Here is a 72,089-nt window from a genome sequence, read left to right on the forward strand (position 1 = left end):
AATGTCTTACTATTTTTCACCAAATCCATACTGTTTTGGTTATTTATTATTAAAGAAATCTTGAAATTTTATTGTGATATTCTTCCAATTTGGTTCTTTACTATTATACTGAATCTTCATTTTCCTTTTTATATAACTTTGAGAATCAGTCTTTCAGTATCTTCAAAATAGCTTGGTGTAATTTCATTTGGCTCTGCATTAAATCTATAAAATTGGGAAGAACTGACATTAACAATAATGAGTGTAACAATTCATGAATTGAGATTTATTTAAATGTCCTTTTTTTCTCTTTTCCCTGTTTTTTAGTTTTCTGCATACAAATCAAGTATACTGAACTAAATTTATATTCCAGTATTTATTTCTGGTGCCATTGTGAATGTTACTATTTTTTTTAACTCTAATTTCAAATGTTAATTGCTGGTATATAGATAAACAATTCACTTTTATATATTTATTCTATATCCTGAAAACTTGCTATATATGCTTATTAGCTCCAGCAGGGTTTAATTTGCTTTACTTATTAACTGAATCAGGAAATTTTGGGTAGTTTTTCAGGTGGAGTTTTCTACATAGACAATAATATATGGGAATAAAGGCTGTTTTATTCCACCCTTATAATGTGTAAAACATAAAAATGAAATCTTATTGTAATAGCTGAGCTTTTCATTATGAATCAGATAAAAGTGGTAAAGAAGAAAATCCATGAATTTTCTCCAATCATAAAAGTAAAGTGTCCAGTATATCAACATTTACAGTAATGTTAGATGCACATTTTTAGATGTCACTTATCAAGATGAGAACGTTCTTTTATTTCTATCTTGCTGAGAGTTTTATCATGAGTGAGCAAAATACTTTTCCTATATGAATTGATATGATTTTCCTTATTTAGCTTGCCATGATAGATTACACTCATTGAATTTTTAATGTTGGACCAGTCTTACATATCTGGAACACATCTGCTTATAATTTTTTTAACAATTTTTAGATTCAATTTACTAAAAATTTGTTGAGAATTTGTGCACCTAAGTTCATAAGAATTACTGGTCTGGAGTTTTCCTTTTCTGCAATATCTTTATTGGGTTTTATTAATCCTAGTTACACAGAATGTGCTAGAAGTGTTCTCTCTACTTCTGTTTCCTGGATAGATTGTATAAAATTGCTGTAATTTCTTCCTTAAATCCCTTACAGATTAACCAAGAAAACATATATCACTTCCCTTCTGGAAGGTTATTAATTATTCACTCAAATGCTGTTATGTACTAACACTATTCATATTAGCAATTTCCCATCATGTGAATTATGGTAGTTGGCCTATCACATAATTGGTCCACTTCAGTAAGCTATCAAATTTGTGAGTTTTCTTCCAAACCCTGAGAATCTCTGTCTTCCACTGGTGCATGCAGATCATTCACATTTAAAGCCATGTGGATTATAATTACATTAATATTTACTATATTTATAATAGTTTTCTACTAAGTGCTTTTTAAAAATTTCTTTTTCCTTCATTTCCTGCTCTTTATATTTTCATTGAGCAATTTCTCTATTTTCACTTCATATCCTCCTTTTTAAAAGTTGTTTTCTCGGTTGCCCTAGAGTATACAATACAACTTATTAATAATACAAATCCACTTTCAGGGCACCTGGGTGGTTCAGTCAGTTAAGCGTCCGACACTTGTTTTTGGCTCAGGTCATGATCTCACGGTTTATGAGTTAGAGCTGTGCATCAGGCTCTGTGCTGACAGTGTGGAGCCTGCTTGGGATTCTCTCTCTCCCTCCTTCTCTGCCCCTCTCCTGCTCACTCGCTCTCTCTCTTAAAATAAATAAACTTAAAAAAAATTTAAAAGTATAAATCCACTTTCAAATAACATCATACCCACTTCATGTACAATACAGATACCCTATAATATTTTGCTAATTCCTCCTTTCTATTGTCACATTGCTGTCATTCATTCCACTTGTACATGCTATAATGACCCAATACATATTTTCTACATTAAGTAAACAGTCATCATTTAGGTCAATTAAGAAAAATATTTTAACTTCATTTATCTTTCTCTGATGCTCTACCCTTATTTAAGGAAATGCAAATCTAAACATCAAACAAATATGATTTTCCTTCTGCACAAGAAACTTCTTTTCATTTTTCCATCAGGAGAGATCTGATAATGAATATTCTCAGTTTTTGTCTGCTAATTTCTCGTTCTGCTTTGAATTAATTTATCTGGATGTATATTGTTACATGTTTTATTTCTCTCAAGTCTTTACAGCACTCGATTAACTGCTGCTTGAATAGTTCCAGAGGATAAGCCCACTGTATTTCTTCTGCTTGTTTTTTTAAATAATTTTCTTAATGTTTATTTACTTTCGAGGGAGAGAGAGAGCGCGCGCAAGCAGGGGCAGAGCAGAGAGGGAGGGAGACACAGAATCCAAAGCAGGCTCCAGGCTCTGAGCTGTCAGCACAGAGCCTGATGTGGGGCTTGAACCCACGAGCCATGAGATCATGACCTAAGCTGAAGTCAGATGCTTAACCGACTGAGCCACCCAGGTGCCCCCTCTGCTTGTTTTTTTATAGGTATGATTTTTGGTGTATCATTTTTCTTTATTTTTATTATTTGTTTTTTACATTAACCCTTTTGTTATAGGCTAGCAATGCTCCAAATGGCAGAGCTTCTACTGGTCTTTCAACTCCTCAGTCTTCTGATGGCAGAGTTTATTGTGACAGCAGAAACGGGGGTGTAGGTTCACACACCACCAGCTATGATGTTCATACAGGAACCACAATACCAGATCACCATAGCTTGACTTTTCATCTTTGTTCTTCCATAGAAGGAGCAAGTCTACATGGCATGCTCAATTATTTTACTCCTCTTCCACATTTTCCTAAGGCAGCAATATAACAGGTCCTGCCTTTACCGAGGATTCTGACTTTCTTGGTGCGTTTACCCAGGTCACATGCTCTAAACTAGGTCTGAGCCCAGGCAGGAAGAGACACGGTGTCCGGTGTATCACGTTTTAAAGATTTTCTCTATTGTGATTTTTTTTATGCAGTTGGAATATATATCTAGTTGTAGGTATGCTTTTTAAATAACACTTGGTATTTCTTGGAGTGCCTAGGCAGCTCAGTCAGTTAAGCATCTGACTCTTGGTTTCAGCTCAGGTCATGATCTCACAGTTTATTAGATCGAGCCCCACTTAGGATTTTCTTTTCCCTTCTCTCTGTGCCCCTCCCCCTCTCATGCACTCTCTCTCTAAACTTAAAATAATAATAATGATAATGATAATAATAATACTTGGTATTTCTGAGTATACTGGACCTGTAGTTCATTGTCTGCCATTAAATTTGGAAAGTTCTTATATATTACTGCTCCAAATATTTATTGTACTCATTATTTCTCCTCCTGGTATTCCAGTTATATGCATCTTACAACTCGTTATATTTTCCCTAGATGTTCTATTCTGTATATTCATGATTCTCTGTCCATGTGTTTCAGTTTGGGAAGATTCTATACACCCATCTTCAAAGTCAATGATTATTTCCTTTACCATATCCAGTCTATGTTGAGGCCATCAATGGCATTCTGAATCACAATGGTTATTTCTTACCAGCATTTCCTTTTGATTCTTAGAGTTTTTAACTGATTTTCTTTTTCATCTTTTCTTGTATCTTATCTACTGTTTCTATATTTCAGTCCATAACATAATCGTACTGATTTCAAACTGCCAGCCTGATAATTACAACATCTGTATCAAGTCTGAATCTGGTACATGGGCTATTTTCTCAATACATAAAATTCATATTGTGTTTTCTCATGTTTATAACACCCTTGTAAATTGTTCTTGAATACTGGAAATGCATCAGAAATATGAATGGAGATATATACTCCTTTCTAATTAGGCTTTATTTTACTCTTTCTATTGTGTTTTCCATATTCCCTTTCTATAAGTGACTGATGCTTCAAATTACTTGAATGTCCACTTTTGTTTCCTATCATCACAATGGGCTTCCTTTTGTTTCCCATCATCACAATGGGATTCCTTAAGTATTATAGTCAGAAAGAATCTGGTTCCTATAGCAATTTCAGGTTTAATCCATTTTTATTATACTGGTGCTCTATTGTTATGGTTGCAAACTGTAAAGCTGGGGAAAAAGTGTAAAGTTGGGGGGATTTGAAGAATCTTATGATTAAGGGGCACCTGGGAAGCATAGTTGGTTAAGTTCCTGGCTCTTAATTTCAGCTCAGGTAATGATGTCCTAGTTCATGACATTGAGCCCTGCATCAGGCTCTGTGTTGACAGGGTTGAACCTGCTTGGGATTCTCTCTCTACTTCTCTCTCTGCCCCTCTCCCACTCATGTGCATTCTCCCTCTCTCTCAAAATAAATGAATAAAATTAAAAAAAAGAATCTTATGATTGAATCTCCATCTTTTAGTGGGCCTATATTGAATTGCTTTGACATTCAAAACTGTTACTCCATTTGTGTAGCTTTTTTCCTCAGTTCATTTATTCTGCAATGCCTGGCTCCAGCATTCCAGTCAATTTCCTTGAATCCTTCAACTCTTTTGACTACATCTTTTGCCCACAGGTGAAACCAAAACACTAAAGGGATATGGAATCAACAAAATACCCTTCACACAAATGGACTAAATACCTGAAGGTCTTTAACCCTGGAGTATGATTTTGTTATGAAAAAGGCTCTTGATATATTTCACAATTATCACTCTTCCCTAATTTTTTCAGAGACGCAAGTGGACCTTCCTTGGATATGCATTATGAAAACCTGATGGGCTTCCTTTACATAAAACCATGAAAGTATGGGAAACTCCTGAAACACTGAAACACTCAGGAATTCTTTACTGTCATGATAGTTACAAATCGACCTCTAGCAATTCATCAAAATGATCATTTAAATTGTCCTTCTAATTTATGGCTTTAATGGCTTATGAGACAAATCAAGCTTAACAGTGACTCTTCAGAAACACACATCTGTCTAGGTTTGGGGATGTTTGTTTGCTCTATAACCTAAGTTATATAATTAGTCTAAGGAAAGTCACAGATTTTAATTTAGTGTAATTTTCTTATACTAAATTTGGAAATGTTGGTTTTTAAACTCTACTTTTTGGGAGTTGAAAATGTAACTCCAAGTTGACATTAAATAAAATCCCAAAATAGAGATACAGTAGAAAAATAATGAAGCAATTCAAAAATATGAAAAATGATTCCAGAAAAGAAGCTTAAAAATAGTAGAGAAAAGTGAAACCATCATAAAAATAAATGCCATATTCAAAAAGGAAAAAAAACATGAGGAGCACCTGGGTAGCTTGGTCAGTTAAGCATCTGGCTCTTGATCTCAGCTCAGGTCATGATCTCACAGTTCATGGGATCAAGGCTTATGTCAGTCTCTGTGCTGCCAGTGCAGAGCCTGCTTAAGATTCTCTCTCTCCTTCTCTCTGCCCCTCCCCAGCTCATGCTTTCTCTCTCTCTCAAAATAAATAAACTTAAAAATAAATAAATAATAAAAAATACAGAAAACAAGCCTCTGAAAAGTCAGCTGAAAATAGAGAGGAGAAATTAAGTAAAGTACTATCTAACATATGCAAAAAAAAAAAATGTTCCTGAAGAAGATGAAAGAAATGCAAACATTTTATTCAGAAAATCATTCAGACTAAAAGATTTAGCTGTAAGATTGAAAGTTTCCTTTCACTCAGATGAAAAATTGGTACAAAAGAAAAACAAAGATAGCTTAAAATACTCCTAGTCTTTGAGATAAAGGACACTGTGCAGTGAAGCAAAAGATGAAACTTAGGCCCATAAAAAGAAAATATCAGTCTGGCTTCAAAAATCTTCACTGCAACAGTCACTGATAGAATACAGGGAGCAATGTTTACAGAAGAAAGTAACCTAACCATTTTATACCCAGGTACAGTGTCACCTCGTTATAAAGCAATAGACAAAAAAAAAATTGAACTATGCAGATTCCCGGGAAGAATCAAAGTAGGCATGAAGTAATTCCTAATTCCTCAAGTGGAATATCAAGAGATTAAAAACTCTCACACCTCCCTTTTGGTAGACTACAGTTCTAAGAATCTTAGCAAGACAATGGCAAAATCAGTGTTGGGTTTGTGGTTTCCAAATACCATTATTTTCTAACTTAAAGGTACTATTAGGTGAATATTTTGGTACTTCATAAGACTTATAGTTGCATACAACATAGAATGGAGCATAGCCAACATCACCATGAGGTGGACTAATGGTGATTCTTTTCTCTGCCTTATTTTAAGTTGTAACTTCCACTCCACAATAAAAATACCATTTTCCAGGGTGACTAGGTGGCTCAGTCTGATAAGTAACTGACTCTTGGTTTCTGTTCGGGTCATGATCTTGTAGTTCATAGGATTGACCCTCACACTGGACTCTGTGCTGACAGCAAGGAGTCTGCTTGGGATTCTCTCTTTCCCTCTCTCTCTGCCCTAAACCCTCTCACACTCTCTCAAAATAAATAAACTTTAAAAAAAAGAAAAATACCATCTTCCCATCTAGATTCTGGCAATCCATGCACTGATACGCAGTTACCCTTTACCTCCTACTACTCCATACAAACAACAAGGAGTTTTTCCTCCTTGGACATGGGTTAATGTGTTACGGAGGCAAATTTGACACCAATACTCATTCCTCACCTTGCCTTATCCCAAATTTAATTCCTGTGGACCTACCAATTTAGCCCCCAATGCTACAAGTCATCACCCCCCTCTCTTTTTTAGGACAGATCTCTTACATTCTTCTTTACTTTCCATCAACAGAGAACTCAGAGATACATTCATTATCTCCTGCGAGGTTGGGCTCCTCTCACCTTATTGACTTTAATCATCACCATCAATTTTCTAAGTTGGAGTCATATCTTAGAATGGGGTAGTTCTGCACCAACCCATGGACCTGGTATAGCTTGGGTTCCTACACACTGGGTGGTAATGGACAAAATGTGTTGCCCTTCCCCCTGTGGTCTGCTGTCGTTAAGTATGTGAAGTTTGGTAGCAAGATATATTACATTAACTCAAGTGAAGCAGACTTTTTGTTTTTTGCTTATCTCCTACAATTAGAACAAGAGGGTAAGCTCAGAAGGGCATTGGGTAGGGAAAAAGAATACTCATTTTATCAGAAAGGGGGACTTAATGAGAATGGGTTGAGGCTGAAGAGATGATTTGTGCCAGGCAAGGACAGGGTGGAGTCTTGGAGGGGAGACAGGCAATGAAGAAGAGAAGATAGGATAGGATCATCTGACCTTGTTACCATGTCTGAATCTGAGTTTAAAGGTCTTCATATTCCTTTTGATGCTTATGGATCTTAGTCTCCTAAGTACACTAGGATCCTCTATTTCATTGTCACTTTAGCCATGTTAAAACTTCAGAATTTCTACCAAAAAATATTGCCTTGTCCTTAGATACCATTCCATAGCACGCTAAAGACCACAGCCTTTCAACATTGTGGGGTCATCACAGTACTTTCCTTAGCCAATGGCAGCTATTAGAGATGAAGAGCTCACAAGTCACCATTCTGACACCACCCTGGAAGGCACGGATTCTGGAGGGGAAAATGAAGTGTAGTTTGAAATAGGGGATGTTTCCTTAGCACCCCTAAAAAGCCTTCCCAGTTGACCTCCCACTCTTTCTCATCTTGAAATGTCCACTTCTTATGGTACACAAGTCAAGGATGTTTCCTCTAAAGCATTAATCATGGCCACCATCCATATCCCTAGTTAATTTTCTCTCCCATCCTTCACTATCAAGTAGTAGTTTGGAATACAAACTCATTGGATATAGGAGTCATCCCATTTCTCTCCAACTAATTCCTTTTATATGTTTTAAACATTGCTCATTTTGTGGGGCACCTGGGTGGCTCAATCAGTTGAGTGTCCGACTTTGGCTCAGTTCATGATCTCACAGTCTGTGGGTTCAAGCCCTATGTTGGGCTCTGTGCTGACAGCTCAGAGCCTGGAACCTGCTTAGGATTCTGTGTCTCCCTCTCTCTCTGCCCCTCCCCCACTTGCACTCTGTCTCTCTCAAAAATAAATAAATTTTTTTTTAAATTTAAAGACTGTTCATTTCCTACTACCAGATAATTTTCTCATCCTTTCTTTCCACAGTGTCCACATAGATCATATCCGTTTTCTGTTTTCCAGTGTGAACTCACTTCCCCAGACTATCAAGAATCTGATGGCAAATCTTGCTATATAGGTATTGTGGTGTCACTCCAAATATAGGGGTTCATGTTCACTTCAATAGCTATAGTAGCCAGATGTGCTTTGTACCACTGTGGGAGTACATACAAATATTTATCTGGTGGAAGGTGTTCTAGGTATTTGTATGCAGATAAAAACAACATATGGATGACAAATACTCTCAGTGAAGAGTTTGGGCTAATCAGGCATGACATACATGAAAAACTTTGTAAATTTATGTCAGCACTTAACAGTAACTTTTATAAACCTATTTTACTGCTGGTACTATTTCCATCCTATTTACCTTCACTCTTCTGGAGAAATGGAGCTTATCTTATGACTGGTGGCATTCAATTTTATGAATAGTGATAGCAAGCATCCAGCTTCCTAGAGGAGACAAGTCCTCCAAGATGAAGTTCTCTCCAATTAACTCCCTAGATAGAAGAGCTTTAATTCAGATTTTTGGCTCTGAAGGAAAACATATGATAAGGTTAGCTACAGGTCTATGATTCTAAATTACCAACTATATTCATATAGCTTGTGGCCATTACAACCTCTAGACCAAGCAGGGTTTTCCTGAGTTTCCCATGGGGCACTCAATTCCTGGTGGAACCCAAAAACGTTCATGACTTAATGCCCATGTACTGTTAAGTTACATGGTAACTGAGATTTAAGGCTACAAAAGAAATTAGGGCTGTTAATGAGTGGACCTTAAAATAGGGTGATTGTTCTGAATTATCTCTATGTGTTCATAAAAGTGCAAGAGGGGAAAAGAAGTCAAAGTAAAAAGTAAAAGGAACAATGAAATTAATGCAATGTGATACTAAAATTTGCTAGCTTTGAATATGAAAACAGGAGCCTATAAAAGAAATGAATATATTCTCAAGAAGGAAACACAAAGCAAGAAAACGGATTATACCCCAGAACCTCCAGAAAGGAATGCAGCCCTAAGGATACCTTGAATTCATCCCAGAGAGGCACACATTGGACTTATTCTCCCAAAAATCCTGTTATAATAAAATTGTGCATTTTTTATTGGTAAGTTTGTAGGACCTTGTTAAAGCCATAATACAAACATAGTACAGGTCACAAAGTATATTAACTCATTAACAATTTATTGATAACCTGCTTTGCATAAATACTGATAGGGGCATAGGATGACACACTACTGAAAAACACATGATCCCTAAACCCAAACAGGTTCTAGCTCAATAGAACAAAAAAGTCTTGAAGGAACATCTCAGGATCATAAGTCAGTTTCTGATGACCCCATTCTCTAAACTTCTATTCCTGTTATTGTTCCCTGGTCTCTGTTCTCAGGCCCTCTTCCTTCATTACTCTCATAACCATCCTGGGACATCATCACTTCTATTGAGAGCTATATATCTGCTTATTCTAGTGTTTCCTGTGAGGTTCTCCCCAAAGTTGGTATAGATCTTCATTGAGACAATCCCCTGATAGCAAAATCTTGGATTCTAAGACTGTCTCAAACCAGAAAACAACCTATTTGTTGATAGGATCTTGTCTTTTCTCTGTATGTCTCTATTATCTGCCAAGGATAATACTTCATCACTATAAATGCTCAATACATCTTAATTCAGCTAGCAAATGCCACCATTATTATTACTACAGAGTCAGTAGGTAGGTTCCAAGGACACAATGGTCACATTGATTTTGAGGTCAGAGAAACCCGGGCATAAGAGGAGAAACTTAAGCCAAAGCCTTATGATGACTTAAAATCTACAAAGCTTGAGGCTCGGTACACTTCTTGATGGATACAGGAAGGAACAACAGGTTTCACAGGTTATGTGAAAGGACACTGGTATGATTCAGAAGCAAACAAATTTAACTTGAGTTGTGGATCATCAGCGAATTTTGTAGAGCTAGGTCACAGATTAGTGAACATAGAATGTTCAAATGTATAGGGCACCTGTGTGGCTCAGTTGGTTGAGTGTCCAACTCTTCATTTTGGCTCAGGTCATAATCCTAGAGTCATGGATCAAGCCCCGTATTGAGCTCTACACTGAGCATGGAGCCTGCTTAAGATTCTCTCTCTCCCCCTCAGCCCCTCCCCAGCTAGCGCACATGCATTCTCTATCTTTCGCACTTAAAAAAAAAAAAAGAAGAATGTTCAAATTTATTAAACAACCATTCTAGTAACTTCTCTGAAATCTGGTGAATCATATCCAACTCCTTCCCTCAGAAAAAATTCAGGGGTTAACACATATGTCCAAATAAGTGTGACAAATAATGTGTAATAAAACAGGAGACTCTGGTCAAGAGGTAAGGGGTTTTCTGAAATGAAGCCTCAAGAAGTGAATGCCATCCAGTGTGCAGAGAGCAGGTTTATAAACACATAAACTTTATTGTCACTTCTAGGTAAGCTTATATACTTACTTCTGAGCATCAGGTTTATAAAAACATAAATTTTATTGTCACTTCTAGGTAAGTTTATATACTTACTTCTGAGTATGCATCCAAGAGAAACACTCGTATAATATCCGAGCAAAGTAAAAGGCTAGTATTCACAGCAATTCTGAGAAAGTGAATATTTAGAGACTTGGTGTTCATCTATGGAGGTAGAATTAACTAAATGACTCACTCTGAAATACTAGCCAGTAATTCAAAGTAATGGACTAAACAACAGGCCACATACAGAGCACCATGGATATCACATTGACATAGACCCTGAATGAAATTAATAGTGAAAATGATATGGTGGCTGACTTTGCTTTACAAATACTCTAACAAAAATATAGAAATAGGTGGGAGTTGGATAAAATATAAATAATAAAGTATTTACAACTGTTGAAGTTAGATAATGCACACATTATTAGCATACAAAATCTTTTCAAGTCATTTGCCAATTTTTTATTGTACTAAAATACCTGTAAGATTGAATTCATCATTTGAACCATTTTTAAATTTAAGTATTCAGTGCCATCAAATATATTCACAAAGACATGCATTCATAATCACTATTTCTAGAATATATTCATTGCTCAAGCAAGAAAACCATAATGATTAAGTAGTGTGAATGCAAGCCAAGAAAATATCTTTAAAGTGCATAAAGGGAAAAGAAAAATGTCAACCAGGAATTCTACACCATTGACAATACTTCCAAAAGGAAGAAAAAATAAAAATTAAAAAATAAAGAAATTAAAAAATTAAAAACAAGTCATCACAAACAGACCTCCAATACAGGCCATGTAAAAGGAATTCCTTCAGCAAGAAAGAGATTTCCCATGGGAATATGTATCTACACAATACAGTGAAAACACTGTAAAATAGAAATATTTGGAAAAATATAAAAGGTTTTCCATAATTTTAAAAATCCCTTTGAAAAATAGTATTTTAAATGAAACAATCGTAACAACTTACTTTAGAATTTAATGCATATGTAAAAGTCAAATAAATAACAGTAGTACAAAAGTCATAAGGGGAGATAAACAGTAGTATATTGTTATAAAAATATTATTGATGAAGTGTTATCACATAAATGTGGACTTCCCGAAGCTATAGTTGGACAACCACTACAATATCAACATAAACAACTATAGCTAATCAGAACAAAAGATATAGGGGTGCCTGGGTGGTTCAGTTGGTTAAGCATCTAACTTGATTTTGGCTCAGGTCACGATCTCAGTGGGCTCAAGCCACATATTGGGCTCTGCACTGGCAGAGAAGAACCTGCTTGGGATTCTCTCTCTCCCTCTCTCTCTGCTCCTCCCCTGCTCACGTGCTCTCTCACTTTCTTTCAAAATAAATAAATAAACTTCAAAAAACAAAAGGAAAGGGGTGCCTGGATGGCTAAGTCAGTTAGGTGTCTGACCTCAGCTCAGGTCATGATCTCACGGCTTGTGGGTTCGAGCCTAGCTGACAGCTCAGAGCCTAGAGCCTGCTTTGGATTCTATGTCTCCCTCTCTCTCTGCCCCTCCCCTGCTCACACTCTGTCTCTCCTTCAAATAAACATAAGAAAGAAAGAAAGAAAGAAAGAAAGAAAGAAAGAAAGAAAGAAAGAAAGAAAGAAAGAAAAAGTGGCACCTGGGTGGCTTGGTGGGTGAGTTGAGCATCTGACTTCGGCTCAGGTCATGATCTCACTGTTCGTGAGTTCGAGTCCCGAATCAGAATCTGTGCTGACAGCTCTGAGCCTGAAGCTGGCTTCAGATTCTGTGTCTCCCTCTCTCTCTGCCCCTCCCCAGCTCGCGCTTTGTCTTTCTCTCTCCCTCTCAAAAATAAACAAACATTAAAAACAAATAAATACATAACAAAAGAAAAAAGACATAAAGCAAATTAATGAATATAACTAACTTAAGAATTTAGAAAAAGAGAAAAAAGGAAACAAAGTACAATGTAACAAATTGAAAATGAATATAAAATGATAGATTTACAACTAATCTTATCACATTAAATGTTAATAGTATAAATATCCCAATTAAAGGCAGAGATTATAATAATAAATTAGTAAAGACAGGATGCAAATATATGAAGAAATAGAAAAAAAACACTTCAAATATAAACACAAAGATAGTTTTAAATTAAAGCATGGAAAAATAATGTGACAATATCAAGAAGAATCTGGAATAAGTGTATTAGTATAATACAAATTATATTTTGGTAAAAAGATTGCTATATATTAGTAATATTATGTAATATTACTAGAGATTAAAAAGGTCATTTTATATTACTAATTAAACCAGTTCATCAAGAGGACATAATCATAATATCTTAATCAACCAACAGAACTTCAAAATACATGAAATAAAAATTGATAGAAATATAATGAGAAATAAACACACAATTATAATCAAAGATTGAAATGCCATTCTTTCACTGAATTATTGAACAGACAGAAAATCAATAAAAATATAGACAACATAAAACACCATATGAATCAAATGGACATAACTAACATTTATAGAACACTCTTCCCAGCAAGAGCAGAATAATCTTTCCAAGTAAACTCAGAATATTTACCAAAATAGATCATATTCTGTGCCAAGGAAACAATTCTCAATAAATTCTAAAAAAAATTTTTAAGGTTTATTTATTTTTGAAGGAGAGAGAGACTGAGCGTGAGCAGGGGAGGGGCAGAGTGAGAGGGAGACACAGAGTCTGAAGCAGGTTCCAGGGTCTGAGCTGTCAGCACAGAGCCTGACACGGGGCTCAAACCAATGAACTGTGAGATCATGACCTGAGCTGAAGTTGGACGCTTAACCAGCTGAGCCACCCAGGCACCCCTCAATAAATTCTAAAAGATTCATCATATAATCATTAATATCCAGAATGGTATTAAATTAGATATCAATGACCAAGAGATGTTCATTTATCATTTATCTTGTCCATTAAGTTCAAAGTATTGAACCTCCCCTATTTAGATGATATGACTATATATATAGAAAATCACAAAATATCTAAAAATGTTCTGAGAAGTATCAAATATAGCTAGTTCAAAAGAAACAAAATCAACATGCAAAAATCAATTTTACTTCTCTATAATAGCAATGAAGAATGAGAAAATATTATTAAGTACCACCTGAAATAGATTCAAAAAATGAATTATTAGGAATAAATCTAAGTAAATAGATATAAGAAAAGTATGCAGAAACCTACAAAACAAACAGAAAGAAAATTTTAAAACCCTAAATAAATGTAAATACAGACATTTTATGTTTCTATAATATGAAAATTCATATAAGAACTCAATTTTCTTGACATAAACATTCTCTATAAATTGATATATCTAATGCGATCCTAGCAAGGTTAATTTGTATCTGTAAAGACGCTTGAATGAAAATTTACAAGAGCTTCCTTTCATTTGGAACTTCCATCTTCCAGTAATTCGCCAAAATGAGCAACATAAAAGGAAAAAGGAGAGGTACCCACTGTATGTTCTCCAGGCCTTTTAGAAATGGTGGAGTTGTTCCTTTGGCTAATTACATGCAAATCTACAAAGAAGGTGATATTGTATACATCAAGGTAATGGACAATGTTCCAAAAGGAATGCCCCACAAAAGTTACCATGGCGAAACTACAAAGCTATGCAGCATGCTCTTGGCATTGTTGTGAACAAACTTGTGAAGGGCAAGATTCTTGCCAAGAAAATTAATATACACCTTGAGCATATTAAACACTCAAAGAGCCAAGAGAGCTTCCTGAAGCTTGTGAAGGAAAATGATCAGAAGAACACGGAAACCAAAGAGAAAGTTACTTGGGTTCAACTAAAGCATCAGCCTGCCCCACCCAGAGAAGCACACATTATAAGAATCAGTGGGAAGGAGCCTGAGCTACTGGAACCCATTCACTATGAATTCATGGCATAATAGGTGTAAAAAAAAAAGAAAGAAAGTCTTCAAAACTGTAAAAATTATACTCTTGAGTAGAACTGTGCTGTTCTCTCCCACAAAGAAATATTTAAAGCAAAAAAATTAAAAAATGAACATGAAATAGAAAAGGAGGTAGATTAGCCAAAAGAATTATTTAAAAGACTACAAAGCTAAAGTACATACATAATTTGAATTATTAACATAAAGCTGGAGAATTCAAGAAAGTTTAATATTAGAAAAGGGTTTAAAAACAGATAAATAAAAGTGAAGACACAGTCCAAAATTTGAAAAAAGACACATGTTGAATGATTTTTTTAAATGTGTAAACATAATAAAATGAAGAAAACTTGTTATTTACAATAAATGATGCTGTAATACCACTAAAGTAACCCACTAAACTGTTCAGTGTAACTATTGACCATATAAAAAAAAGCATGACCAATAAAAGAAAAGAATTGATAAATAGGAATTCATCAAATTAAAAAACTTTAGACATGTAGGGGCGCCTGGGTGGCTCAGTCCATTAAGCATCAGACTCTTGATCTCAGCTCAGATAACAAGCTCTCAGTTTGTAGGGTCGAGCGCTGACAGTGCGGAACCGTCAGCACAGAGTCTGCTTGGGATTCTCTCTCTTTGCCTCTCTCTCTCTCTCTCTCTCTCTCTCTCTCTCTAAATAAAAGAATAAAATAAAAAATTTAAAAACTTTAGATATGCAAAACACACTAGAAAGGCAATGAAAAGTACATCATGGGGAATATAGTCAATATTATAATAACTTTGGTGACAGATGGTAACTACATTTAATCATAGGGATTATGTCATAATATATATAACTGTCCAATCACAATGTCATACATCAGAAACTAATTTCATATATGTGAAGTGGACTTCAATAAAAAAAAGACTATATCCTCTGAAATAAAAAAGACTATATCCTCTGACACCAATAGAATTAATCTTTAAATTAATTTAAAAATGTTAAGTAGAACATACCTAAGGGGTTGGAAATTAAGAAACATGCTGCAAATAAGCCATGTGTTCAATGAAAAAAAAATTTTAATAATTTTAAGCAGGGTGCCTGGGTGTCTCAGTTAGCTGAGTGTCCAACTCTTGATTTTAGCTCAAGTCATGATCTCATGGTAGGTGGGTGTGAACCCTGCATCAGGCTCTTTGCTGAGCACGGAACCTGCTTGTGATTTCTCTTTCTCCCTCTCTCTCTGCCCCTACCTTGCTTGTGACTCGCTCTCGCTCTCAAAATTAATAAAATGTAAAAACATAATAATTTTACCTAGACAATAATGAATATATCACATAGATCTTTCAAGATGTGGATAAAGTTGTACATAGGAAAACCCATAACCTTGAATGCATATTTAGGGAAAAAGGTAAGGCTGAAAAACGAGTATAGAAGTTTGCATCCGAGAACACCAGCAGGTTGATCCTAAGTAATACAAAAGAAGAAAATAATAAAGAGTAGAGTTGAAGTCAATAAAATAGAAAATAAAAACATTCTATGGCAAATAATGAAAAACTTGTTTATTGCAAAGATTAATAATATTAAAGCACTGATAAAATGATGAAGAAATGTCAATATATAGAGACTATATATGTATATACTTTATATATCAAAAACTAAAAAAAAGAATGTAAAACTTAGAAGTGATGCCATTTATAATAACATCATAGATATTATAAAATCAAAAGGCTGTTTAGAAACTCAAAATACTAGTAAGGAAAGATATGCAAGAACTTAACACAAAAAAATTACAAAACATTACTAGTAAGACCATCCCATCAGACACAAGAAAAATTGTTTGACAAAATTCAAAGCCCATTCTTGATAAATGATATCATAAAAGAAAGCAAAACATTAAATTTAACAAAAACACAAGCCCTGTACAAAGCCAACTAAAAATATTTTTAAGAGCAAGTATGAGAGAAATAGTCCAACTTCATGGATTACAGGAATTAATATTAGATAGTTCTCCTCAGATGTGTCTAATATATTCAATGCAATTCCCATAAAAGTCCCAGAGGTTGGTTTATAGCTATTGGGAAATGAATACTAAAAATTATATGAAATAGCTATTTGGAATAATCAAAACTATTAAAAAATAACAAAATGGGGAAGGTATAACACCTGATAACAATATTTATATCACACTAATTGGAATTTTTTAAAAAGCCTGTAAAAACAGACAAAGAAGACATTATATAAACATAAAGGAGAGAATCCAACAAGAAGATATAACAATGGTAAATATTTATGCACCCAACATGGAAGAACCCAAATATATAAAACAATTAATAAAAACATAAAGGAACTCATTGATAATAATACAGTAATACTAAGGGACTTTAACATTCCCTTACATCAATAGATAGATCATCTAAAAAGAAAATCAACAAGGAAACAAGGGCTTTGAATGACACACTGGACAAAAATGGATGTAACAGATATATTCAGAACATTCCATCCTAAAACAGTGGGATACACATTCCTTTCAAGTGCACATGTGACATTCAACAAAACAGATCACATTTAAGATAACAAAACAGGTCTCAACAAATACAAAAAGACTGAAATCATATCATGCAACTTTTCTGATCACAACTCTATAAATCTAGAAGTCAGCCACAAGAAAAAATCTAGAAAGACCACAAATACATGCAAGATAAACAACATGCTACTAAACAATGAATGGGTCAACCAGGAAATCAAAGAAGAAATAAAAATACACAGGAAACAAATGAAAATGAAAACACATCAGTCCAAAACCTTTGGGATGCAGTAGAAGCGGCCCGACAAGGGAAGTATATAGCAATACAGGCTTACATTAAGAAGAAAAATCTCATATAAACAACCTAACATTAAACCTAAAGGAGCTAGAAACAGAACAACAAATGAAGCCTAAATCCAGCAGAAGGAAGGAAATAATAAAGATTAGAGTAGAAATAAATGTGGGGCACCTGGGTGGCTCAGTTGGTTAAGCGGCCAACTTCAGCTCAGATCGTGATCTCACGGTTCGTGAGTCCGAGCCCCTCATTGGGCTCTGGGCTGACAGCTCAGAGCATGGAGCCTGCTTCAGATTCTGTGTCTCCCTCTCTCTCTGCCCCTCCCCTGCTCTTGCTCTGTCTCTCTGTCTCTCAACAATAAATAAATGTTAAAAAAAGAGCAGAAATAAATGATACAGAAACTATAAAACAGAAAAGATCAATGAAGCCAGGTGTTGCTTCTTTGAAAAAATTAATAAAATTGTTAAACCCCAACCAGTCTTATCAAAAAGAAAAGAGAAAGGAACCAAATAAATAAAATCACAAATGACAGAGGAGAGATAACAACCAACACCACAGAAATACAATTAAGAGAATATTTTAGGAATAACAATGAAAAGAACCACTATATGCCAACAAGTTGTACAACGTGGAAGACATGGATGAATTCCTAGAAACATGGAAAGTACCAAAAATGAAACAGGAAAAAATAGAAAATGTGACCAGACAGAAAAGCAGCAAATAAATTAAATCTGTAATCAAAAAACGCTCAACAAATATTAAATCCAGGGCCAGATGACTTCAAAGGTGAATTCCACCAAACATTTGAAGAAGAGTTAATACCATTTCATCTGAAACTATTCCAAAAAATAGAAAAGGAAGGGAATTTTCCAAATTTATTCAATGAGGCCAGCATCACCCTGACACCAAAACCAGATAAAGAAACCACTAAAAAAGAGAACTACAGGCCAAAATCCCTGCTGAACATGGATGCAAAAAATCTCAATAAAATATTAGAAAACCAAACCCAACAATATATTAAAATAATTATTCACAAGGATCAAGTAGGATTTATTCCTGGGTTGCAAGGGTGGTTCAAGATTCACAAATCATCAGTATTACTCCACACTAATAAAAAAAGGGTAAGAATCATATGATCATTTAATTAGATGCAAAAAAAGCATTTGACAAAGTAAAGCATCCATTTGTGAGAAAGGAAAACCTCAAGAAACTAGGTTTAGAGTAAACATACCTCAAAATCATAAAGGCCATGTATGAAATACTGAGAGCTAATATCATCCTCAATGGAAAAAAAGTGAGAGCTTTTCCTCTACGGTCAGGAACAAGTCAGTAACGTCCACCCTCACCACTGTTATTTAACATACTACTGGACATCCTAGCTACAGCAATCAGACAACAAAAAGAAATAAAAAGGAACCAAATTGGCAAGGAAGAAGTAAAACTTTCACTATTTGCAGACATCATGACACTCTGTACAGAAAACCTGAAAGACTCCACCAGAAAACTGCTAGAACTGATACACAAATTCAGTAAAGTCACAGGACACAAAATCAATGTACAGAAATCTGTTGCATTTCTATATACCAATGATGAAGCAACAGAATAGAAATTAAGGAATCAATCCCGTTTACAACTGCACCAGAAAACAAGATACCTAGGAGTAAACCTAATCAAAGAGGTAAAATACTTGTACTCTGGTGAAAGAAAGTGAAGATGACATAAAGAAATAGAAAGACATTCCATGCTCATGGAATACCCAAAGCAATCCACACATTTAATGCACTCCTTACCAAAATGCTAACAGCATTTTTCACAGAACTAGAACAAACAATCCTAAAATTTGTATGGGAGCACAGAAGACCCTAAATAGCCACTGTGACCTTGAAAAAGAAAAGCAAAGCTAGAGGCATCACAATTCTGGGCTTCAAATTATATTACAAAGCTGTAACGATTAAAAACAGCATGGTACTGGTGCAAAAGTAGACATATAGATCAATGGAACAGAATAGAAAACCCAGAAATAAACCCACTATATGGTCAATTAAGTTTCGACAAAGCAGGAAAGAATATCCATTGGGGAAAAAAAAGTCTCCTCGACAAATGCTACTGGCAAAACTGGACAAAAACATGCAAAAGAATGAAACTGGACTGCTTTCTTATACCATACCCCAAAATAAATTCAAAATGGATTAAAGAACTAAATTTGATTCAGGAAACCATCAAAATCCTAGAGGAGAACACTGGCAGGAACAACTTTGACATCGGCTGTAGCAACTTATTTCTACATACGTCTCTAGAGGCAGGGGAAACAAAAGCAAAAATAAACTATTGTGACCTCATCAAAATAAAAAGCTTCTGCACAACAAAGGAAACAATCCACAAAACTAAAGTGCAACCTACAGAATGGGAGAAGATATTTGCAAATGACATATCTGATAAAGGGTTAATATCCAAAATGTATAAATAAATTATAAAACTCAACACCCCAAAAAACAAATAATTCAATTAAAAAATGGGCAGAAGACATTAATAGATGTTTTTCCAAAGAAGATCTACAGGTAGCCAAGAGACACATGAAAAGATGCTCAACATCACTGATCAACAGGGAAGCATAAATCAAAACTACAATTACCTCACACCTGTCAGAATGGCTAAAATGAACAATACCAGAGACAACAGGTGTTGGCGAGGATGCAGAGAAAGGGGAACCATCATGCACTGTTGGTGGGAATGCATCGTGGTACAGACACTCTGGAAAACTGTACAGAAGTTCCTCACAAAGTTAAAAATAGAACTACCCTAAAATTTAGCAACTATACTCCTAGGTATTTACCCAAACAGTACAAATATAGTCATTCAAAGGAATACATGCACCCTCATGTTTATAGCAGCATTATCTACAATAGCCAAATTATGGAAAGAGCCCAAACGTCCATCAACTGATGAATGGATAAAGAAGATGTGGTATGTATGTATATATGTGTGTGTGTATATGTGTGTGTATATATATATATATATATATATATATATTGTTAAAAAAATTAATGCCTTGAGCAAATGACAAGTGGAAGTCAGAATTAGGAAGTAAAGGGAAATGAACATATATTATGCTAGATGCATATGAATATACATGTATATGGCCTTAATTTAAATCTTGTACTAACCCTGCAAGGCAAATTTCTTTTTTTTTTAATTTTTCTTATGTTTTATTTTATTTTTGAGAGAGAAAGAGTACGTGAGCTAGGTAAGAGCTGAGAGAGGGAGACAGAGGATCCGAAGAGGCCTCCATGCAGACAGCCGAGACCCAATGTAGGGCTTGAACTCATGAACCGTGAAACCATGACCTGAGCCAAAGTCAGACACTTAACCAACTGAGCCATCCAGGTGCCCCGGCAATTTTCTATCATACAGTACATTATGCATTATACTACTTCAATTATTCGATTGAGGAAACTGAGGTTCTAAGAACTTAAGATTTTTTGCCAAAGTCACAGAGTAAATGGCAAAAGAGGATTTAAAGAAATTTGCAAATTTCTATTTCGTTATCAACCTAAAAAAATTATCTGGTTTTATGAAAGATATTCCAAGTAGAAAGTGAATTGTCTGTGCAATCATCTCCAAATAATGAAGAAATTCTCAATAATTCCTTCAGTTTCAAATGCTGGTGAAACCTTTTTGTGAAGTACAAAGTGCGGCATTGGCCAGCTTGGCTACACTAAAGCCACACACAGTCAGCATTTCCATTTTTAATGCTGTAGGGGCACTCTGTAACTCAGCCATAATCAATCTATGTTGGGCTAAGGTTTGTCATTAAAGGTCATGACTGAAGAGCGCCTTTAATATAAAAACTCCATTTAACCAACTTAAATAGGAATAGGGCACATGAACAGAGGCTGATTTTCCAAATGATTATAATTCACAGCCAGGTGTCAGATGTAAGTATTTGCTTTATGCTTTCCAGAAGATTGTTGCTGTTTATTTGCACCTGCAAAAAATAATCAAACAGCAGGAGAAAATAATTACAGGTACAGCTAAATCAGGCAATGCCCTTATCCAAAGATACTATGAACATTCACTTCCATTTTCAAAAGGCTTATCATACTAAAATCTCAAAACCACAAACATTGCAGATACCAGTGAAAGAAAATGAAGATGAGAACATAGGGCTAAAGTAAGTAAATATTCTGACCCGAAAGTTGAACATAACAACTTGACAGTGACTTGAGGAACGTAAGAACTCCATAATTGTCTAAAAAAAAAAAAAAGGTAAGTATGAATATTAATGAAATGAAGTACTGGAAAAAATTCCAAAATTGCAACACATCCTGGAACACTAGTCCTAATGTCATCTAATAAAGACATTAGTATAATTAGGCAGATTCAAGCAAGTTGGCCATGAGCAGTGGTGTACGTGTAAAATAGCTCTCTACAAATAGACCCTTTCTTTGTATCCTTTGCTCATTTCTGTGGTAGAAATACCCAAAATACATGAATTTAAAGGTATGAATGTGACACCACTGCATGCAGGATTGAAAACAGATGTTTACCACGGGCTCTACTAATCAGATGTTAGCCACCTGTGTCACACTGATGGCTCAAACCAATAATATAATCTTCTATCATAGGGTAGGATATTAATAAGAGCAAATTAAACCTAAAACATACAAAAGAAAGAAATTAATAAAGATTAGAAAGGAAATGTATACAATACTGAATAAAAACAACACAGAACAATCAATGTAACCAATGGTTGGTTGATTTGTTGAAAAAAATCAACAAAATTGACAAGCAGTTGGCTGAATTAAAATGAAAAAAAGACAGAAGAGAAATCTTATTAAAATAAAAAGTATTGGGTGCTTGGGTGGCTCAGTTGGTTGAGTGTCTGACTTTGGCTCAGGTCATGATCTCACAGTCTGTGGGTTAGAGCCCTGCGTTGGGCTCTGTGCTGACATCTCAGAGCCTGGAGCTGCTTCGGATTCTGTGTCTCCCTCTTTCTCTCTTCCCTCCCCTGCTCATTCTTTCTCTCTCTCTCTCTCTCTCTCTCTCTCTCTCTCTCTCTCAAAAATAAACATTAAAAAATTTTAATAAAAAGTATTATAAGAAAATATTATGAGTAACTACTTCCCAAAAGTAAAGGAAATAAATAAAGGAAATGCACAAGTTCCTGGAAAGACACAAACTAGTGAAAATGATTCAAAATGAAAGTGAAAACCTGAAAGAACCAATAAACAGCAAAGCTATTGAATCAGTAATTTTGTAAAAATTCCATACTAAAGAAAAGTTCAGGACCAGAAGGCTTCACTGGTAAATTCCTCCAAACATTTAAAGGAGAACTAATACTAATCCTTCATAAATTCTTCTAAAAAACAAGAAGAGAAGGGAACATTCCCAACACACTCTACAAGGTTAATGTTGCCCTTATACCAAAACCAGACAAACATATTAGAAAAAAATTACACACTAATAATATTTATAAATATTGACACAAGATTTTAACAATATATTATCAAACCAATCCAGCAATTTATAAAAGGGATTATACTTCATGAACAAGTGGGATTTATTACAGGATTGCAAGACTGGTTCAACAACAAAAAGTCAAAGTAATACAACATACAATAGAATTAAGGGCAAAACCCACATCATCATATCAATGAGGGAAAGAAGAAGCATTTGAGAAGATCCGTTACTCTTACATGATAAAAACACTAAAAAATTAGCAACAGAATTGAACTTATCAGCCTGATAGAGGGCATCTACAAAAACCAACCTCCAATCATGACATAACACAGAAATCATTCCCTTAAATTCAGGAAGAAGACAAATATATCTGCCTTCACCGCTTCTATTTTCTCTTTCTTTTTCTTTCTTTCTTTCTTTTTTCTTTCTTCTTTCTTTCTTTCTTTCTTTCTTTCTTTCTTTCTTTCTTTCTTTCTCTCAAGAGTGTGCAAGTGAGAGAGGGGCAGAGAGAGAGGGAGAAAGAGAGAACTCTACAAGAAGCAGAGAGAAAGGGAGAGAGAATCCCACACAGGCTCCACACTGTCAGCACAGAGCCTGAAGCAGGGCTTGAGCTCACTCAATGCAAGGCTCCAACTCACAAACCCTGAGATCATGACCTGAACCAAAGTCAGATGTTTAATGGACTAAGGCACCCAGGCACCCCCTGCCTTCGTCTCTTCTATGTAATATTACACTATAAACTCTGGCTAAGGCAACTAGGCAAGAAAAAAATAAAGACATCTAAATTGGAAAAGAAATAAAACTCCCTCTTTACACATGATACAATCTTATATGTAGAAAATCATAACGAAGCCACTAAAACAACTATCAGAATAAATGAGTTCATTAAGGATGCAGACTACAAAATTGACGTACACAAATTAACTGTTTCTATGTATTAGCAATGAAAAATCAAAAAAAGAAATTATACAATTATGTAAATTTCATTTATAGTAGCATAAAAAATACTTAGGTGTATATCTGTCAAAAGAAGTAGAAGGTTTATATATTCAAAACTTCAAAACATCACTGAGAGAAATTAAGTAAGTACTACACAAATGGGAAGACATCTGTGATCATGAAGTGGAAGACTTAAGACCTTGTTAAAATTGCTATACTACATAAACTGATGTACAGATTCAACATAACCTCTATCAAAATAGCATCTAGCCTTTTAGAAGAAACAGAAAGATTATCCAAAATTTCATATGAAAATACAAGAGACCCAGAATATCCAAGAGAATTTTAAAAAAGAATGATCTTGGAAGAGACATAATTCTCTAAATCAAAACTTAGTACAAAGCTATAGCAATCGAGAAGAGTTTGGTACTTGCCAATAGAAAGACATATAGACCAAAGGAATGAAAATGAAATACAGAGATAAAGCCTGTATATTTATAATGCATTAATTTTTTATGTTTATTTATTTTAGAGAGAGAGAGCATGTGGGAGGGGCAGAGAGGGCGGGAGACAGAGGATCTGAAGCAGGCTCTGCACTGACAGCAGAAAGTCCTATGGGGGGCTTGAACTAATGAACTGTGAGATCATGATCAAGCCAAAGTCAGACGCTTATCTGACCGAGCCACCCAGACACCCTATAATATATTGATTTTTGACAAGAATGCCTTGATGACTCATTGAAAAATAATAACCTTTTGAACAAATGATTCTAGAACAAATGAATATCCACTTGCAAAAGCATGAAGGTGGACCCCTACATCACACCGCATTCAAAAAGTAACTCAAAATACATCACAGACCTATGTGTAAAATCTAAAACTATAAAATTCTTTGAAGGAAATCAAGGACTAAATACCCATGATTGTAGATTAAGCAATCATTTCATAGATATGGCTTCAAAAGCACAAATGACAAAAAAAAAAAAAAAGAGGATAAATTGGACTACATGAAAACTAAAATCACTTCTGCTTAAAGAACTACCATAAAGTGAAAAGATAATTCACAGAAAGGATGAGAATTTTTGCAAATCATATATGTGTCATAACAGAGTTCTATCAAGAATATATAAAGAACAATACTAACTTGATACTAAAAAGACAACTCATCAGATCAATGGGAAATTAGATTTAAAGGAAAACCTTTCTCTAGTCTAAACACTTCTGACACCAAATGTTAGATTTTTCCCCATACCAACTGATTTTCCAACTCCCTGGACACCAATAGGGTGCCCTATAATGAAATTCAACATTACTCCAGGTACTTAGTGTCAGACTCTAAAGGTTTAATGGCTCTGTTTCACCGGACTACCCTCACTTCAGATGCCAGCTGCACGTAATGGTCCCCAGGATATTCACATTTCTGTCCCACCCAACCAGAAACTTGAAGGTTCCCGTAACCTCCCTGCCTCAAGATTAATTATTTGTTAGAATGGCTCATAAAACTCAAGAGACATGTACTTATGTTTAGCAGTTCATTATAAAGGATATTATAAAAATATAGATAAACAGTAAGATGAAGAAGTACATAGGACAAGGTCTGGAAATGTCTGGAGTATAGGAGCTCGGGGTGCATCATCCTCCAAACACACGCATGCATTCCCAATCCTGAAATTTCTCTAAACAACATACTTTCAGAATTTTTATGAAGGCTTCATGACATAGGCATAAACAGGTATTCACTACATTAATCTAGACAGCTCTTCCCTCTCCTTCCTGTAGGATGTGGGTGGTACTGAATGTTCCAAGCTTCTAATCATGGCTTGGTCTTTCTGATAATTAGTCCCTGTGCTGAAGCTACTCAAAAGCCCACCAATAGTTGCCAGATTTGGACCAAAGACCCTCCTAACACCCAGGAAATTCTAAGGGGTTTGGAAGCCCTGTGCCAAAAACCAGGGATACATACCAAATATATATTTTGTATTATGTCACAAGATTTGGAGCAACTACACATAAAAAAATAGTCAAAATCATTAGTCATTTAGGAAATGTAAATCAAAACTACAATGAGAAAGCACTTCACACCTGCTAGGAGAGGTAACATTTAAAAAGAAACAAATACAACACCACACGACAAGTGTTAGGGAGAATGTAGAGCAGCTAGAACCCTCAGACATTGCTGGCGGGAATATAAAATGCTACAGTTGCTTTTGGTAACAGTTTGCCATTTCCTCAAAATTTTTCAACATGGAGTTACATAGGACTGAGTAGGTATATACCCACTCCTGTGTATATACCCAAAAGAAATAAACATAGAAGTCTGAACAAAACTTGTACACAAATGTTCCTAGGAACATTGTCAATACTAGCCACATAGTAGAAACAACATTTATCAAATAATGATGGGCAAAATAGCATGTGATATGTTGATGCAACGGAATATTACTCAATAGTAAAAAGAATTGCTGATGCATGCTATAACATGGATGAACCTCAACAGCATTATTCTATATTGTATGATTCCATTTATCTAGCTGTCTAGAATTGCAGAATCTGAAATATCATTTCCTAGAGCTGGAGGTGGGGGAAATGGGGAGTTAATGCCAATGGCAACATGTTTATTTCTAGGAGAATAAAAATGCTTTAAAATTAGATATGGTAATGGTTGTACGTGAATTTACAAAAAAGCCCTAAATTGTATATACTAAATGGGTGAATTTTATGGGAGTAAATTATAGTATCTCAGTAAAGCTTTATAAAAAAAAGTAAAATCAACTAACATTTACAGAGTACTTATTAAGGCCCAAGCACTATGCTATTTATTTTATACTTCTTATCTGACCAAATTCTAATGATAATGCTATGAGTTAGGTATTATCATTAAACTTGTTTAAAAGAAGGATAATCTAAGGATCAAAAAGTCAAGTATTCCTAGGTCTGACAGCTAGCAAGTAGTAAAACTGAATTTCAACCCAGGTTTGTTTTCTTTCAAAGGCCATGCCTGCAATTTAACCACCGCCCGGTCATTGGGAAAGAGAGGGTCACTGAAGAATAAATGGACATAGTGAAAGTGTATAGAAAGAGCAAGCAAGGGTCTATGGAGGGAACATTGGGAAACTATCATTTGAGGGGCCAAATAAAGGAAACAAAACAGAGAGGATGAAAAAGATGAATAGAAAAGTGAGAGAAAAGTAGCTCAATGGAATGATATTAATTATATGCGCTTATCATATGTTAGCACACAGGTGCTGAGAATACAACAATAAATAAGACATAGTTACTGTCCCCAAAAGATACTAGAGAAAATAGATAATTATTTTCTTTAAAAGTCAGAGTCTAAATGGAGGTTTGACATAGCGCCTGTAGACTTCTGCCGGATGCTATTCAAGGACGTATTCACATGGACTTCAGGAAAGACAGCAGAGGCAAATTTCAGTTTAAATGGCTGTCTTCAGCATCACATTATTGATCCTTTTTGTGTTACTCCATCTCACAAAACACCTTCCCTTAAGCTCCCTTACCTTTCCGATGCTTAGCAGTCTATTTTAACTTCTTCCCCTTGTTGTCTGCAAATAACCAGCTATCAGTCACTTAAACCACAGCGTGAATGAGTTAGTATTATGCGAAACTTTGGTAGAAATGAAGTGAAATAAATCACAGGTCTTATGAAAATTCTCCAAAATGTAAAGATGCAAAGTGCTCAGAATAATGTATTATTTAGTCTGTACCATTTATTGCATAATCTATATAAACATAATCTAAGTATCAAAAAGTTGATTGATATATATATATATATATCATGTTTTTCAGAATATTCTATAAATACTTTGAGAGCAAGAACCATATTTTCTATATACCCTAGACATATACTTCGCAGAGTACCGATGCAGGAATAAATATATGCTCACGGCTTGTTTGACTGATTAGGAATTCTGTTAATTTTATCCCAATAATATTTCATGATTATACCATGCATACTTTCAGACCACAATGCTATGAAGCTTGAAATCAACCACAGGAAAAAGTCTGGAAAACCTCCAAAAGCATGGAGGTTAAAGAACACCCTACTAACGAATGAGTGGGTCAACCAGGCAATTAGAGAAGAAATTAAAACATATATGGAAACAAATGAAAATGAAAATACAACAATCCAAACGCTCTGGGATGCAGCGAAGGCAGTCCTGAGAGGAAAATACATTGCAATCCAGGCCTATCTCAAGAAACAAGAAAAATCCCAAATACAAAATCTAACAGCACACCTAAAGGAAATAGAAGCAGAACAGCAAAGGCAGCCTAAACCCAGCAGAAGAAGAGAAATAATAAAGATCAGAGCAGAAATAAACAATATAGAATCTAAAAAAACTGTAGAGCAGATCAACGAAACCAAGAGTTGGTTTTTTGAAAAAATAAACAAAACTGACAAACCTCTAGCCAGGCTTCTTAAAAAGAAAAGGGAGATGACCCAAATAGATAAAATCATGAATGAAAATGGAATGATTACAACCAATCCCTCAGAGATACAAACAATTATCAGGGAATACTATGAAAAATTATATGCCAGCAAATTGGACAACCTGGAAGAAATGGACAAATTTCTAAACACCCACACTCTTCCAAAACTCAATCAGGAGGAAATAGAAAGCTTGAACAGACCCATAACCAGCGAAGAAATTGAATCGGTTATCAAAAATCTCCCAACAAATAAGAGTCCAGGACCAGATGGCTTCCCAGGGGAGTTCTACCAGACATTTAAAGCAGAGATAATACCTATCCTTCTCAAGCTATTCCAAGAAATAGAAAGGGAAGGAAAACTTCCAGACTCATTCTATGAAGCCAGTATTACTTTGATTCCTAAACCAGACAGAGACCCAGTAAAAAAAGAGAACTACAGGCCAATATCCCTGATGAATATGGATGCAAAAATTCTTAATAAGATACTAGCAAATCGAATTCAACAGCATATAAAAAGAATTATTCACCATGATCAAGTGGGATTCATTCCTGGGATGCAGGGCTGGTTCAACATTCGCAAATCGATCAACGTGATACATCACATTAACAAAAAAAAAGAGAAGAACCATATGATCCTGTCAATCGATGCAGAAAAGGCCTTTGACAAAATCCAGCACCCTTTCTTAATAAAAACCCTTGAGAAAGTCGGGATAGAAGGAACATACTTAAAGATCATAAAGGCCATTTATGAAAAGCCCACAGCTAACATCATCCTCAACGGGGAAAAACTGAGAGCTTTTTCCCTGAGATCAGGAACACAACAGGGATGCCCACTGTCACCGCTGCTGTTTAATATAGTGCTGGAAGTTCTAGCATCAGCAATCAGACAACAAAAGGAAATCAAAGGCATCAAAATTGGCAAAGATGAAGTCAAGCTTTCGCTTTTTGCAGATGACATGATATTATACATGGAAAATCCGATAGACTCCACCAAAAGTCTGCTAGAACTGATACATGAATTCAGCAAAGTTGCAGGATACAAAATCAATGTGCAGAAATCAGTTGCATTCTTATACACTAACAATGAAGCAACAGAAAGACAAATGAAGAAACTGATCCCATTCACAATTGCACCAAGAAGCATAAAATACCTAGGAATCAATCTAACCAAAGATGTAAAAGATCTGTATGCTGAAAACTATAGAAAGCTTATGCAGGTAACTGAAGAAGATATAAAGAAATGGAAAGACATTCCCTGCTCATGGATTGGAAGAATAAATATTGTCAAAATGTCAATACTACCCAAAGCTATCTACACATTCAATGCAATCCCTATCAAAATTGCACCAGCATTCTTCTCGAAACTAGAACAAGCAATCCTAAAATTCATATGGAACCACAAAAGGCCCCGAATAGCCAAAGTAATTTTGAAGAAGAAGACCAAAGCAGGAGGCATCACAATCCCAGACTTTAGCCTCTACTACAAAGCTGTCATCATCAAGACAGCATGGTATTGGCATAAAAACAGACACATAGACCAATGGAATAGAATAGAAACCCCAGAACTAGACCCACAAACGTATGGCCAACTCATCTTTGACAAAGCAGGAAAGAACATCCAATGGAAAAAAGACAGTCTCTTTAACAAATGGTGCTGGGAGAACTGGACAGCAACATGCAGAAGGTTGAAACTAGACCACTTTCTCACACCATTCACAAAAATAAACTCAAAATGGATAAAGGACCTGAATGTGAGACAGGAAACCATCAAAACCTTAGAGGAGAAAGCAGGAAAAGACCTCTCTGACCTCAGCCGTAGCAATCTCTTACTCGGCACATCCCCAAAGGCAAGGGAATTAAAAGCAAAAGTGAATTACTGGGACCTTATGAAGATAAAAAGCTTCTGCACAGCAAAGGAAACAACCAACAAAACTAAAAGGCAACCAACGGAATGGGAAAAGATATTTGCAAATGACACATCGGACAAAGGGCTAGTATCCAAAATCTATAAAGAGCTCATCAAACTCCACACCCGAAAAACAAATAACCCAGTGAAGAAATGGGCAGAAAACATGAATAGACACTTCTCTAAAGAAGACATCCGGATGGCCAACAGGCACATGAAAAGATGTTCAACGTCGCTCCTTATCAGGGAAATACAAATCAAAACCACACTCAGATATCACCTCACGCCAGTCAGAGTGGCCAAAATGAAGAAATCAGGAGACTATAGATGCTGGAGAGGATGTGGAGAAACAGGAACCCTCTTGCACTGTTGGTGGGAATGCAAATTGGTGCAGCCGCTCTGGAAAGCAGTGTGGAGGTTCCTCAGAAAATTAAAAATAGACCTACCCTATGACCCAGCAATAGCACTGCTAGGAATTTATCCAAGGGATACAGGAATACTGATGCATAGGGGCACCTGTACCCCAATGTTTATAGCGGCACTCTCAACAATAGCCAAATTATGGAAAGAGCCTAAATGTCCATCAACTGATGAATGGATAAAGAAATTGTGGTTTATATACACAATGGAATACTACGTGGCAATGAGAAAAAATGAAATATGGCCTTTTGTAGCAACATGGATGGAACTGGAGAGTGTGATGCTAAGTGAAATAAGCCATACAGAGAAAGACAGATACCATATGGTTTCACTCTTATGTGGATCCTGAGAAACATAACAGAAACCCATGGGGGAGGGGAAGGGAAAAAAAAAAAAAAAAAAAAAGAGGTTAGAGTGGGAGAGAGCCAAAGCATTAGAGACTGTTAAAAACTGAGAACAAACTGAGGGTTGATGGGGGGTGGGAGGGAGGGCAGGGTGGGAGGGAGGGCAGGGTGGGTGATGGGTATTGAGGAGGGAACCTTTTGGGATGAGCACTGGGTGTTGTATGGAAACCAATTTGACAGTAAATTTCATATATTAAAAAATAAAATAAAATAAAAAAAAAAAAAAAAAAAAAACAAATAATATTTCATGATATTTTCCAGGGAGTGAGAAATAGGTTTGATTTACTTATGCCCTTTACCAAAAACCAGAGGAAATTATGATAATTCCCTTCCCATAGTAATGATTTCTGAATTCACATTTTAATAATTGTAGGACTTTCCTTTTGATTATATCAATATTTTAACTCTAGTAAAAATAATGGACTTTCAAATGCACTACATCATTCTCTCTTCACAAAGAAGGGCTTCTTATATTTTTGAAATTCTAAGCTGTTGAACTAGACGAAATGAGTGATTTGTCCCTTAGAAAAGGCAGATGTCTGTAGGTATGTTGTTTAAGAAACCCCTTGGGGCAAGGCTGGAGGGAATATATGCTAACTTCAAACCTACTTATCTTCAAAACTCTCTTGAATAAAGAATATCTATACATAGTAGGCCAAGTCCTACAGGTCTTTCTTAGGAAAAGTTCCCTTTGGACTCAGTAGGAGCTTTCTCTGCATAAGGATTTCTAGCTCAGTAGAGCCTGAACTGACAATAAAAAATCCTTCACCCCTGCAGGCAAATCCTCAGATTAAAGTATATAAAGAAAATTAGAAACAAGGAGTTTCTGGTGAAATATCCCCCTAATCAGGTTTGGAAGCTGCTGAAACCTATAGCCCCTTAAATTTGTACACAAAGAAAAAGTACTTAATTCAAAGCTTACCAGGAAGGCGAAAGGTCCTTGAACAAGAAATCATCTCTTGGAAAAGAAAAGCAGGTGCCCATCTTTACTGCCTAACTTGAAGATCATCAGTTGGAACTCTTCCCTCCATGACTATTTTCATCCCTGTTCTCTCTGGTTCTGAAATGCTGGCAACACTGGAGCCTTAGAAAGGAGAAATTGGTGATTAATATTAATTGCACATTTACCATGTTCAAGGCATCAGCACCTCAGTCCTTCTAACAACCTAATGAGTCAGGATTATTATTCCTATTTTTAAAATGAGTACACTGAGGTACAAGAAAGTTCAACAATTAGTCCAAGGCCACACAACTAGCAAGTGGCAAGGACATTGAACACAAAGTATAATGCTCCAGGATCCAATACTCCGAATATGGAGATACCCACAGTCCTTCAGGCTAGTCATGAAGGTCACAGAGGAGAAACAGTGAATTCTCCAGTATGTTTAAAATGGCTGATTTGGCAGGTGAGAGTGGGAAAGTGAAATACCTATAACACACTTGAAAAAAAAAATTCCCGTTCGGGTGCCTGAACCTTAGAAGTTAATTTAATGTAACCTGTCTACAGGGGATTTTCTGTATGGCAAGAGTATTTATTCATATAACATCATGAGAATTTGTGCCTTCTGCAAATACTATAACCCCTGCTGGTATGTGAAGGAAATATTTATCTGATTTTCAACCTCGAATAAATATTGCTGTAAGAATCTTCTGGAGTGTTTTTTGAAAATAAGTCAGCAGCTAATACTAATTTTCCCTTAAAGTTCTATAAACTCGTTGCAAAAAAGCCATTTTCAGGAAATTTGCCTGTTCACACTTGTGTAAATCTACAAGGCAGGTATTACTTCATATCCCATAAAATATAATATCAACTCAAGGCAGACAAATAACATTTATCATCCGTCAGTCAAGTGCTTTCATTTTGCAGTTTTATCTGCTATCCAAAAGCTACTTGTTTACTGGGCACTCTTATCTTTTCTCTGCATGAACTGCCCTTGCAATAAAGCAAGCCCAGGATTTTGACAATGCATGGAGATTTGGTTTTGATTTGAAACCAGGTCAAGATTTCACTTTGATTCCCTTCTCTTAGATGCTTGTATTTCATACAAAGCCATAATACCAAACCTGGACTGAACTGTGAGCATCTCTCTCTATTATGGGAAGAAGGAGAAATATCTCCTGAGTAGCTCACCAACAACAAATTAATCTCTAGGTTTGTCAAGGGATTTTCTCAGAGTAATAAATGATCTGATACGATTGGAATTGCTGACATCTAGTCAAAGCAATATAAAAAGGGAACAGTCTATTGACTCTTCTAAGCATTTCACTTTAGAAATAACACTCAATAGGTGTCAAAGGGTAAAATGAAAGCATCATCTTTTTCAATTGCCAAATGACAAAGATGCTCTATTTAGGAGGAATTGAAAGGCCCATCTTGCCACAAATCTCTCCCCCACCAGGATATCGGGTTTCTTGAACATACTGCCATAACCATTTCTTCTCAGAGAACTGCTAGAGGGAGATGTAGTCATTTTACTCATTTAAGAGGCTGTATTAACAACAAATGTTAAGTATCTTTCTTCTATGTCACCATTATATACTATGCCAACCTCTCTCATCACATTTATCATTCTGCATCATGATTGCTTATATTCAGCCTCTCATATAATCTCTTATATCCTTGAGGAAAGGGACTGATTAGGCTAAAATTTCCAATGCCTAGAAGGATATCCAGTCTACTAAGTCATATCTCCATAGTAAATATTCTAGGAATGTATAAATGAATGGAGAGAGGAAGAAGTAATACAGACATGAATTAGAAATTGGAATGACAAATTTTATTATTAAGCCATTATCAACCAGAGCACAAAGCAAACTCCCCCAAAAGAGGGTACAACCTGGTGGCTTTTCAAGTTACATGAAACCTATAGATGAGTTTTAGGTGATTCATACAGTATAATCAAGAAGTGTTTTAAAAAAATTACTTTCATTATTGAACACCTAGGAGATTTCATATTATTTAAAAAAAATCAATTATGTCTGGCTCTTCATGCAAAGCTGGAAGATAGCTCGATCAGTCAATATAAGGGTCAATATTCCTATGGGGCAGTCATCTACTGTCCCCATTAGATGGGGCTTGGACTTTCCTTTTCTTTACGGTCCCTAGATGATCCAGTTTTTTTCTTTATGTAAACTGCCTAGCCAATATAACTCCTTGAGATCCTTCTAATTCAGAAGAACATGAGTAAATAAGGACCAAAATGAAAAGTACTAGCACTTCCTGAGCACACTGGCATCGTGGGGAAAGGCGCACCAGTACTAAACAAAACCTCGGCCTTGCCACATCAGTTTTTTAAAGAGTAAATCCTATAAACAGGAACAACCACAACTACAGAATGAAGTGTTATGACACCCTCACTCTTTATAGACCATAATGTAGCATTTTGGCTAACTGAAAACTTTAGACAACAAAACTATTTTCACTGAAGTGTTTCAGTTAATGTTGAGGCTGAAAATAAATGAAGAAAGTGGTTCAGATGGTGTTTGCTCAATTAAAGAGCCAATCAATAATTTCTTTTCATGAACCTTGGGATATAATTTTGCTTTCTTCCATTCACATGCAAATGCACTATTTCAAGTGAACAAAAGATGCCCAAAGAAAGAAAATCAAACATTATGTATCCTAATACTAGGGGTATAACATGCCAAGTCAATTTTTTTATAAAGCATTTTTTTCAGCTTTTGTACAATAGGGCAGCTGTTTCTATTCATCCAGAGTCTGTCTTTCTTTCTTTCCTTTTTCCCTTTCTTTCTTTTTCTCTTTCCTTTTGTCTTTCATTCATTTCCTTTCTGAGGAAACTGGTGAATATGATTACAGCAGAGTGGCTTCCTAAAATCATATTCAAAATGACAGCATTTTCTTTTTAAGTATCATTGACAAATGTAAAGTGTTTCTACAACAAAGCCAAATTATAAAAACCCAAATGTTTGTTAGCAGCAAGAGTCACTGCGGAAACCATTTCTATACATTGGGTTTTTTTTTAATTTTTGGGTAGAAAATTGTATAAAAAGATGGTAAACTAAAAATGTTAGAAAGAAAGTATGAAAATGTGCACCAATCAGACTTTGAGATGATTGCATCTATTATCAAAACCAGCAATATTTCTATTTACAAACTAAACATGCTACTTCCAATATAAAATAACTTGATAAATTTTCTCATTACTTTCAGTGGCTTTACAAAGCACGTAAGGTGAGGTAGGTTGATAAAAACACTTGAGAAAATAGATATTGATATGCAGAGAAAAATTCAGCTGAAATATGTAACTACAGAGAAAAATTCAACAGATGAAATTACTACTTTTTTGCTTCTATCAAAATAATTAATAAGCATTCTCTAAATCACTGACTAAACACTAGACTCCACAACTGTATTATTATGACTTGAATGAAGAAACGGGAACACCCTTTGACAATGTTATAATCATTTTAGGTTTTAATTTATAAGGAATAATTGATGTCTGTGAATGACATGCTACTTGTTGTTGAAGGAAGGTTCTTTTCCTAAACTTTTTCTTTAATGTTTATTTATTTATTTTGAGAGAGAGAGAGGGCAAGCAGGAGAGAGGCAGAGAGAGAGGGAGACAGAATCCCAAGCAGGATCCACGCTGTCGGCACAGAGCCCAACGTGGGGCTCCATATCAGAACCATGAGACCATCGCCTGAGCCGAAATCAAGAGCTGGGCACTTTAACCAACTGAGTCCCCCAGGGGCCCCTGAAGGAAGGTTCTTTTAAAACATCAGATGTTTTTATTCACTAAACAAGAGTAGTAGTATTTATTGAGGATTATTTGTATACGGCTACACATGTGTTATCCATCTCAATATAGATATATATCTCAACATATATAGTCACATTTCATAAATATAAAATGAGTATAATAATATTTATTTCAGGGGCACCTGGCTGGCTCAGTCCATAGAGAATATGACTCCTGATCTCAGGGTCATGAGTTCGAGCCCCACATTGGATACAGATATTACTTACAAATATATTATTTATCACATAATGTAACTATATGTACCACACTTATATCTAAGAGAGAGAGAGACAATATGATGTAGACATGATTATTTTCCTCACTTTACATATTAAAAAACTGAGAGAAAGTGGTAAAGTAGCTAAATCAAGATCACATGACTAATCAATGGTAAAAATAGCATTCTGATCCATCTTTCCTAAACTCCAAAGTTCATCCACATTGCATTTGGTTACACAAACTTACACTATGGTCAATGATTCCCATATTTTAAATATTAAGGTATTCTTTTCCAGGTAGGAGACTGAATTTTCAGTAAGTTATACACTTTTTGCTTGATTTCCATTATAACAAAGAATACCAGAATCGCTACGGAAGAGAAACATGAGTCAACATTCACTACTGAATTGAGCGAGATGACCTGGATGAAAGCTGTTATCCATATCTTTCCAAGGCAAAGCAAAAAGAAAAGGATTAAAATGTGGCCTTTAAGCAGGCAGAAACTCCTGACACCAAAAAACTTCAACTGACAGTAATCTGGCCAAACCCCCAAGCAGAAGGTTGGCTTCAAGAAATGTGGTAAAGCTCAATTATTATTTGTTTGTTTTAATTTTTTTTTTTTTTTAATTTTTGGGACAGAGAGAGACAGAGCATGAATGGGGGAGGGGCAGAGAGAGAGGGAGACACAGAATCGGAAACAGGCTCCAGGCTCCGAGCCATCGGCCCAGAGCCTGACGCGGGGCTCGAACTCACGGACCGCGAGATCGTGACCTGGCTGAAGTCGGACGCTTAACCGACTGCGCCACCCAGGCGCCCCTTGTTTTAATTTTTTAATGTTTATTTCTGAGAGAGACACACACAGAGTGCAAGTGGGGGAGGGGCAGAGAAAGAGGGAGACACAGAATCTGAAGCAGGCTCCAGGCTCCGAGCTGTCAGCACAGAGCCCGACACAGGGCTCGAAGCCACGGGCTGTAAGATCATGACCTGAGCTGAAGTCGGACGCTCAACCGACTAAGCCACCCAGGCATCCCAGCTCAATTGTGATTTGTAAAGAAAATATACCAAATTCTGCACAATGATACAGAAGTTGCCTTTTTTGTAGGCAGGCAGGGCCTAAAAGCTAATCTTCTTTGTCACAATTGAAGAAACAAATGTATGGTGACCAACGGGAAAAAATGAATTAAAATCACCTCAGATTCATTCAGAAAAAGAGATTTGATAAAAGCTTTTCTTCTGTTCTCATCTCATTCTAGAGAATATCAGTATCTTCCTTCAATTATGTTCTCTGATCTAAAACAACCCACTTCTAATTTAAAACAGTTTTACGGAGGTGGGGCAACTGGGGGGCTCAGTCAGTTAAGCATCCAATTCTTGATTTCAGCTCAGGTCATGATCTCTCAGTTCATGAGATCTAGCTCATGTCGGCTCTGTGCAGCATAGAGCCTGCTTGGGATTCTTTCTCCCCCATTCTCTCTACCCCTTCCCTGCTCACTTACTCACTCTCTTTCTCTCCCTCTCTCAAAATAAATAAAACTTTTTTTTAAAAAATAGAAGTTTTATTGAGGTATATTTACATACTATAAAATGCACCCATCATAAATTTACAATTCAATGATTCTAGTAAATGTATACTTGGCGCAATAATCACTACAATTCAGTTTCAGAATATTTACATAACTTCCAAAAGTTCCTTTGTGCCTATTTGCAGTTTCTGTTTCATCCCAGTACTAGGCAACTACTGATTTGCTTTCTGTTTCTATAAATTTCCTGTTCTGTAATTTCATATAAACAGACATACAATATGTAGTCTTTATGTGTGGCTTCTTTTTTTTAAACTTTTTTAAATTAATTTTTTAATGTTTGTTTGTTTGTTTTGAGAGACAGCATGAGCAGGGGAGGGGCAGAGAGAGAGGGAGAGAGAGAATCCCAAGCAGGCTCCCCACTGTCAGTGCAGAGCCTGATGTGGGGCTCAAATGCATGAACCATGAGATCATGACCTGAGCCAAAACCCAAAATTCGGACGCTTAACCAACTGAGCCACCCAGGCACCCCTGTGTGTGGGTTGTTTCACATAGCACCTTTTGGAGGTAAATTTATTCTGTAGCATTTTCTAAGAGTTTCTTCCTTTTTTGTTTGCGTAGAGTGACACACAACGTTACATTAGTTTCAGGTGTACAACTTAGTGATTTGACAATTTTATGCATTACATTCTCTTCACAAGTGTAGCTACCATCTGTCACATTACATCACTTTAACATATCATTCACTGTATTCCTTATCTTGTGCCTTTTATTCACGTGACTTATTCATTCCAAGCCTGGGAGCCTGTATCTCCCTCTTCCCACTTCCCTTCACCAATATACTACATACACACACACACACACACACACACACACACACACACACACACACAGGAATATTATGCATCCATAAAAAAGAATAACATTGTGCCATCTGAGTCAAAATGGGTGGATATCGAGGGTATTATGTTAAGTGAAATAAGTAAGATATCTATAAACTGCATTCCCTTGGGGTAAGTGGCTGGCTCAGTCAGTAAAGCGTGTGACTTTTGATCTTGGAGTTCTGAGTTTGAGCCCCACACTGGGTGTAGAGATTACTTAAAAAAAAAAACTGCATTCCCTCAATTTGACAGGTGATGTGATGAATGAACATATCCTTTAGAGCCTACCAAAATAAGTTTAAATTCTGCCCATTGCTTGAAACTCACAGCTCACAATTTCATCAATTCTAAAATGAACATTATACTAACTTCATGGGGAAGTTATGAGAAGTAAATAAGATATGGAGTGATTTGCAAGTATTTCTAAAAAGCCTCAGAAACTTTTATTCAAATTAAATCTTGGGAAGCCCATCACATACAACAGATAAATGCACAGCTAATAATGACGCCACCAGAATAGAGAAGGAATTCAAGAAATTTGGAAACGATTGTGATTATGTATACAAAGATTTCAGTGCTTGCCATAAAAGAGCAGAAAATAAATGGCAGCAATTAATATTACATAACCACTGTTCTTTAAATCAGCACTTGAAAAGAAACTTTAGTCATGGACCACTGGGAATAAGGTTGGAAGCAAAAGATATTTTGGCCCATTTATTTCACTTTAACAAGTTTGTTACAGGGAATGTTGCTTTCGAACTTAACAACAATTCCAAATCAAATTACAATGTAAATGCACTATAGCAGTTGGTCACTTAACAGACTTTGTTCCTAAATTTAGCATCTACACAAATAATTATTTCTAGCATAGTTTCTGTGTTGAAGAAACCATGAGGCATAAGAGAGCACACTGAACCTCACGGTAAGAGACCTAATTTCTAATTTGAATTCTAATACAAACTACATAAAAAAATTTACAACCTTTAAGTTTACTGATTTTCTTCTAGCATGGAGGTCAGCACACCTTTTCTGTAAAAGGCTAGACACTAAATATTTTATGCTTTCTGAGCCACAGATCTCTGTTTTAATGACTCAATTCAGCTGCTAAGGCCCAGAATCATTGATAGTCAATACATTAACAAATGGTTACAGCTGAGTCTCAATGAAATTTTATTTACAAAAACAGATGGGGGACAGGATCTGGCCCCCTGGCCATAGATTTTCAAACTCTGCCAAAAAAAATACCAGAGTTGGACCAAACTATTAATTTCCAACCTAGCTATGCATCGTGATAATTTGGAGTAGCTTTCATAAAATACAGATTTCTGGCCCCAATCACAACTCACTGAATCAAAATACCAAGAGTAACATTCAACAATCTCTAAAACTCAGGCTCCCTAAGTAATTTAAATGCAGGTTCACATACAATATTTATCAATTCCTGAACTACATGATTTCTAAGGCCTCTTCCAACCCTAATGTTCTTTGATGCATAGGTATTTTCCACAGTCATTTTGATCAATATTTAACATACTTATAAATACATGATATATTGAAATAATTTCATATCTTTTGGTGAAAGAAACTGGGAAAAACTTACGTAGAATATATGAGTAGATTAATTTACATAACAAAATGTGTATAAAACATGGACATGCTATAAATATTACTACTCTTAAAAAAAACCCAGAAGTCCTTGGATTTCACATTCTGACGCATTTCTCTTAGAACAATGATTCTCTATTTGGTCTTTAGGAAGCCTTAACACTCACTGTTTATTTGTTGAGAACCTTAAAGAGATTTTCCTAATAAGGATGTAGGCAAAGTTTGAGCATATCTCTTTATATTTTTTATATTTCAAATTAAAACTGACAAAAATTGTAAATTAGCTATTATTGTAATAATACGAAACCTTTAGGAATGTCTGGGTGGCTCAGCCGGTTAAGCGTCCAACTTCAGCTCAGGTTGCAGTTGGTGGGTTCAAGCCCTGTGTTGGGCTCTGTGCTGACAGCTCAGAGCCTGGAGCCTGCTTCGGATTCTGGGTCTCCCTCTCTGTTTGTTCCTCCCCTGCTCACATTCTGTATCTCTCTCAAAAACAAATAAAATATTTAAAAAATAATAATAAAACTTTACATGTTAATATAATTTTTAAAAACTATACTTTAAAAAATCTGGAGAAAAGTAGCATCGTTTTGCAGTTTTTCGTCTTTTTAAGATCTGGTTTAACAGGGGGCACCTGGGTGGCTCAGTGGGTTAAGTGACTTCGGCTCAAGTCATGATCTCACAGTTCATGAGTTGGGCTCTATGCTGACAGCTCAGAGCCTGCAGCCTGCTTCAGATTCTGTCTCCCTCTCTCTCAGCCCCTCCCTCACTCACACTATGTTTCTCTCAAAAATAAACATTAAAAAAATTTTTTTTAAAGATTTGGTTTAATAGAAGAGAGTTAAGTTTTCCTATCTGCCTCTGCATTCAGTCTGTTGCTATACATCGTATTGGTTGAAGTATGTGATGAAAATTGAGCCAAACATCGACATGTAATTGGAAACTAGATATTTTAAAACCATTTTCAGATACATGTAGATATTCTCATTTGATACTACACCAAAATTGAACAACTATCATTTCAAGGTTAATTGAAACGTGGAAAGTAAAATTTTAACAATATATTTTTTGGTTGGCTACATTCAAATTCATTGGTTTATCTTGCCCTCTGAATGCACCTTTTACTCCATGCTTAATTTTGTAACATCAAACATTGGTCATCTGAAAACTACTGGTCAGATTTTCCAAATGCTAACACCTTTCATTATATAATATCCCAAAATAGTATGTATTAATATGACCACCAATCTCATAAGAAAAGCTATTAATTATTGGGTAACAGTCACAAATTTTCCAAGATATTAATTTTTACCCCAAATCACAAAATTTAACATTGGTAACTCTCTGTTGTCTTCTATGAAGTGGCAAGCTGGCTTGATTAATTAAAAAAAAATCTTTAAACACCTAAATGTGATTAATCATATTTTGTAGGTCTGTCGAGTACAAATGGTGTTCCATGGAAAATTGGTCACTTCACCTAATATTTTAAACAACGACACAAATGATTTTCAAAAAAATCACACTTGGAAAATTAAAAAAATACTTTAATTACCCAAAACTGGGATTAGATTGCAAGACTTGAAGGATAAACACGCTGGCACAATCATCAAAATGGGCCTGCTGACTAGAAACTGAAATTAATTCAGGACAAACTGATAAAAAGAAACAAAAGTCTATTTTTTTTTAATTTACAGTCATCTAAGCTATTTGGGAGAGAAAACAGCCACAAGTACTATTAACACAAAAGATTATGCGATCTTCATGTAACTCATTAATAGGGTATATTTCAGCAAATAATGGGTGGAAATTCAAGGAACCGAACAAAACTTCTGTCAAATCTATAGCAAAGCAACAGTGGTGTAGCCCTAAATACTTGTTATCAGCCTACACAAATATCAAAGTCTTTCTTTTAGGGATGAATTATTCTATTTTCAATCAAAATTGAAAAATGGACACTAAGAATTTGTTGTGGTCAGGGGGGCCTGGGTGGCTCAGTTGGTTGGACATCCGACTTCAACTCAGGTCCTGATCTCGCAGCTCGGGAGTTGCAGCTCCGGAGTTGGAGCCACACATCTGGCTGTCCGCTGTCAGCACAGAACCCGCTTTGCATCCTCTGTCTCCTTCTCTCTCTGCCCCTCCCCTGCTCATGCTCTCTCTCTCAAAAACAAATAAAAATTTAAAAAAATGTATATACAAAAAAAGAATTTATTGTGATCAAGACATTGTATTAAGCACTACTTAAAAATGAAGGTATAAAAATATGGCTTCAGACATAATAAACGACATGCCTTTCCCATTACTCAAAAGGCTGTTCCTCTCTCTCTGCCCCTCCCCCACTCATGCTCTGTCTCTCAAAAATGAATAAACGTTAAAAAAAACTTTAAAGGCTGCTCCATTCTTTCTTGCCTTTATTCTCAATATTCTGCCTACAATGTTCTCTCCCCAAATGTCTATGTCAAACAAGAAAATACCCTGCTATTAAAGGAAAATCTTACACTTGCAACTAATGCACATACCCCATAGTAACACTTTCAACTTTCTCTCTCCAGAAATAAGCATTACCCGGTGTTTTCACTGTGTGTCATATACATTTGTGGGAGGCAGCCTCTAAGATGGTCCCAATGAGTCCTACTTCCTGGTATTCATGCCCGACGGTAATCTTTCCCCATCATTACGAAATAGAGACATGCTTCTAACAAACAGAATATGGCCAAAGTGATGAGAAGTCACCTCTGAGGTCAGGTTACAAAATGATTGTGGCTTCGATCCTGAGCCCTCACTCTCATTCTTTGCTTACCTTCCCTTGAGAATCCAGCTGCCATAACCTCGAAGGAAGGGCCCCCCTATCATGGTAAGGAATGGAGTCCCCAAGACATGAAGAGCCTGTGAGAAAATAACATTTGGCAACCCCCACATGAGCCAGCTTAGAAGTACATCTCTTAGCCCCAGTAGAGTCTTTTTTTTTTTTTTTTTTAATTTATTTTTGGGACAGAGAGAGACAGAGCATGAACGGGGGAGGGGCAGAGAGAGAGGGAAACACAGAATCAGAAACAGGCTCCAGGTTCCGAGCCATCAGCCCAGAGCCTGACGCGGGGCTCGAACTCACGGACCGCGATTTCGTGACCTGGCTGAAGTCGGACGCTTAACCGACTGCGCCACCCAGGCGCCCCCCCAGTAGAGTCTTGAGATGAGTGCAATCCCTGCTGACAGCTTGACTACAACCTCAAGAAAAACCTTGAAATAGAGGCAACAACTGAGTTGCACGTGGATTCCTGAACCACAGAAACTGTAGGATAATAAATATTTGCTATTTTGGGTACTGAAGCTTCAGTGCAATTTGGTACACAGGAATACATAACTAATACATCCACTATGCTTTCTAATTTTTACTATATTTGTATGTATACATTAACAATAAATAGTTTTATTTATGGGTTTTAAAACATATTGTACAAACTCATTTCCACCTTTTTAATTTCACAGTATTTTTGAGCTTTGTCCATGCTCTTATATGAATAGGTATACATTACTCATTTTAACTGCTGCCTGGTATTCTGTATCATAATGAAATCATTTATTTTTTCCACCACTCATTGGGGTAAAGATGGATTGTTTATACACCATCACCATAATAAACATTATGGCAAGGAGCCATGAGTACACATGAATCCCTCTGCACACGCTTAAAAATTTCTTCTTGAAACAGTATTGCTGTGTTATAGGATATATGCATTCCAACTTTATGGCTACTACCCAACTGTTCTCACAAGTAATTTTATCAACACAATTTTCACCACAGATGTGAAAAACTTCCTTTCCCCACATCTCTACAAATATTATCAGAAGAATCAGTGCTCCAGAAACAGATGGGCAGTCAAATGATGATAAATAAAGGATGATTTAATAAAAGAATTAATGTTAAGTGGTGTGGGCAGGTTGTAGGGAAAAGACGTGGGATTGTGTGGCATCCCAGAACTGTGACCATTACTGGCTCATAAGTGATGAGGAGTGGGAGGGCGTACTAGAGCAAGGAAGGAAGTCTCATAAGTCCCCTTCAGAGAGGGTAGGAACTTCAGACAAAAGACATAGCTCAGCCACTGTCCAATCCTGCAAGGAGTGCGTCTGGGAAATCAATGTCTGTATGCTACTCTTTTACACTGCTCTGATCTCTTCTCAAGGCTCCTTACTGATGCACATTAAAAAGCATTGGAAAGGACACCCACCAATGTACTCCATACATGTCGCCACCTGGAGCAAGACTGAAAGTGTATCTCAAGGGAAAAACAGAAATATGATGAAATTCCATTCCTTACCTCGCAGCGTTATCTATTCTTGTCCTTCATCTAGATGAGAAATATAGATCTCTAAACACAGGGAACACAACAAGTCCATCATATAAATTAAGAAGCATGGTGTGCTATTAGTGTTATATTCTGACTTAGAACCAAAAACTGTACCTAGCATCTATGTAAGATATTGAAGGTGATTTGCGTACCTGTGATGTCACAAAATACCAATGATTATACAGGTAACACTTCTCAACAATGAAATTTTCCTTCCATTCCATGAATATGTGAATAATTCAATTGCAACACATATTTTGAGACTGGGTCTTAGATCCACTTCTAGTACCATTTATTGTCTCACTCGAGGGGTACCACAAAACAGATGGCACCCAAAAATTAGAATGAAGGAAATTATTTACAAATAATAGGCATAGAGCAGTGTAAAAAAAGGGATGGTGCAGTATCCCAGGACTGTTACAACTTCTGCATCCCAAATGGATAAGGATAGAGAGAGTAGTAACAGGAAAGCATTAAAAGATAGAAAATTGTCTTGGAAATATTTTTGGACTTTTATTCAAGGGATGAGATGACCCAGAGACCAGTCCACAGGAAGGCAACCAGAATAATTTCCCTGAAATCACTCTCTCCTTACACTCTGATATACTCCTTAATCCAACCAGATGATGGAGTAAAAGGAAACTCAAGTGATGTGCTCCTTACAGGTCAGTTTCCTGAACAAAGAAACAAGAGTGTATTAAGAGGGGACAGACTGAAACTACTGGGCTCATCAGGTTTTTTGAGATTTGGCAATCAAAAACGTTTGACATCATATTTTTGCTTTAATTAATAACCTTATTGTGCAGTAAATCATACAGAAGATTATCACACGTTTTATAAGCATTCAAGTTTGCTCATCCAGTATTTTTTCTATTTCCTTCATTCACTTTCACAATGTTTTCTTTTTCTTATTAATATCACACTTTCACAACTCAGATGATGTATAACTTTTTAAGTCTTCCTGATTTCTTATGTGCCCCAGAACTAATTCCCTACATGATTTATAGTTTACTGTGACATGTCAACAAAAACAATAACTAAGAACCAGTATGATTTGATTGAACATATTGGCTGGAATCTCTGTCTACTGAAACTCTTACTTATACAGTACCTATAACTTAATAGGTAGTCAATAAATGTTTCAATAAATGAATAGTACTCAAATACTATCAGGGTATTTATATTTCTGGTTCCCTAGAGCTCAGAACTGAGGTTAGATTTAGAGAGAAAGATTTTGTGGGCACTTGGGTGGCTCAGTTGGTTAAGCATCCAATTTCAGCTCAGGTCATCATCTCACAGTTCATGAGTTCAAGGCCCGCATAGGGCTCTCTGCTGTCAGCACAGAGCCTGCTTTGGATCCTTGTCCCCCTCTCTCTTTGCCCCTCCCCTGCTCATGCTCTCTTGCTCATTCTCTTTCTCTCTCTCAAAAATAAACATTTTAAAAATAACAGATTTTGGAGTCCAGCTGTGTTTCAGTCATAGTTAAATTTGTGAAGATTAAAACAAGTAAAGAGAGTTAAGGTCAAAAATTGGGAAATACCTATACCACACTGGTAATAAGAAAAGGAATGAATAAAAGGAAGAAAAAGATGAGAGGATAAGAAGAAAAGCAGAGGGTACAATCATGGAAGCCCTATGACAAAGGAATAGTAGAAGAAGGAAAAGAAGAAGAAAGAGGAGGGGGGTGGTAAAAATCAGAAGGAGGAAGTTGACAAGGTAAAATACTACAGTATCCATGAGTCATTCAGATGACTTGATTTTAGATACACACACACACACACACACACACACACACACACACACACATATATATATATATATAGTTAGAGAGAGTGAATGCAAGTCGGGGGAGAGGAGAAGAAGGAGCCTTAAGCCCCAATGTGGGGCTTGATCCCACAACCCTGGGATCATGACCTGAACCAAAATCAAGAGTCAGATGCTCAACCGACTGAACCACCCAGGCACCCCTTGATACATTTATTTCTTTATGACTTGTAAAACCTTATTATCACTGTACAGGGATGTAATGATATCCCCTATCATAATTGTGAACTTCTTTTGTAAGTTGTGGTTCTCTAAATTTTTGCTTTATATATTTTAAGTGGACATAATCAGGTATTATAGGATACTCTATTGTAACTTTCTAAGTGAAAACAAGAATGTATCTAAATATAATTTTTATCCCTTTATACACTTATAATATTAAAATATAATGACATAAACTATCTGATTAATATTTATATGTTTTAAACTACTCCATCCTTGTACATCAATCTGTTTGCATACTTACATTTTATGAGTGTATCTGTTATAAACTGCATACTGTTGATCTTTTTTTCTTCAATACCACATGAGCTTTATTCACAGAATCTGTGCAAGAGATTTCTGAATCTGTTCCAATGAGGGAAGAAACCCTTCTCTAAAACCAGTTACTAAAATGTAAATTAATATGATTGCCTACCGAACATATACACTGTTTACAAGAGAACATATACACTGTTTACAGGTAATTTTTAGCCTCTATTTTAGTTAGAGTGATCATCAGGGAGAAAAAAATCTTTTCCTAAGACACTCAGCTGCAAATGGCAGGCAGTGTTGGACTCCCCCTCAGTGATACTGCACCACTCTGGAAAATAGACCTTCAGGCTCATTCCTGGTGCCAAAGGCAGTAGCAATGATGAGGGAGCTTGGGGCAAGCTGAGGGCAAAATATAGGATGGCACGCTCACACCCCCATCCCGGGTGGAATATGTGTGATATTCCTCAGACACTCCTGGCTGGCTACCCAAGAATAAAAGAAAGGGGTATAAGTGCTTGCCATGGTAATGTGGGAAACTAAGGCAAATGAAAAATGAAATTCCCTTACTGCCTTTAGCCCACTGACAAGTCCTTGAGACCAGCAGAGTGATGTCACTCTAGGAGCTCCACTGTCTCAAGGATGACACTTTGCTGGGGTCAAAAGAGAACGTTGGCTTAAGATTAATCCCAACTTCGAGGATCCTGTAGGTCTACTTCCTTTATCTCAACTGCCCTAAGATATATGCTGGCAATCATTCTGCAAGTGTATGACCCATCAATATACATCTTAAGGGTCTCATGACTGTGGCTTTATTAAACAGTAATAAATGGTGCTTCCCTAGCAACAGCTGCCCTTCAAGCTCCTGAAAACCTTGCTTCCAAAATTCCTTAGAGACATACTCTATCCCTGACCCCCTCCCAGCCTGAGGGTATATAATCAGTTACCCCTCACAACCCCAGTGCAGCTCTTCCTGCCCACGGGTCCTGCCTCCGTGCTTTAATAAAATCACCTTTTATTTTCACCTTTTTACACCAATGACGTCTTCAAGAATTCTTTCTTGGCCATCAGCTCTGGACCCCATGAGCCCCCCATCACTCCAAAACTTCATCAGCAAATCCTTCCTGTTGCCTTCTGATGGCCAAAGCAGTCAAAGATTTAAAAGTCTTTGGTTCATAGATGGCTAGACCTTCAAGTACTTTCCGTTGACCTCCACCTGGCACTTAATTAAATTGACAATGAAAGCTGGGTGTACTGCAGGCTGTATTCCTGGGATGCAGGCATAATTCTATTAATCCAGAGTGTCCTCATGCTCCTCTTCAGTCTTCGCACTTTTTTACATTTCACAAAAGTTCTGGTGACAGCTCCGACCACCAGTCTGTAGCGCTGATTCTTCCTTCCCTGGAAATGCCCTGCGAGTTGAAGCACCTCTTAGACTCTCCAGTACCTCTCAGGGAGGCAAAGCTGTGTGGTGATGAAGACCATAGTGCCTGCGGGCCAGCCTTGCTAACCATTTTGAATCCTTTCTAAGAAAGTTGGTCTTTTAATGGAAACAATGAGTCCACTTGTAAGTAATGTATATTTAATTTATATTTAACGCCTATAGGATTTATTCACACCATTTATTTTGTCCCAAAATAATCTTTGATTCCTTTTTCCTTCCTTTGAAACTGATTTTTCAATCTTGCCGCATTATTCTTTCCATTAATTTAAAATATATACATTCCATTTCTATTCTTTTAGTGCTTTCTCTGGAAATTTGTGCATGCATATTTAAGTTAATTCTAAAGTGGACCAATACATTTTCTCTCTTCCTAGATCATATACGTATTGTGGAACACATTAATTCTTTTACCATCCATTCAGTTTTAGATCCTCCTTCAGCTGTGAATAACATTTTCATTGAATGCATTATCCTACGTTGCGCTTTAGGGGTTTTTTTTGGCAAAAGTATAATATTCTGCTGGCCTTTGGCTTCCATCACTGCTGTTGACAAGTCAACAGTAAATTCACTGGTTGCTCATCTCTTAAGTATATTTTCTCTTCGAAGATATCCTACATGACCTCACTTTTAAATATCAATAATTTCATCAACATGGGCCTACTGTACAATTTCCTTTTATTTCTCTTACTTGGAATATTTAAGGTTTCTTAAATCTTTTGGACAATGTCCTTCGTTGTTTTGGGTTTTTTTTTTATGTAATCCCTATGCCCAACATGGACTCACCCTTACAACACCAAGATCAAGAATTGCACACTCTACAGTCTAAGCCAGCCAGGTGCCCTCCTTTAATTATTTTTAAAGTATCTCTGCTAGTATGTCCTTTTATTCTGCTTCTGCTCTATCTCTTCCTATTCTGTTAGTCTGATTAAAGGATAACACCCCTATTCCAAACATGGAATGAACAGCATTATTCCTGTTACCTCTTAATGAATTACCCTTAAAATGTAAAACAAAAACAAAAACAAGAAAACACTTATTATGGAAGAATAAAACAGAAAAAAACCCAATTATGTTGACATGTGATTATCCACCTTCATTTAGTTCTGATGAAAGGAAACGAATCCTGGTACAAAAAGAAACAAACACAAAAATGTCCAAAGCTTCATTCAACCCTAATACATTATGGAGAAGGCCAATGGTGGAGAAGATAGGTGATCATTTTTGTGGCTGCTCGGGTTAAGAGTGTGGTGAGAGGAGTGCCTGGGTGGCTCAGTTGGTTAAGTGGCTGATTCTTGATTTTGGCTCAAGTCATGATCTCCCAGTTTGTGAGTTCAAGTCCTGCTTCAGGATCTGTACTGACAGCGCAGATCCTGTTTGGGATTCTCTCTCTCTCCCTCTCTCTCTCTCTCTCTCTCTCTAAATGCCCCTACCTGGCTCATATTCTCTCTACCTCTCTAAAAAATAAATGAATATATTTTTTTTTAAAAAGAGCATGGTTAGAAACAGAGTCATACATTGTCTACTCAAAGGAGGAACAGCATTACAACATCATAAAGGCCATATATGATAATCCCATAACAAAGATTATATTCAATGATGAAAAACTGAAAACTTTTCATCTAAGAAAGACAAGTATGGCCATTCTAGCAACTTGTGAAACTACCTGACCTATTCAGAACAATTAGGGAAGAAAAACAAACAAATATAAGTCATCCATAAAGAATTAAAATTTTCTGTCTCCAGGTAACACCATCCAGTATATAGAAAACATTAAAGATTCAACAACAGCAAAAAACTGTTAGAATAAACAAGTACAATAAATTTCCTTTCAACACAATAAACATTGAGAAAAAAATTGCATGTCTATACACTACCAAAATCCACGTGAAAGGAAATTAAGAAAATCTGATTTACAATAAAAAAACAAAAAAGCATTTATACCCCAAACAGAAGAAAAATCCTACAAATAAATGTAATCAAATAGGTGAAAGATCTGTAGACAAAAAGCTATGAAACACTGATAAAAGAAACTGAATGGGCAAAAAAATTAATTAATTAAAGAAAGAAAGAAAGAAAGAAAGAAAGAAAGAAAGAAAGAAAGAAATGTTCATGAATTAGAACACTTAATAAAAAAGTGTCCATATTTCCCAAAGTGATGCATATAGATTCAAGGCTATCTTCTCAAAATACTTATGGCAGTTTTTTATAAAAGTATCAAAAACAATCTCAAAATCTATATGGAACACAAACAAAAATAACCAAAATAATATTGAGATATAAGAACAAAGATAAAAGCTTCATACTTCCTGATTTCAAAATGTATTACACAGAGTAATCAAAACATTAAAAAAAACTTATTACAAAAGAAATATAAAGACCAATAGAACAGAATAAAAAGCCCAGAAATAAAACCATGCACACACAATCAAGTGATATTCCATAAAGGTGTCAAGAATACACAATGTGGAAAGTCTCCTCAATAAGTCATGTGGGAAAATTAGATATCCCTATGCAAATGAATGAAATTGGACCTTTATTGTATGTATACCATACACAAAAATTAACTCAAAATGAATTAAAACCTTAAATATAAAACCTTTTGAAATGGTATAACTCTTAGAAAAAACAGAGGCGAAAGCTTCATGACATTGGTTTTTAACCATCATTCCTTACACAGGACACAAAAAACAAAAGCATCGAGAACAAAAATACACAAGTGGGACTGTATCAAGCAGAAAATTTTCTGCACCAGAAAGGGAATGGTGACAGAGTGAAAAGGAAAACTAAGGAATGAAAGAAAATATTTGTAAACTATATATTTGAGAACAGTTAGTACCCAATATATTCTAGGAACTCCTACATCTCAGTAGCAAAACACTGATAATCTGATTACAAAATGGGTGAATATTTTGGATAGACATTTTTCAAAGAAATGTCTTCAAAGAAAGACATTCAAATGGCCAATAGGCATATGAAAAGATGCTCAACATTTCCAGTCACCACCAAAATGCAAATGAAAACTACATTGAGCTATCCCCTCACACATGATAAGATGGCTAATATTGAAAATAGAAGAGATAACAAATGCTAGTGGCAGTACAGTGAAAAAGGAAGCCTGGTACACTGTTCCTGTTGCTGTAGACTAGTACAGACATGATGGAAAGCAGCATAGGTGTGCCACAAAAAAATATTCTAATAAATACTATATGATCCAAAATTTCCACTTCAGGATATTTATCCAAAAGAATGGATATTAGGATCTCAAGAAGGTAGTTTTACTTCCAAATTCATTCCAGCATTTTTTATAGAGGTTCCAACAACCTAAATTTCCATTGATAGGTGAATGAATAGGAAATGGTGGTAAACAAATAAAATGGGATATTATTTAGTTATGTAAATGAAGAAAATCCTGTCATATGTGATAACTTCTTAAGAACATAAGTGAAATAAGCCAGTCACAAAAGGAAAATTACTGCATGGTTCTAGTTCTATGAGGCATCTACAGTAATCAAACTTACAAAGGCAGAAGGTAGAATGGTGGTTGATAAGCACTGAGGAAAAGGGAAAATAAAGAGCTGCCATTAAATGAGTGTAAAATTTTAGTTACGAAAGATAAAAAAGTTCTTGAGAGATACTGTCCAATATTCTGCTTATAGTTAAAAATGCTGTACTGTCCACTGAATTTTTTAAAAGGGCTGATTCCATGTAATGTGTTTTTCAGTATGACAAAAAATTACTCAACAAAAATGGTACAGGTAATAGATAAAGAACATGTATACAAGATGTTTCATAGAGTGCCAGTTATTCATTTCATCACGGTATTGTTATTACGGTAACTAAATGTCTTCAGCACATTGTGCTGCATATAATACACTCAGAAAACACATACATATTGGATACATTTAAAGAGTGTAAACTTTTCGTTGCATCCAGGTATTCTTATTTCAATGGATGAAATAGGTACAAGTTTGTATATAATAGTCTATGAAAATACACGTTTATAAAAGATGTTTCAGAGAATGCTACCCATTCCTTGCATCAAGACAGTGTGGTTTCAGTGAATAAATGTGTTTATCACACTATAGTATACGTAATATAGTTTATCACAAAATATGTATATAGCTTTTTCTCAGAATGCTACTTGGGTTAGTAAATCAGAACAGTGATATTTCAATGAAAGACTGTGCTGACCACACTATGGTATATGGAATAAACTATAAAAATAAACATGTATAAAATATGATATTTGTAACAAGTATACACAGAACCAATAAGAAAAGACAATGGATTAAAGACACCTGTTAAAAATCACAGTTTATCAGCTTAGATTGAAAAAAACCTAAAAACCACTTGTCTAATAGTTGTCTATAGTAGCAAATTTTGATATCTAGATGTCCCTCAATAAATGAGTGGATAAACACATTATCATATATACTATCAAATAAGGAATGAACTAGAACCCATGAGTAACAAGAAAAAAATGACCAGATAATTAAAGCATAATAAAGAATAACTGTAAGTGTGTGTGTGCACATGATTATAAACATACAAATTCATGAAAAACCAGATGAAAGCTGAACTTCTATGAAGAGAAGAGGGAAATTAAATAGGTTGGGGTTGGTCGGACTTCCCCTTTTTACTCTAATTTTTCTACATTTTAATTTTTATCAAGAAAATATACTGAGCCTGGGTGGCTCAGTTGGGTAAGCATCCAACTCTTGATTTAAGCTCATGTTACCATCTCATGGCTTCTGAGTTTGAGCCCCATATCAGGCTCTGCTCTGACAGTGCGGGGTCAGCTTGGGATTCGTTCTCTCTCTCTCTCTCTCTCTGCCACTCCCTTACTTGCTCTCTCTCTCTCTCTCTCTCTCTCAAAATAAAGAAATAAATTTTTAAAAATGAAAGAAAATATACATACATGTTAACAAAAAAGAAAGCACTTCAAAAGGCAATATTACACTCTCCTCCTTTCAGGATTTCGCAGAAACTAGTTTTTTCTCTTCTCAAATTTAATTCGTCCAGACTAAATAATCCTTACCTTACAACTCTGCTTTCACACTTCAGCCTGCTGACCTTTCAGATTCTTTTATTCATATGATAGCTTCTGTTTCCCAAGATGATTATGAAGCATTAGAAAGTGCAGAAAAGAATACAACTGAAACGACAAATAACATGAATATCTCAGTAATTGTTCTAATTCTACTTTCAACCTATTTCTTCAATCCAAACTAGTCTTCTATGGCTTGAAGTGTGAGTATAGATAAAATATATGCACAGTACTATGTGTTGATGTTTTATTTTAGAAAGGCGTAAGGAACAGTCTCTATTTTTTAATGTTTTTTTTTTTTGGTTTTTACTTTTAAAAGAGAGAGAGAAAGACAGAGTGTGAGTGGGGGAGGGGCAGAGAAAGAGGGAGGGAGACACAGAATCTGAAGCAGAATCCAGGCTCTGAGCTGTTAGCACAGAGTCTGACTTGGGGCCCAAACTCATGGACAGTGAGATCACGACTTGAGCTGAAGTCAGATGCTTAACCACTGAGCCACCCAGGTGCCCTTCAAGTTTTATTTTGAAGTGCCGTTTCACATACATATGTTTAATGGACATATAAAACATGCAAAGAATATGTTAAGTAATATAGGAGCCTAGACAGAGTAGTCTTTCAAGTAAAAGGGCCACTTTGGGGTGGACATAATTACTTTACAGAGGCACAAGCAAATATTCCTTACTTTTTCCATTATAAAAAGCCATTATACAAAAATAAGGATGTCACTGAAAATGTACTAGAAAGATATTAGGTAGGACAAACATACAAATACTAGAGTAACAATGAGGAACACAGCAATTACACATGGAAACTAGCAGAAAACCAGAGGTTAAATTACAAAAAGAATGAAATTATGTTCTAACATATCATATTGTCATTATTACAAATGTTACGGGGCACCTGGATAGCTCAGTCTGTTGAGCGTCCCACTTCGGCTCAGGTCATGATCTCACATTTCGTGAGTTCAAGCCGCACTTCGGGTTCTGTGCTGACAGCTCAGAGCCTGGAGCCTGCTTTAGATTCTGTGTCTCCCTCTCTCTCTGTCCCTCCCCTGCTCGTGCTCTGACTCTGTCCCTCTCTTTCAAAAATAAAGATAAAAAAAATTTAAAATGCCACAACACCTATTGGTTTTGTGACGTTTCCTATTTGTATTGTAGTTATTGAGTATTCACAAAATTGGACATGTTTTATATTGATTTGGGTATCTTTTACAATAAATGTCAGGGTCATATATACCACGAGTAAATGTTGATCATTAAAATACAAATTAGCTCCTTCTTAACAAAAATTGCAGAAGCTGAAAAAAAATTCAATAACTTCATCTGGGTATCTTTTATCTTTATTGATGGGGTTTTGGAGTGATGTGGGTATGGAGCTGATGTCCAAGAAAGAATTCTTGACATGCCTTTGGTGCAAAAAGGTGATTTTATTAAGGCATGGGGACAGGACCCCTAGGCAGAAAGAGCTACACTGGGGTAGAAGACTGACTGGTTATATACTATGGAGTTGGGGGAGGTAAAGACAAGAGCAAGTTTCCAAAGCTGTTTTCATATGCTAAAGAAGACTCACAGTTATTATCAAGCTAAGGTTGTTTTCCCTTTGGTAAGGCATTAACATTAGGGGGATAGGGGGTTCCTGGAGAAATGTTATACTCTGTATTTGCCTCAAGTATTTGTCAACGGGCTGCAGGTTACAAGGAATTTTAATTTTACCTGCCATTTCCTTCTTGCCTTTGTCCCCCCATCACTATGGAGGACAAGGTGCTGTTGGGGATCCAGGAAGCAAAGTCTATAGGTTTCCGGACATTAGGCTATTGATGAGATTGCCTTTTTCTTGTAATTGACTAAGATATTTGTAAACTGATGGAGACTCCTGTCCTGCAGGACTGTGATCTCTATCAGTTAACCATTTGTTTTCTTTCCTTTCCTTTATTCTTGGGCATCCAGGAGTGCCTGAGGAATATCACACAGATCTTATGGGGTGGGGGGAGGCAGTGTTTGTGGGGTGTCAGCTTGTCTTATGCTCCCTCATGACTTTTCAGTAGCATGTTTCTATGATAATATATTCTAATATTAGTCTCAGTCCTCAAATGAGTATGTGATTGTGAAATTCGCTCTTTAAATAATTATATATACACACCTTATACCTCCACTTAAAGATATTATTTCTTCATGTACTAATACTAACTTTCACACATAGATGCATTGTTTTTTGGAATTGGAATTTTATTGATATTCTCAATAAACTGAAATAATAGATTTTTAGGAAAAACTCATTATTGGAATAGATTTTAGAATTCATTTAATTCAAAACTTCATTACAGACCACAAAGGATATTTTCAGTGGTACCCTTGAAAGATGACCTAAGAAAGTGCTTATTTGACAAAGTGACTTGTCCTACCTTTGAAGAAACTCTAATTGTTGCAAATTTATTGTTTCTATTAGAAAAAGAGCTTCTTCCCTCTTCTTCATACAATAGTTTTCTCAAAATGAGGTTACCACATTCCAGAGTATGTATGACATGATTAATTGAAATAAACTACTAAAACATATATACCTTTTAAAAACACCAGAAAATGACAGATTACCACTGGGAATAGCAGATTAAGGACCTTGCAAAATCATCACCTGAATAAAATAAAAAATAACACTGACATAATTGTCATAGTAAATTTGTTGAGAACTATAGAAATAAAACAAAGCCTTGCAACAATTCGAGAGAATATATTAATGAAATAGCTGCATCTCAGCAATAATGGGAAAATTTTTGGCAATATAACTTGCTCTATTCTCATCTCCCGTACCCCAAACGTGTGTTAACCTTGAAAATAAACAACCTTTCACTATGAAAACAAGTAGCTTGATAACTAATTGAATGGGAACTGAGATGGAGCTCTTTCAAAAGTGCATTACTAGAGAATGATCATTACTTAACCAATCTGGTGGTTTCCTAGAAGACCTGATTCCAAGGCCTCATTTTCTTTGACCTGAATCAAGTTTTGCCAGGTGAGAACAACTGTTACCTAGGATCATTTGTAAAATATAATGAGTAGCAATGTTTTGTTACCACAGCAGCCTCAGGCAGAGGATAAGAATTGTTGCAAACAGGCTAAACAAAAAGCTTAAAATGAAGCCCTGGGGAAAGAGATGTCCATAGGGGACTTATTGTTAGGAATATAAGACATTTGCCAGCAACAAAGCCAGCTGAATAGAATGAAATGGGAGAAAAAGGCAGAAAAAAAAACACAATTAGGAAAATTCAGTAACTAGTAAAAACAGAAAAAATAACAACGAATCCTGGAGAGAAAAAATAATTTTATTTCTAGAATTGCTGAATTATATTAAATGTCTGGTTTTGGACAATAAGACTAATATGCAAATGAACAAGATGGTACATAGTATAAAAAATTTTAAGAAAACTGTCCCTGAGGAAGACAATCCATTGGGATTACTAGACAAAAACTAAATCAGCTACTTTAAATTCAATCAAAGAACTATTGGGAAGCAAGATTAAAGAACTAATGAAAAGTATGAAAAGTTTGTCTTACCAAACAGAATATCAATAAAATGTACACGCAGTTATTTTTAAAAGACTCAAAGAGAGGTGCCTGGGTGGCTCAGTCAGTTAAACGCCTGCCTCTTGGTTTTGGCTCGGATCATGATCTCACGGTTCGTGAGTTCAAGCCCCGCATCAGGCTCTGTGCTGACAGCATGGAGCCTGCCTGGGATTCTCTCCCTCCCTCTCTCTCTGCCCCTCCCTTGCTCTTTCCCTGTCTCTCAAAATAAATAAACAAGCTTAAAAAATAAAAGACTCAAAAAGAAATCCTGGAGTTGATACGAACAATAACAAATGAAAAATCACTAGAAGTGCTTGACAACAGAATTCAGCAGGCAAAAGAAAGAAAAGGTGAATTTGAGGGTAGGTCAGTAGAGTTCACTGCATCTTAACAGAAAGAGGGGGAAAAAACAATATTGATGAGCTTAAAAGATCTGTGACACAAACAAGCATTCTGAAATAGGCACAACTGGAGACTCAGGAGTAGAATAAGACAAGGGGGAAAAATGTATATTTGGAGAAATGATAACCAAAATCCTTCCAGATGTGATTAAATACATGTATTTACTGATCTAAGCAGCTCAACAAAATACAAGTCGAATGAATTGAAACACATCCTCACAGTCACATATTAGAATCAAACCAATGAAGGATGAAGAGAGAATCTTGAAATCAGCATGAAAAGAGTGACTCATCATGTACAAAGGATACTCAATGAGATTAACAGCTGATTTTTCATCAGAACCCTTAAGGACTGTAATGTAGGGATACAACAGTTTCAAAGTTTTAAAGAAAAGGACTTTAATTCCGGAATTCCATATGGAGTAAAACTATCCTTCAAAATGAAGGGAAAAAAAAAGATATTTGTAGATGAAAGAATTTGTCACTAAGAGACTTTGCCTAAATGAAATACTAAAAGGAGTCCATCAGGCTGAAGTAAGTAGACATTGGACAGTAACTTGAATACACATGAAAAATTAAGAGCACTGGGGCACCTGGGTGGCTCAGTGGGTTAAGCATCCGACTTCAGCTCAGGTCATGGTCTCTTGGTCTGTGAGTTTGAGCCCTGTGTCGGGCTCTGTGCTGAAAGCTCAGAGCCTGGAACCTGCTTCAGATTCTGTCTCCCTCTCTCTCTGCCCGTCCCCTGCTCACGCTCTGTCTCTCGAAAATAAATAAACGTTAAAAAAAATTTTTTTTAATTAAGAGCACTAATAAAGGTGACTACAGGCATATATCTCTTAGATCTTGTGGTTTATATTCTAAAATCCTCAATGAAGCTAATATCACAATAAACTGAGTCAAATGAATTTTTTTTTGTATTCCAGTGCATATAAAAGATATTTTAACACTAATACCATACCCTGTTAGGTGTGCAATAGTATTACATCATAAATGAACAAAGTACGATACACCCTTGAACAACACGGATTGGAAATGTCTATTCTGGCTTATCTGCAGAAGTTTTTCAATAAATACAGTAATGTCAATATTTACTCATCATCATTATTTTCATAATAACATTTTGTTTTTTCTAGCTTACTTTACAATAAGCATATGTTATACATATACAAAATATATGTTAACTGACTGTTAATGTTATTGGTAAGACCTCCAATAAAACTAGGTTATTAATTATGTATTTGAGGAGTCAAAAGTTATACATGGGTTTTTGAATGTGCAGGAGGTCTGTGACCCTAACCTCAGTGTTGAATAAATGTGTAGTGTACATACCTTGATTAAAAACTAATTTATTACAGGGGCGCCTGGGTGGCTCGGTCGGTTAAGTGTCCGACTTCGGCTCAGGTCACGATCTCACGGTCTGTGAGTTCGAGCCCCGCGTCGGGCTCTGTGCTGACAGCTCAGAGCCTGGAGCCTGTTTCCAATTCTGTGTCTCCCTCTCTCTCTGCCCCTCCCCTGTTCATGCTCTGTCTCTGTCTCAAAAATAAATAAAAAAACGTTAAAAAAAAATTTAAAAAAAAAAAATAAAAACTAATTTATTACAAAAAAACAGTACCAATAATAATTTATTACTAAAAACTGCTAACCATAATCTGAGCTTTCAGAAAGTTATCATAGATAACAGATCACCATAAATCTAATGAAAAAGCTTAAAATATTTCAAAAATTACCAAAATGTGACAAAGAAACACACAGTCAGCTAATGCTGTTGGAAAAATGATGCCAACAGACTTGTTCAACACAACTGCAACGTGGAATAAAACAATGCAAGCCTGTATATAAGTAAAAACAATAGACACTATAAATGTAGTTTTTACCTTATACCTATTATCTTCCATCTAATTTGAAAGGCAACAGATTAAAGCAGCAATTATATCTGTGTTTATGAGCATACCACATACATAGTTTAGTCATTTATATGAAAATAACATCACAAAGTGAGGATAAATGGAAGGTCTATAAAAACTAAAGATTTTATACAATTAATACTGCATCATTATCATTATCTGAACTAGACTGTTATAAATTATGGTGTTACTTGTGACCCCCAGGGACCACTAAGAAAGTAACTCAAAAACATAGTAAAATAAATGAAAAAATATGTGATGGTTAACTTTACGTTGAATTTCAGTGGACCACAAAGTGCTCAGATTATTTGTTCAAACATTATCCTGGGGGTTTCTGCTTGGGAGGGTATTTTTCAAAGAGATTAGCATTTAAATTAGACAACATAAAGCAGACTGGCCTACCTAATATGAGTTGGCATCATCCAACAGCTGAAAGTCTAAATAAAACTAAAGACTGACATACCCTTGAGTAAGATAGAATTCTCCCTACATGATACCTTTTAGACTCCAAATGAAACATTAAATCTTCCAGGGTCTCAAGTTTGTTGACCTTTGTACTGGAAATTCACAATTGGCTCTTCAAGGTCTCTACAATGCCAATTCACCCTAAGATCTTAGGACTTGCCAGCTTCCATAACAGTATGAGTCAAATCATTATAACAAATCTCTGGATAACCTTAACTAAATTAAACTGCTATATTAGAAAATATCTATTTAAACCAAAGAAGCATTAAGGGAGAAACAGATGAATAAAAAATGAGATGACATATAGAAAAACAAAGAAATCAGCAGATATAATACCTATTTATAATCAGTAATTACATTAACTAAAATGAATTGAAAACTCCAACCAAAGGATGGAGATTGACAGAATAGATATAAAATACGATTCAACTGTACTATCTTAAGAACAGACACAAAGTAGATTCAAAGACAAACAGGTTAAGTGTAAAACTACAGAAATAGATACACCATGCAAACAGCAACCAAAGGTTGGCTTGAGTGACTAATGTAAAACTGAATAGATTTGAATACCAAAACTGTTACTAGTGACAAAGAACATTTTGTAAGGATAAAGTGTCAAGTGGTGCCTGACTGGCTCAGTTAGTAGAGTATGCAACTCTTGAACTTAGGAACATGAGATCAAGACCCAGGTTGGGCCTAGAGCTTACTTAAAAGAATAAATAAAATAAAATAAAATAAAATTAAATTAAATTAAAATAAAAGGTGTGGTTCTGTACATGTCAGATTTGGTGTAGAGAAAATAAATGTGCTAAAAAAAAAGAATAAAAGTGTCAAAAATAAGGAATATATAAAAATTATAAGTCTAGGGGAGCCTGGGTGGCTCAGTCGGTTAAGCGTCCGACTTCAACTCAGGTCATGATCTCGCGGTCCGTGAGTACCAGTCGGGCTCTGGGCTGATGGCTCAGAGCCTGGAGCCTGCTTCCGATTCTGTGTCTCCCTCTCTCTCTGCCCCTCCCCCGTTCATGCTCTGTCTCCCTCTGTCTCAAAAATAAATAAACGTTAAAAAAAAATTTTTTTTTAATTATAAGTCTATACTCACCTAACAAGAAATTTACAAAATACATGACGAAAAAATTGATAGAATTTAAGAGGAAAATATACAAATGAACAGTACTAATTGGATAGGCTGGAGGCTTTTGGAGGTAGCTTGGGATTATGGAGATTTAATATATTCCTCACATATAACAGATATAAATCAATACAATAAAAACAAAGTTACTGTTTCATCAACAGGGATTTATTTTTAACATTTTTAAAAGTTTATTTATTTATAGTGAGTGGGGAGGGACAGAGAGAGAGAGGGCGAGAGAGAATCCCAAGGAGGCTAGACACAGGGCTTGATCTCAAGACCTTGAGATTGTGACTGAAACCAAGAGTTAGACGCATAACTGACAGAGCCACCCAGGTGCCCCTCCAACAGGGATTTAAAAAACTGTTTTCAGCTTTACTTCTACATACAGGTTTCTTTTTCTATGTTTTTTTAAAAATTATTTTCCTGACCAATTTCTCTTAACATATATTGTAAATGTTTATGTTAATAAAAAATGTACATTTACAAATTGTTCGATTTTTAAGAGACAAAAACAACAATAATTGGAGACTTCAATAATAACTAACACTGGATACAACTAAGCAGAAGAAAATGAAAGAATGGAACAATACTTTAAATAAACTAGAACTAACAGACATCTAATGAAGACTGGATGTCACAACAGAAATGTACAAATTATTTTATGACCTAGCAATTGTTTATTATGAAAACTATTCCATGCATTTTGATAAGAATGAAATAATCTATATTAAAAATGAAAATAAATGTCAAATAAATAGCCTAATCTTCCAAAATAAAACTAGGAAAATAAAAGCCTACTATAGTCAAAGCTAAAACAAAAAGGGAAGTACTAGAAATGAGAGTGGGAATAAATAAAATAAAGTTGGTTCTTTGAAACAAATAAAAATATTAGCAAACCTATGCCTAAACAAGAAAAAAAAGAATCAAATTCAATAATTCAGAAATGAAATACAGGGACTGCCTGGGTGTCACAGTTGGTTAAGCATCCAACTTCAGCTCAGGTCATGGTCTCATGGTTTGTGAGTTCGAGGCCCATTTCGGGTGAGCTCAAGCCCCACTTTGGGCTCTGCACTCACTATCTCCCTCTATCTCTGCCCCTTGCTTACTTACACATGCTTTCTCTGTCTCAAAAGTGAACGAATGAATACATGAAAAAAACAAATGAAACATGGAACAATATTACTTATCATATAAAAGTAAAAATAATTTTTAAAAAGTACTATGAGCAATTTTACACCAACAAATTATATAACCTGAATAAACTGCCATATTCCCCAAAAGACAACATTGACTTATTTCAAAAGAAAGAGAAACTCTTCATAGATCTAGAAGTAAAAGATTTAATTTGTAACCAAAAAGCTTCCTACAAAAGAAACTCTCAGACCAGATGACTAACCTGGCAAATACTAGGAATTATTTAGAGAATTATTCACAAAAATTCTTCACAAACTTTTCCAAAATGACAGAGAATACATTTCCCAAGTCACCTGTGAGGCCTGTATTAGCCTAATAAAACCAAGAGACAAAGAAATAACAACAAAGAAATTAGTAACCAAAATTCCTTCTGAAAAAAAGATAACAAAATACTCATCAATATATTAGCAAACCTAATGCCATAGCTTAGTAAAAGGATTATACTCCAAAACCAAATGGGATTAACCCAGGAGTAAAAGGTTGCATCAACATCCATACCCTATTAATGGAATAAAGGAAAAAATCCACATGATATTTCCATGGGTGGAAAAAAAGAGAACTACACAAAACCCAACACCATTTAATGATTAAAAGAGAAACTCAAAAAACTTAGGATAGAAGGAATTTTCTTAATCTGATATAGGGTATCTATTAAAAAAACAGAGCAAACAAGATTGAGGCTAAAAGCTTTCCCCATAATAATAGAAACAAGATCAGCATATCTACAATTGCTTCTTCTACCCAATGTTCTAGAAGAGGTCCTAATTACCAAGGCAATTAGGTAAGAAAAAAAGAAGTAAAATAAAAGGCATCCACATTGAAAAAGAAGAAATGAAACTATCTGTATTTGCAAATGAGATCATCTTTTATAGAGAAAATCCTAGGGAATTGAAAAGAAATCTAATAGTACCCATATTAAATAATTTCAGCAAAGGTGCAGGATATAATAGCAATATAAAACAATTTCTTTTTTAAATTTTTTTAATGTTTACTTATTTTTGAGAGAGAGAAAGAGAGCCAATATGACTGGGGGAGGAGCAAAGAGAGAGGGGGACAGAGGATCTGAGGTGGGCTCTGCACTGACAGCAGAGAGCCTGATGCGGGGCTCGATCTCATGAACCATGAGATCATGATCTGAGCTGAAGTTTGACACTTGACAGAATGAGCCACCCAGGTGTCCCAAACAATTTCATTTCTACACACTAGCAGTAAATAATATGAAAAGAAAACTAAGGAAACAATTTCACTTATAATAGTAACAAAAAAAAAATAAGACAGGAAAAATGAACAAAAGAAGAAGACTATGTTCACACAGAAAACTATAAAACATGGTAAAAAGAGATTAAAGAAGACCTAAACAAATAAAAGGTGCCCAGTGTTCAGGGATTGGAAGATTAATATTGATAAGATAGCAATACTCCAAAATTATATATATTTAAATAAATCGCTGCCAGCAGCTAAGGGGAAAGAGTAATAGGGAAGACTGGTAACAGGTAGAAAGTTTCACTTCAGGGATGATGAAAATGTTCTGGATTTAGAGAGTAGATGTGGTAGTACACCTCAGCGATTATATTAAAAATCAGTGAATTATACACTTCAAAGGGGTCAATATTATGCTATGTGCATTAGATCTTAAAAAAATTAAACTTTATTCACATGCCACACATAAATATAATTTACATGTTCAAGCTATTTTTACAGCAATTAAAAAATATTTTACTGTAGCCATACTTTATCAGTAGTGCACAATTAACTTCGACAACACTTGCCATCATCTCCCCAATCTTCTCTACCTTTTCCACCACCATCAATACCAGAAGAGGTCTATGTATATAGATGGTAGCAATTTGGTTATTCACTATTAAGATACTTGTGCAAAACTAAAAGGAAACAAAATGAAACAAAATTTCCTTCTTATGATGAGTAGGCAGCTAGACAAATCAGAAACCAAAGTGCTAACTGGTATTGTACTGAAGACACATTAACATTTGTGGCAAAAATTCCAAACCCTTTGCATCTAAGTGGAGCCATTTGACTACTACTTGCCATTAAAAGTTAGGCAAAAATAATATATAATAATACTCTGAAGGCCTGGTTGTTAAAATGTTCTCTGTGATCTTTCAAGCTCTTTCATTATATTCACGTATGGACAAATGTAGAAGATCCAGCAAAGTACACCAAGACCCTAGGGAATGTTGAGCTATTAGATGGAAGTAATCAAGATACCTCACTTTTATTGACTGAATGTTTTTGTGCCCCCCAAATTCATCTGCTGAAGTCCTAAAACATAATGTAATGGTATTACAGGTAGGTCTTTTAGGAGCTAACTAGCTTTGAGTGTGGAGTCCTTATGAATGGGATTAATGCCCCTATATAAAAGATTGAAAATGGTTCTCTCGCTACCTGGATGGTGTGAGAATATGCTAGAACAGTTGTCCCCAATGTGGAAGAGAGTCTTACAAAGAACCCTACCATGGGGCACTCTGATCCAGATTTGTAGCCTTCTAAACTGCGAGAAATCAATTTATATTGTTCATAGGCAACATAGTCTATGGTATTTAACAGCACTGCAAACTAAGAAACTAAGTTATTAATGGAGAGAAACAGATGAGAGACACATAAACTAAAATTTCCACATTTGACTCCTCATGAATAAGACATAAACATTTATTGTGTCAAAGTGCTGAAGTGTGGTTATTACAGTTATTGGTATAAGTTGTCTTGATTAAATATATCATTTCCCTGAAAAATTGTATGAAGAAGTTATGGACTTTTCAAACCTCATCCAATCAACCAGCATGAAGCTTTTAAGCAGAAGAATAAGAAATAAATGTACATTTATAGCTGTGAAACATTTCTGACCCCGTCAAACTTTACAAATTTAGTCGTGAAGCTGTTTTCTACTTAAACTAGAGAAATGAGCCAATGCTGTATTTAAGTGACTAAGAAGGGAAAAATGGTGCAAGTTGCTGAGAAAGGTAACTTGTATCTAAATATTTATTTATTTATTTTTAATTTTTTAATGTTTATTTTCGAGACAGAGACAGACAGAGCATGAGCGGGAGAGGGGTAGAGAGAAAGAGGGAGACACAGAATCCGAAGCAGGCTCCAGGCTCCGAGCTGTCAGCACAGAGCCCAGTGTGGGACTTGAACTCACGAACCATGAGATCATGACCTGAGCTGAAGTTGGACGCTTAACCGACTGAGCCGCCCAGGCGCCCCAATATTTATTTCTTTAAAACTATAACAAGTATGCTTAATATCTTAAGAAATGATTGTATTAAAAAATTAAGGTCAAATAAAAGAATACACTGACATTTATCCTCAATTATTCACATATGGAAAAGACCTGGCCAGCTAATACACATAAAGCCATAACTAAGCATCCAAATTCACCTTGTGGCTCTTATTTACCTTTCAGGTATGAATCTTAAGGAATAAAAAGCCCTAGATTTATAGGTAAAAAGGTATATAAAGAGAATTGGGGTTTTGCCAGATTGGTAGAGGAACAGCACACTTAAAAATCAATTACAAGGTTTTTATAACAATCAAAATAGGTGGCTTGTCCTCTACTGGAAAGGTAACCGGGAATACAAAATAGTGGGCAGAACTTAATCATGGACTAGATGAATATCATAAAAGAATAATGTACGTTATTTCCAGTAGATTCACATTGAGACTAGAAGAATCATAAGCAGGAAAAAAAGCATTTGAAAATAAAAAAGGGAAGACATAGTCGTGGGAGCCATGATAACGAATTTGGAAACCATTCACATAGAAATGATATTCAAAGTTATAAGCACAGGTGAGCTTTTTGAAAAAAAATCAAAATGCAAAACTGAACATACAATTACCCCCAAGAAGCTGGCAAGCAAAATGTCAGTAATGAATACAGAAAAATTCCAATAGGAGAAAAAGATGAATCGAGGAAGTAAGTCTCTAGGAAGCAAAGAGAAAAAAGTATTAGGGAATTAATGTAAGAGGTTGTTTAAGCCTTAAGAGATACCTAGTAGCTACTAAATGCACATGCCTATTCTATCAGTTTTCTTCAGGATTCCTTTTACAAATGAGGATAGGAGATTAAATACTGACCGCGTTCTAAGAACAAGAATGTGCCAACGCCAGTGCTGCCATAAACGGACACGAATGCTTGGTTACAGGCAGTTAAAGACGTATGGAAAAAGGGTAAACGTTAATTCACAATTCTTCAGCAGCTAATATAAAGTCTCAAAGTGTATAAAGTCAGCCCAGGGGAGTCACCTGGAAGTTGAATTCTTTTTTTTTAATATTTATTTCTTTTTGAGAGAGAAAGAGAGTACAAGTAGGGGAGTGGCAGATAGACAGGGAAACAGAAAATCCGAAGCAGACTCCTCACTGTCAGCACAAAGCTCAACCTGTGGCTCAAACCCACAAACTGTGAGATCATTACCTGAGCAGAAGTCAGACACTCAACCAACTGAGCCACCCAGGTGCCCCTGAATTTAATTTCTTAATAATGAATAGAATAAAGTATGCAAGCCACTGTAATTGGATACTACTATACTAGGTCAAGATTCTGACAAATGATAACTTTAATTGGTAACATTTAAAAATGGCATCCTATCAGCCAATGAAAATGAACACACAACAGCCCAAAACCTCTGGGATGCAGCAAAGGCAGTCATAACAGGGAAGTATATAGCAATCCAGGCCTTCCTAAAGAAGGAAGAAAAGTCTCGCATACACAACCTAACCTTACAACCAAAAGAGCCGGAAAAGGAACAGCAAACAAGGCCCAAAACCAGCAGAAGAAAAGAAATAATAAAGATTAGAGCAGAAATCAATGATATCGAAATTAAAAAAAAAAAACAACAACTGAGATCAATGAAACCAGGAGCTGGTACTTGGAAAGAAATAACAAAATTGATAAACCCCCAGGCAGACTGATCAAAAAGAAAAAGTAAAGGACCCAAATAAATAAAATCAGAATGAAAGAGGAGAGTGACAACCAATACTTCAGAAATACAAACAATAATAAGAGAATATTATGAGCAATTATATGCCACAAAATTGGGCAATCTGGAAGGAATGGACAAATTCCTAGAAACATATAAACTACCAAAACTGAAACAGGAAGAAATAGAAAATTTGAACAGACCCATAACCAGTAAAGAAATTGAATCAGTAATCAAAAATCTGCCAACAAACGAGTCCAGGGCTGAATGGCTCTCCAGGGGAATTCTACCAAACATTTAAATAAGAGTTAACACCTATTCTTTTGAAGCTGTTCCAAAAAATATAAATGGAAGGAAAAACTTCCAAATTCAATCTATGAGGCCAGTATTACCTTGATTCCAAAAGTCCCCAATAAAAAGGAGAACTACAAGACCAATTTCCCCGACAAACATGGATGCAACAATGCTCAACAAGATACTAGCAAACCAGATCCAACAATACATTAAAAGAATAATTCACCACAATCAAGTGGGATTTATTCCTGGGATGCAGGGCTGGTTCAATATCTGCAAATCAATCAACGTGATATATCACATTAATAATACAAGAAAAGATAAGAGCCACATGATCCTCTCAATAGATGCAGAAAAAGCATTTGACAAAATGCAGCATCCTTTCTTGATAAAAACCCTCAAGAAACTAGGGTAAGAAGGATCATACCTCAAGATCAGAAAGACCATGTATGAAAGACCCACAGCTAATAGTATCCTCAATGGAGAAAAACTGAGAGCTTTCCCCCTAAGGTCAGAAACAAGACGAGGATGTCCATTCTCACTGCTGTTATTCAACATAGTGTTGGAAGTCCTATCCTCAGCAATCAGACAGCACAAAGAAATAAATGGTATCCAAATTGGCAAGGAGGAGGTCAAACTTTCACTCTTCACAGACGACATGATACTCTATGTGGAAAACCAAAAGGATTCCACCAAAAACATGCTAGAAGTGATATATGAATTCAGAAGAGTTGCAGGATATAAAATCAATGTACAGAAATCAGTTGCATTTCTATACACCAATAATGAAGCAGCAGAAAGAGAAATCATGGAATCGATCCCATTTACAATTGCACCAAAAACCATTAAATACATGGGAACAAACCCAACCAAAGAGGTGAAAAATCTGTACACTGAAAACTATAGAAAGCTTATGAAAGAAATTGAAGAAGACACAAAGAAATGGAAAAAAATTCCATGCTCCTAGATTGGAAGAACAAATATTGTTAAACCATCAATACTACCTAAAGCAGTCTACATATTCAATGAAATCCCTATCAAAATACCACCAGCATTTTTCACAGAGCTAGAACACACAATCCTAAAATTTGTATGGAACCACAGAAGACCCCAAATAGCCAAAGCAATCTTGCTAAAGAAAACCAAAGCTGGAGTCATCACAATTCCAGACTTGAAGCTATATTACAAAGCTGTAATCATCAAGACAGTATGGTACTGGCACAAAAACAGACATAGAGATCAATGGAACAGAATAGAGAACCCAGAAATGGACCCACAAATGTATGGCCAACTAATCTTTGACAAAGCAGGAAAGCATATTCAATGGAAAAAATCTCTTCAACAAATGGTGCTAGGAAAACTGGACAGTGACATGCAGATGAATGAACCTGGACCACTTTCATACACCATACACAAAAATAAACTCAAAATGGATGAAAGACCTAAACATAAGATAGGAAGCCATCAAAATCCTCAAGGAGAAAGCAGGCAGAAACCTCTTTCACCTTGGCCACAGGAACTTCTTACTTGACATGTCTCTGGAGGCAAGGGAAACAAAAGCAAAAATGAACTATTGGGACCTCATTAAGATAAAAAGCTTCTGCACAGCGAAGGAATAATCAGCAAAACTAAAAGGCAACTGACAGAATGGGAGAAGATATTTGCAAATGACATATCAGATCAAGGGTTAGTATCCAAAATCTATAAAGAACTTATCCAACTCAACACTCACAAAACAAATAATCCAGTAAAGAAATGGGCAAAAGACATGAATAGACAGTTTTCCAAGGAAGACATCCAGATGGCTAACAGACACAGGAAAAGATGCTCAACATCACTCATCATCAGGGAAATACAAATCAAAACCACCATAAGATACCACCTCATACCTGTCAGAATTGTTAAAGTTAACAACTCAGACAACAACAGATGTTGGTGAGGATGCGGAGAAAGAGGAACCCTTTTGCACTGTTGGTGGGAATATAAACTGGTACAGCCACCCTGGAAAAGAGTATGGAAGTTCCCCCCAAAATTACAAAAAAACTACCCTATGACCCAGCAATTGCACTACTAGGTATTTATCCAAAGGAGACAGGAGTGCTGATTCAAAGGAGCACATGCACCCCCATGTTTCTAGCAGCACTATCAACAATAGCCAAAGTATGGAAAGAGCCCAAATGTCTACCAACTGATGAATGGATAAAGAAGATGTGGTATTTATATACAATGGAATACTACTCAGCGGCCAAAAAGAATGAAATCTTGCCATTTGCAACAACATGGATGGAACTAGAGGATATCATGCTAAGCGAAATAAGTCAGAGAAAGACAAATACCATGTGATTTCACTCATATGTGGAATTTAAGAAACGAAACAGATGAACATAAGGGAAGGGAAGCAAAAATAATACGAAAACAGAGAAGGAGGCAAACCATGAGACTCTTAAATATAGAGAACAAACTGAGGGTTGCTGGAGGGCTGATGGGTGGGGGAAAGTGCTAACTAAATGGGTGATGGGCATTAAGGAGAATACTTGCCGGGATGAGCACTGAGTGTTATATGTAAGTAATGAATCACTAGATTCTATTCCTGAAATCATTATTATACTGTATGTTAACTAACTTGGATTTAAATTAAATAAATAAATAACATCAATAAATCAACAAATCAATAAATAAAATAAAAATAGCATCCCATCATACTACTTCAAGTTTGTTGCAAAATGTATACTCATAAAACAGAGAAAGCACGCCCAAGCCATATGTCTCTCAAGGACAGGTTAAATAGATAATGACATTTTATCACTGTTTTGTTCTTTTAACTGCTGCATTTTATTAATAATAACAGCAATAGTAATTATGAATGAAACATGAGTGAGAGCAAAGTATTTGGAAAACAAAATTAAAGTTGCTTTTTGAGAAGTAAATGAAAAAACATTCGCATTAAATGAATGAAATTGGCCTTCTATTATTTATGGTATTAAACTACTGTTTTCAGCTGAAACTTAATTGAGCCACTTCTCCTGTCTAATTCCTATTTTTCAGGTTCTGTGCCACTTCTGAACTTTTGGAGATTGGTAGGGAAGAGTAACAGAAGATATTGTCAAAGCTTAGCTAGTTCCAAGGCAGGTGAATCCCTAGTGAACAGCCCTCTGTTTAGCAGAGCACATTGAGTCTTTGAATATATAAAGATATCCATGAGCCAATAGAAAACAAAACTATATATTGTTCTGCGTAATATGGAGAATGGGGTTAGTTTTATTTTTCTAAACATGGGTCATATTAAGATAAATTAAAGAAGCTTGACACAGCATGATCATGGACATGTCAAGAGACTGAGGGAATAAGCAAGAAGAGAATATTGTACTGAGAAAGAAAATGCAAGGTGACATAACCATTAGTACACTGGTATGGACTTCCAGAAAGAAGGAAGTTTGATATTCAAATCTAAGTTATTAGCATGGCAACAAAGAAAAATTCCTGTTCCTTTGATGAAACTTTTCAAACAGTCTGCGACTCATACAAAAAAGTATATGCGTCCATGTTTACACATGACTAAGTGTGACATTTAGGTGAGCACAGCATTATGAATACAGGATGTGCAGGGCCACCTGGGTGGCTCAGTTGGTTAAGCATCCGACCTCGGCTCAGGTCATGATCTCACAGTTCGTGGGTTCAAGGCTCACATTGGGCTCTGTGCTGACAGCTCAGAGCCTGGAGCCTGCTTCAGATTCTGTGTCTCCCTCTCTCTCTGCCCCTCCCCTGCTCATTCTCTGTCTCTGTCTCTCTCTCTCTCTTTCTCTCTCTCTCAAAAATAAACATTAAAAAAAATTTTAAGAATACAGGACATCCATGATAGGTGAAATGTCACTAAGGCTGAAATTTCAGTAAAACCAGGAAAATAGTGTCAGAAGTGACTATGGGAACATATGACCAAGGAATTCTCAGTAATTTTGTGAATGATACATTTCTTTTTAGGACATGAAATTTACGTATTAAAGAGGAAGGTTTCTTCAAGTAATAAAAAGACAACTATAGTTAATTGAATCCAGGGAACACCAAAATTCAGTTTTGGTATTTCACCTAGATTACTCAAAGAAAAATGAAACTAACACATCTCAAGCTGTGGCCTGATCATTTGAACCACATAAACCCACATGTACATATTTGTTTACGTACATATAGATATATATCTAATTTCACTAATAAGATCAGGTTTTTAATCTTTTGTTTACTCAATGTCACAGGCATTTTATAATTTAGAACCTAGTTCTAAAGTATAATTAATAGCTGCCTATTCTCTATTATCAATTCATAGGATACTTGATGATGGATCCTAGTAATACAGAATCAATCAATCAATCAATCAAATTCAATCAATCAAAAACCTTTGTCCAATTCCTGCAATATGCCAGACGATACTGGACCTATGAGAGACAGATTATCTCAGGAAGTTTACAAATCAGAGCAATGATTTTCAAAGTCAGAATCATAAGTAAATCAAATCCCACTCTCACACCTTTTAAAGACACTTTTTTTTATCTTGTGTTCATCTTTGATTAGTTTCAAGAAAATACAAGGTAACCATAAAATCCAAGTTAAAGAAAAATCAATTAACTTTTAAAATTTAAACCAGACATATTGCAAAACTAACGTAACAGAGTGATCTAACAGAAAAGAGAAAAGATGCTTCCTGGAAAATATTTGTACAAAAGCTTAAATGTCTAAAAATTCTTAATCATTTCAAAGTTCAATTATCTCTCTGTCATGGGATGCCTCAGTTGTAAGAAAGAAGATAGAATGTGGGAAAATATTGACTAACTAATAAATAGAAATAATTATATTTGAGAGAAACAATGGAAGAAAATGGTTTCAAGGTTATTTGTACTTACATTAGATTTAAACTCTTTATAACACTGAAATCTTAATAATACCAACAACCTAATGGATATTCAGCTACAATAACCAAAATCTACAGCTGACTTAGGTCTAAATGACCATGTCATTGAAGCTAGTATTAATCCCTCTTATCATAAACAATAGAATATATTGAATTTAACTGGTAATAAATCATTTCTAAAGAAACTTAAACATAATACAAAATGAAAAAGTGGGGAGAGTTGTTAATCACATTCTCAATCATATTATTTATAATTTTGGACTATCATTTCTAAATACAAATTTTTTT

At 35.7% G+C, this 72,089-nt stretch overlaps 2 pseudogenes; one reads left to right on the forward strand and one right to left on the reverse strand.

Moving 5' to 3' along the window:
* The first annotated feature begins 14,063 nt into the window (after positions 1–14,063).
* Positions 14,064–14,536, forward strand: LOC145714128 (large ribosomal subunit protein eL21 pseudogene; annotated as a pseudogene).
* Positions 14,537–46,844: 32,308 nt separating this feature from the next.
* Positions 46,845–48,017, reverse strand: LOC145714533 (large ribosomal subunit protein bL20m-like; annotated as a pseudogene).
* Positions 48,018–72,089: the final 24,072 nt, after the last annotated feature.

This window comes from Panthera onca, chromosome X, assembly GCF_046562875.1.
Source record: "Panthera onca isolate mPanOnc1 chromosome X, mPanOnc1 haplotype 2, whole genome shotgun sequence".
NCBI classification, from domain to species: Eukaryota; Metazoa; Chordata; class Mammalia; order Carnivora; family Felidae; genus Panthera; species Panthera onca.